The following is a 72,089-nucleotide window of genomic DNA, read 5'->3' on the forward strand; positions in this document are numbered from 1 at the left end:
TTACATGCTGCTCAGTAAGCGCAACGGTACCACCGCTTCACGCAATTACTATTTAGCAATATTTATCTTGTCATAATTTCTATAGTTCTTTTTTATCCTTTTTCACACTTTATTTTAACCCTAGTTTGTTTTCCAGCTTGAGTTTTCCTTCAACTGCTTGCCTGTCTCAATCATCTGCTCAAAGCCTGTGCACCGCAGCGTGCAATACTCAGCTCCACCAGTAGATGGCAACCAAGCAGCAAAGAAATGTAATTATTAAGATACAAACATTAAAATCATATAAAATGGAAGTAAATAAACACGTTTTACTGCCGCAGCCAGGTTTTATTTCAGCTCTATCCATTTAAGTCAACAGTGAGTGTGTGAATGGAGGCGTGTGTGTGTGTGTGTGTGTGTGTGTGTGTGTGTGTGTCAGCTCGTGGTGTTCAGCCTCTTCTAGCATGCCAGCTAGCTGTTTCCTGTGACAGGCATTACATTCAGTAATGCAGATTGTACAAAATGCTCTAGTTTTCCCAAGCAACCAATTCTGACTGGCTGTTTAGTTGCGGTTTAGGGGCACTTTTTCCAACACCCAGGAGTGATGTTAGTGAGTCTGTCCTATGAAATTTGCTGTTTAAGGAGAGAAAGCTGGTGAAAATGCCATGGAAATATTTCAGATAGCATCTGGGCACACACAATTAAGCAAAAATGACACATTTTCAGTAATCATTTTGCACTCTTCACATCAGGGAGAGCAACACCCTATCACCCTCCATGTGCAAGTTGTGGCGGCAGAATAAAATAAATAATAAAATTATGAATCATTAATATTGTTGGACCTTTAATATCTGATTGACTATGGAAATAGGTACTTTGGGTAGCCAGGGAACCAACACGCATCACAGTTTTTCTCAATTGCTAAAACACAAAAGCCAATCCTCTAAACCAAATGACCAGTTGTCTAAACACATTTACTAAATCTAGCCATCATTTTCCTACATCATAAACACATTTCACATGAAGACACAATACACAAAACACAATCCTCCGTTCTCATTAATCTAAACACATTTTTCCTTGCTAAAACACAAGTTGCAAAAGAACTCTGCTCATATTCTCAAATGAAAGCTCATGTGATGCCAAATGCTTGCCACAGTCAGCACTGATTGAACACAGTGAACACACCTGTCGTCATTCATTACACACAACGACTCAAAATTGAAGTCACTTGTTGCTAATGCTGTGACCACATCTCCTTGCCTTCCTAAGTCTGGGATTTCAAGAATAATCTGGCTGAATTTAGTGATATTTGATTAGGTATCAATTAATCATTACCCATCCAGTGCCAGTGTGCAGAGCCTACTATACCAGTGATGAGAGTTCCTGGGAGACCCAACTGGCAAACCTGGATGGTGGGAGCTTTCTACAGCTGAATGAAGATAAGACTGAGATCCTCATCTGTGCCCCAGACAAGCTGATTCCCAAAGTCAGAGACTCTCTTGGTCAGCTTGCTTCCCACACCAAACCTTCTGTCAGGAATCTTGGTGTGACCTTTGACCCAGCTCTCACCCTGGATTCTCATGTCAGTTCTCTTGTTGGGTCTTCCTGTTCCCTTTCATCTGCTGCTGTGGCCCCCAGACTCTGGACCTCTCTACCCCTGAGCCTGAGATCGGTGGACTCAGTGGTCTCCTTTAAAAGCAGCTGAAGACTCACCTGTTCCAGCTTTGGCGTGACCTTCACCACCCTCTCCTCATTCTGCTCCCGGGATCCACTGATTTCCCTCTTTTCCTTTCCTTACTTTTTTTGCTCATCTTAACTATCATTTTAATGATTTAGAAATGAAGAAATCTTTTTATAATTAGAATTTTTTGTTTTTGTGAAGTGCCTCCGGATCTTTATCTTGAGATGCGTTATACAAACAATCATTTTCTTTCTTTCTTCTTTTCTTGTGTGGTCTTAAAGTGCCTACCGATGTATTTCTGCACAGTATTCTAATTTTTCCAGCTTAACATAATTGTGTTTTTAGCAGCATTTCTGTTGCTGCTAATCTAGTAATGGTTAAATAAATAAACAAAATGACACTAGAAGAGGCACAAACCTGACGGAGGACTTACATTTACTGACTTGGGTCAGACCCAAACACAGAAGAGCTGAAGCTGGGTGGTAAACACACACAGGTAGTTCTAATATCACCTGAGCTCCACGACGTCTAAGACTGATGCATCAGTGTTACAGCGACACTAAAGACATGTTTAGCTGAATTGTTTATGTCTGCATTGTTTGTTTTTCCAGCATGAATATTTGGTAGGAACTAATTAGTAGCATGTTTATTCCGCTGGGACATAGTTGTTACACATCTTTTTCCTATTGGTAGCTAGCAAGTTAGGAATAGCTGGTTTTAAGGTGCCATTGTTCATTTTTCTTTGGAAGATTTTGTTTACAAGCTGATTCAGTCAGTGAGGTTCGTTTATTTCTGTCATGCTGCATTATATTTTTTCATAGTTTACTTTTTATAGATGGTGTAATGTAAACGCATGTTAATTTTGAATGTTGTCATGCCGATGGTGTTAACTGAGTGCTGTTATGCAATAAATCCATCAGTGAATGAAGAACTACGGTGTGGTGTATTTCCTGGAGGGAGTGACAAAATGATCAGAAACAGGTTCCATTTGGATGACAGGAATAGAAGATCGTGACGTCTGAGCGGTGAGCAGGTGAGCGGCCGTTCACACCAAGGAAGGCACGGCTGCAGATTCATGCCTGCAGCAGCGAATCTGCGGGTCTGCAGCCATAACTATTCACCACGTCTTCCTCGTTTTTCACAGGCCGTGATGCGCTTGGATGAAAACATCCGCCTCTTTAGCTCCCGATCAGCTGATGGCGGCTTCAACACACCGCGCTGCTGAATCAGTAAGGCACGCATTTTCTCATCAGTAATGGAAACGGCGTTATGATAAAAGAAGACGGTAATTAATTAGATTACTCATCTCTGAAAAACTACTTTTTTAGTAATGCCGTTTTTTAACAAACGTTATTCCCATCACTGCTCGTTGCACACCCATGCTAACGCTACCACAGGCTACAACAACAGTCTGATGTAGCATACGGCTGAACACTGTTCGACCATCTTCAACAGTTAGCTTGAAGTTTACAGAGTGACATTAATTCAAACAGAACAAGTTAGCATTCAAGCTAGGTTGATGTGCTACGCTGATTGAGGCATTTGCATCACCCTGCAGTGCATGCTGGGAGCTGGGGCACACTCTTGTTGACCGACACCTCCTCTTGTAGAAACACAACTCCATTGTTCAACGGTCTAGCCGTATGTAAATGATTCATTTAGCTGTAGAGGCCAGGGGATGGTGGGGGGTGGGGGCTACTTTGGATCAAAGAACAGGGTCAGATTAAAGAACAGGGTCAGACAGTCAAATTTAAACCTTTTTAATTTGCTTCAAAGGTTTAGTAATGTTCCCAAGCTTCAAATCAAATGTTGAAAAATAGGTTTTAAACATTCATCTGTGTGTTTTGAGAAATGTTATCTCCTACCATTTCATAAAGAGATCTAAACTGCACCTGGTCACCCACACAAGTTCACAATCGGTCGAAAGGAGCCAGCAGTTAAGGATCTGATTTTATAGCCTTGATTTAATTATGAAATTTGCAGCGAAATGACTTGAAACAACAATTGTTTCAGTTGAATCCAAAGTGATTTATATGCATGTTAATTTAGCTGACTTCCTGGCAGCTTCTAGAAGAGTCTGGTCTGGTTGGATAGTTTATGTGCTGCTGTGAGTCATTTGTAAATTCTACTTTCATCACACACAATATTAAAACATTCTAAAAGCATTTTTGATTTGTTTCATTTTTTAACTAATGCCACCAATGTTTTCCATAAAAATGTCAAAGCATTTTTGAAACCACTCAGAAGGATTTTAGTACAATGAAGATTAAAGCTGGGTGGCGGTTCCAGAGGTGCCACGTGCCGACAGGCTGAGCAAGCAGGACCCCAGGCCATGGTCAGAATCAGTATGGTGAAAAAAGCTGTCATTTGTCTGTGCTGCTCCCCCCATTCCCCCAACACACACACACACACACACACACACAGACACAGACACACACAAACACACACACACACACACACACACACACACACACACACACACACACACACACACACACACACACACACAAGGCAACTCAGACTTGATGCCCCGTGACAACTTTGTAGCACCACTGGGTGTTTTTGAAGTGTACAGTGGCCTGAAGCAAACCTTTGAATTAAAGTTGGAAAGTCTTGAAGCAGCAAGAGAAAATGTCTAGATGCATTTTGTTTTGCTGTTTACTCTAGACTCTGTTTACATGAGGAAAGCAGCTGGTCCAGATGGGATCTAGGAAGGGTGCTACATGCAGATGAGCTGGTTGAGGTCTTCAGACATCTTCAACATGTCTCTGTCCCAGTGCTCGGTCCCCACTAGTCTAAAAACCTCCACAATAGTACTGCTACCCAAAAAGTCTGCAATAACAAGCCACAACAACTACAGGCCTGCAGCAACAACACCTCTCATTATGATGAAGAAGAAGAAGAAGAAGAAGAAGAAGAAGAAGAAGAAGAAGAAGAAGAAGAAGAAGAAAATATCATTTCTATAGCGCCTCTCAAGATAAAAATCACGAGGCGCTTCACAAAAACAAAAAATGTAAAAATATAAAAAAGAATTTAGAAAATGGTTAAAAATATATTAAAATGAGCAAAAAATAGATTGTGATTAAAAAATGTTAAGAAAGAGAGAGAGTGAATAGGGAAGAGGGAAATCAGTGGATCCTGAGGAAGGTGGAATAGGTGGGGAGAGCAGAATAAGGAGAGAGTGGTGAAGAAGGTCATACAAAAGCCAGCTTGAACAAGTGAGTCTTCAGCTGCTTGTTAAAGGACACCGCTGAGTCCACTGATCTCAGGCTCAGGGGGAGAGAATTCCAGAGTCTGGGGGCCACAGCAGCAAATGATCTGTCACCTTTGACCTTTAGCCTGGTGCTGCACAACCAGTAGGCTTTGATCACTGGACCTCAGGGACCTGCTGGGGGTGTAGGGACTAAGAAGATCACCAATGTAAGATGGTGCTTGTCCATGTAAGGCCCTATAGACCAGAACCAGGATCTTGAAATGAACCCTGAAGTTGACTGGCAGCCAGTGAAGCTGGAGGAGTAGCGGGGTGATGTGGGTGTGTTTGGAGGACTTGGTCAGAAGCTGACCACAGGCATTCTGAACCACCTGTAGACGGTTCAGGGAGGTTCTGCTCAGACACGTGAAAAGAGAGTTACAGTAGTCTAAGCGTGAGGAGATGAAGGTGTGGAGAACAGTCTCAAGTTCAGAGAGGGACAGAATGGGACTCAGCTTAGCAATGTTCCTGAGATGGAAGAAGGAAGAGCGAACAAGAGAACTGACATGAGAATCCAGGGTGAGAGCTGGGTCAAAGGTCACGCCAAGATTCCTGACGGAAGGTTTGGTGTGAGAAGCAAGCTGACCAAGAGAGTCTCTGACTTTGGGAACCAGCTTGTCTGGGGCACAGATGTGGATCTCAGTCTTATCTTCATTCAGCTGTAGAAAGCTCCCGGCCATCCAGGTTTTGATAGAGTCTAAGCAGGTGTGTAACAGCTGCAGCTTAGACATCTCATGGGGCTTAAACGAGATGTACAGTTGGATGTCATCTGCATAAAGATGGTAGGAGATTCCTTTGAAGGAGCTCAGGATGTGCTGAAGAGGAAGCAGATAGAGGAGGAAGAGCAGAGGCCCCAGCACAGAACCTTGTGGGACACCATGGGTAAGAGAGGTGGTGGAGCACCTAAACTTGGAGACGGCCACAAAAAAGGACCACTCAGAAAGATAAGAGGAGAACCACTAAAGAGCAGTTCCTGATAGGCCTACCAAGTCTGTCAGCCTCTCCAGTAGCAGGTGATGGTCAACAGTGTCAAAGGCTGCAGTCAGGTCCAGCAGGACCAGAACAGAACAGTTCCCTGCATCACTGTGAGTCAGAAGGTCATTAGAGACCCTAAGAAGAGCTGTTTCAGTAGAATGAGCTCTACAAAAACCTGACTGGAAGCTATCATAGATGTTATGTTCATCAAGAGCAGCTGTGAGTTGTTGAGCCACAACCTTTTCCAAGATCTTGGAGATGAACGGAAGTTTAGAGATGGGTCTGAAGCTGCTATGGAGAGAGGGGCCGAGACTCGGTTTTTTAAGAAGCGGGTGGATTACAGCATTCCTAAAGTAAGCAGGGACAAAGTGCTTGGAGAGACTAGTGCTGCAACACACCAAGGCTGACTGAACGTTGCTGCTAAGGTCTCACTAACAGTGAGTCTGCTGCACTACAGCACCTTTACATGAAGCTAGTTAACCCTGCAACCTCAACATGTGACTGTTTACATTTATATTATGTTCACTTTATATTTGAGTTTATAGTTTAAACTTGTCTTATTACCGTGTTTACATTATACTTTTACATTTTTGCACCTTAAACTGGCTGTGTGTGTGTGTGTGTGTGTGTGTGTGTGTGTGTGTGTATGTATGTTTGAAAAGTGTGTGTTTGCATGTGTGTGTGAGAGAAAGAGAGAGAGCGTGACTTCTATTTTTGTCATGTTCTCGAGCCAAGGTGAGTGCTCCTCTTCCACCTAACCATCTCCGAGCTAATTTCCCACAGGTAAGGAGCGGCGGGGGCTGCAGCTGCACAGAATTTCCAGTCAGGAAGTCTGGTATAAAAGGAGGATGGAGACTACGCCGGATGATTGCTCCAGTTTAGGTAGCCCCCAGCCACTTGTGTCTGTTAGCTCGTTTGTTCGCTTGACTCGTTTTGGATTATTGGATTTTGAACTTGGACTGTCTTGGATTACGTTTTTGGATTTCCCTTAAGAATCGTGTTTGTTTGCTTCTCTCAGGACAACTCCACACCCTTCCTCATCCTCGCCGCTAGAACTCTGGATCACCTGAACCACGTCCAATGCTCCTCCGTTGTTACTGTCTGGACCCTCTCCACTGCCTCATCCAACCCGGTTTGCCCATCCCTTCCCGGCGCTCCCCTTGGCTCCCCCACCTTCCTCGTTCACACAGAACGCTATATGGACAAGAGCCATACAGCTCACTCCCCACTGGACTTCCCAGTGCTACTTTTGTTCCTGTTTCTAAATAAAGAACTTTTCTTTAACACACCCAGTATCGTCGAGTTGATTCTGCATGTCTTGGGTTAAACACCTACCTCTAGTCATGACAATTTTAGCCTTGTTATTTTTTTTCTCATATTTTACTGCCTTCTTCAGCTGTCTTTGAGTCAATTTCGTTGTACATTTGTGCAATGACAAAAAAAGATTTTGAATAATGGACTTAGCTGTATCCTGGATGAGTGAGAATCTACATCAACAGACTCAATAATCCATAAATTAGTAGTTCTATGAAGATTATCTGCACACGTAACCTCTGATTACAGCAAAAAAACAATTTGACCAATAAAACCAATAAAAACACCTCATTTCAAGTGGAGACAACTCTATTCGTGTTCCCCTCATTGTGTCAGGTTTACTGCCTCATGTTGCTCAGATTCAATTCAAGTTTTCAAGTTTATTTATAAAGCGCCAAATCACGACTAGAGTCGTCTCAATAAACATTCCAATATAGGTCAGTTCATTAAGCATATCAGAAAAATGTTTCCTATATAAACCCCCCATCAAATGGCATCAAGTCTTTGACTAGTGTCAGTGACTTTACAGCAATTCTCATACTAAGCAAGCATATAGCGACAGTGGAGAGGAAAACTCCTTTTTAACAGGAAGAAACCTCCAGAGGATCCTAGCTCAGTTTAAGCAGCCATCCACCGTGACTCACTGGGGATTGAGAAGACAGAGCAGACACACACGCACACACGCACGCACACACACACACACACACACACACACACACACACACACACACACACACACACACACACACACACACACACACACCAAGCAATGTGTCTATGGTTACATTGTGATTTCTTAGTCAATATTCTAATTGGCGAGAGTTAAACTTTATTGTATTTATCCTAGTGAATCTATAATTGAACGGGTAAACAAGCAGAAGCACATCCAACGTCAAGGAAAGCAAAAAGCTATTATCAGGAGAGGGAGAAGTGGTTAGCAGCAGTGTGCTAGACGATGGCCCCCTCCATGAGGCCACCCCAGCTTAGCAGAACATCGTTGTTGCTTCTTCTGGGAAGAAAAACACTTAGAGAAAAAATAAAGTTAACAGCTGAAATTGCAGGAAATAATAGTTAAAAAGCAGATTGCAGAATAAAGTAGTAGAGTGTAGAAGGTGGTCAGTGTGTCCTCCAGCAGTCTAAGCCTATAGCAGCATAACTACAGAGATAACTCTGGATAACCTTGCCTTTTTAGATGGAGGCATGTTGGAGGCAGGGCAAGGGAGAGTCGTCTTTACAGACTGTACACTCCACCTCCCTCTGCTCCCCCACTGGTCCAGATCTAGGCTAACATCAGATTTTAACCATAGGCCCTATCAAATAAAAATGTTTTAAGCCTTGTCTTAAATGTAGACAAGGTGTCCGCCTCACGGACTAAGGCTGGGAGCTGGTTCCACAGGAGAGGAGCCTGATAACTAAAAGATCTGCCTTCCATCCTAATTTTAGATATTCTGGGAACCACCAGTAAACCTGCAGTCTGGGAGCGAAGTGCTCGGTTAGGAATGTATGGAACAATCAGATCACTGATGTATGATGGAGCTTGATTATTAAGAGCTTTATATGTGAGAAGAAGGATCTTAAAATCTATTCTGAATTTAACAGGTAGCCAATGTAGGGAAGCTAAGACAGGAGAGATATGATCTCTCTTTTTAATTCTCATCAGAACTCTAGCTGCAGCATTTTGGACAAGCTGAAGACTTTTAACTACATTCTGTGGACTTCCTGAGAGTAATGAACTACAGTAATCCAGTCTTGATGTAATAAATGCATGAACTAGTTTTTCAGCATCACTCCTGGAAAGGATGCTTCTAATCTTAGCAATATTCCGAAGGTGGAAAAAGGAAATCCTACAAACCTGTTTAACCTGGGATTTAAATGACATGTCCTGGTCAACGATAATACCAAGGTTCCTTACTTTGTTCTCGGAGATTAATGTAATGCCATTCAGGTCAGGTGATAATTTCCTTTTCTGGATTTCTGGTCCAAAGATGTGAGCTTGTCTTGTCTTGATTTAAAAGCAAAAAGTTTAGACTCATCCAATTTTTTATGTCTTCAAGACAAGCCTGTAATCTACCTAACTGATTAGGTTCAACAGGGTAAATGGATAAATATAACTGAGTATTGTCAGCATAACAGTGGAAGTTTATCCCATGCTGTCTAATGATTTTACCAATTGGGAGCATATATATAGTAAAAAGAATGTGTCCAAGCACTGAACCCTGTGGTACTCCACAAGTAACCCTTGAGTATGAAGATTAGTCATGTACATTTACAAAATGAAATTTATCAGAAAGGTAGGATTTAAACCAGCTTAGTGCTGTTCCTTTGATCCCTACAACATGTTCAAGTCTTTCTACAAGAACATTGTGATCTACTGTGTCAAAGGCAGCACTGAGATCTAACAAGACTAGAACAGACACAAGATTCTTATCTGAGGCCATGAGAATATCATTTGTAACTCTTACTAATGCAGTTTCAGTGCTGTGATACTCTAAAACCAGACTGAAATTCATCAAACAGATCATTGGTGTTTAAATGCTCACATATTTGGATGGCCACTATTTTCTCCAGGACTTTGGACAAAAATGGAAGGTTAGATAGTGGTCTATAATTCATTGGGTCATCTGGATCCAGAGAAGGCTTCTTAAGTGAAGGTTTGATTACAGCAAACTTAAAATCCTGTGGTAAATATCCATTTACTAAGGATAGATTGATTATATCTAGAATGGGGGCAGTAACCAAAGGAAATGCATCTTTAAATAATTTGGTTGGGATTGGATCTAAAATGCAAGTGTAAGGTTTAGATGAAGCTAATGTTTTTCATAACTCTGAAAGCTCAACTGGATCAAAATGGTTCAAACACAGATGAGGTTCTACAGTTACCTCTGATGCTGCCTCACTTACTGAGGAAGAAGAAATTGTATTAGGGAGGATGCTAATTATTTTATTTCTAATATAATTAATTTTACTTGTGAAAAATCCCATGAAGTCACTGCTGCTGAGGGCTAAGGGAATAGATGGTTCAGAGCTATGATTCTGTGTAAGTTTGGCAACTGTACTGAAAAGAAATTTAGGATTATTCTTATTCTCCTCAATTAATGCTGAAAAATAAGCAGTTCTAGTTTGTCGAAGCTTATTTTTATAAAGCACAAGACTATTTTTCCAGGATATGTAGGCCTCCTCATGATGCGTAGAGCACCATGTTCTCTCCAATTTTCTAGAGTTTTGTTTTAAAGCTCGTAAATGAGAATTAAGCCAGGGAGCCAACTTCCTGTCCTTAATTACCTTCTTTTTTTAAAGGGGCAACATCATCTAATGCCACACGTAAAGAGGAAGTAACATTATGAACTAAGGCATCAATTTGTGAGGGGCTAGAACTGAGAATATTGCCCTCTGCTACGTTCCTCTGAGATGCTGAGGACAGTAAAGATGAAACAGCTGATTTAAAAGATGCAACAGCGCTGTCAGACAGAGACCGACTATACAGATGACAGAGACTTATCAGCCTAACTCAAATGAATGTTTGTTATTGTTAAATCTTATGAATGAAAGGTGGTCCCACGTTGTTGTGATTGAAGACATCATCTATTAGTGCATCCATAGGTAGCACAAAAGTCAGGCATGCTTGTTGGGTTTCATGTGTATTTCTGTAAAAACAAAGCCAGCAATTTCCGCTATTTTAATATACTTCAGTCTGTTTTCTACATTTTTTAAACAAAGTAAGCCGCCTGGAAAACAAGGGCAATTTTACCCTCAGCTTCCACTGTGGTAAAACATTGTAGCTAAGCAGCGCAGCCACGGCAGCCTCATCTTCTCTAAGCCAAGTTAGACAGCTAATAAACACTAAAACATCCACCAAGACAGCCATTTAGACAAACATTAGGTTTACGTACACTTCTTAGTTTCTTTGAACCATACGAACCCTATAAAAATATTGATTGTGGTCTCTCTCTCTCAACCCAACCCGCAAAATAGCTTAGCCGGGACACATTGTTCACAATTACGTTGTGTTTCAAAAGTAATAGCAGTAATTTCAGCATGTGCAAGTATCCTACGTTAAGTCTATGTATCATACGGTTTGTAATAAGGTAAACAATTTGTAAATCCGTTACTATTTAATCGAGTTATAAGTATTTTTATTTGAGCCGTGCACTCACCTTCAGCTAGAGAACGGTTAGCTGTCTGAGGTAAGATGGCCGCCGTGTAAGGACGCTGTCGACTCCCAGTTAGGGGATCTAGCTAATATGATATCTATGAATTAAACCAGGGAGCCAACTTCCTGACCTTAATTACCTTCTTTTTTAAAGGGGCAACACCATCTAATGCCACACGTAAAGAGGAAGTAACATTATGAACTAAAGCATCAATTTGTGAAGGGCTAGAAATAAAAATATTGCCCTCTGCTATGTTCCTCTGAGATGCTGAGGACAGTACAGATGGAACAGTTGATTTAAAAGATGCAACAGCGTTGTCAGATAGAGACAGACTATAGTGAAATTTACTTTCGTGTCTCGAGAACTCTGTTATTAAAAACTCAAAGGTTATCAGAAAGTGGTCCGAGAGGACTGGATTATGTGGAAATATCGTTATTTCCTCACACTCTATGCCATAAGTCAGCACAAGGTCTAATGTATGATGTCAGGAGTGGGTGGAGCTATGTATTCTTTGGGTAAAACATATTGAGTCTAAGATATTAGAAAAGGCTACATTGAGGCTATAATTTTCAATGTCCACATGAATATTAAAATCCCCCACTACAATGACCTTATCAGTATTTAGCACCAAGTCAGATAAAAAAATCAGAGATCTGATCCAAAAACTCAGAGTAAGGACCTGGTGGTCCACTTCTTCTTCTGGCTCTTTGAGAGTACAGATATTTTTTTCCTCCTCTCCTCCCTATCTTATCCCCAAGGCTCTTTGTCTGTCTTTGGATGTATGGAGCTTCTACATTTTTTCTGGAAACTGGAAATTATTAAAAATGTACCTGGTCAGCTGGTCACTCATCGCGATTGACAAAGTTTTCTCAATGATGAGAACGGGAGAAGGGGCTCCCGGGTGCCCCTCTGGGACAGATCTAGTTGGGCATATCATGGACTCCTGGAAACAGTGGAACCTGATTTGCCTCTCTCAGCTGTCTGTAGAGGATTCTGAAGACGTCTGGATATTCGTGGTGTTGGTGTCAGGTTTCCTGCTCTTTGGCCTTGGAGGTTACCTGACTCACTGGAAAATTAACGAGCTGTCGAGGAATATTGGCTCACTCCCGGAGCTCAGGAATGGATTGCACCGTGCTGGGAATTCACAGACTCATATAATTGTCGAGATGATTCGTGGAACTTTGACTGAGATTCATGCGTTGGCTCAAAAGATGGATGCGATCAAGGAGCGAGTGGACGAATCAGCACGGATTGGGACAGATTAATCTACGCCATTATTGGATTTTGAGAGTTTGAGGACCAACGGAACTTTAAGACAGAGAGGAAATTATCTCTGTCTGGCCCCAAAACAATTTCTAATCTGAATCTGGTGCCCTTGAGCCTTTGAGGCTGAAACTAATAACCCCCTCAGAAGAAATGTGGAATGCTGCCATCACCATGGCAACTCTGTCTCCCTGTCCCGGCCTGGGCGGGACTGCGAGCTGTGAAGGCCACTGAATCGTTCCAGGAGTCACTGTGCTCTGTAAAACCAACAACCTCCCACCCCTTTCCAGACTGAGGTGAAGATCGTTGCTTATCGCGGCTGCTGCTGATGTGTGGACAGTCCCAAAACCCTAGCACCCCACCTAGTGGACACTAATGTAGTGTACAGTGGCGGCTGGTGAAAAATATTTTTGGTGGGGCTGTGCTATTTTTTTATTTTTAAACAAACTTGTGCTTTCTGAGCTTTGTGCACAACTTCACTATTTCCTGAATTAAGCACAGCTCTTTTATTTCGTGTCTTACATCATTGGACAAACTGATTAATCCAGGTGTGTCTGACTATTGACACGCTGCCTTGCAGACCAAGGTTGAAAAATACTGCATTAAATTGCACATAAAATAACACGACCATAAATGGTAAATAGGCAATGCAAGAGGCAAGTAACAAAAACATTTTGTTTAATTTCAACATTTGAGTGAACACCAAAAATTATGAGCAGGTCACTGTTACAGTAATGGTAGTAAACACCACTTAGACAAAATGCCAGAAATTTACACTGTTAAATATTTCTGGAGTGTTGTGCCAAGGTCAACTTTATACAAAGATCAAGTGGATGCATTTGTGTGTGTGTGTGTGTGTGTGTGTGTGTGTGTGTGTGTGTGATACCTCATTTGTACAGAAATTTTGCCCTTCTGTCCTTCTGAGTGGCAAAGCTCTCGATTAGCTTTTTATTGAAGTCAGGAATGTTTGTGACAAGCTTTTTTTTCCATGGAGAGCATGGCAAGAGCATTCAGCCCATCCTGTGTCATGGTGTTCCTCAAGGAAAGTCTTAATCCTCTTTAAAGTAGAAAAGCACCTTTCTGATTCGGCTGTGGTCATGGGTGTGGTGACAAGAATCTTCTTTTGCATGGCTCAGGATGGTGTGAAAAACCTGTCATATGATAAATAAAAAACAACAGATAAGTACATAGGAAACACTTTCATAGGAAATAATGTCATCAGTATCCTCTTACAAATGTCATATTTCCCAGTTTTTGGGACAATAAAACATTTCTGATTCTCAGTCAGATGTTTTTACATTTGAGGTAAAAACATCTAATTGAGAATCAGAAATGTTTAATTGTCCCAAAAGCTGGGAAATTTGTTTGCTGCAGCAGAAGTGTAACAAGTAAAATGGAATCAGATTGATGTATGTACAAATTTACATGAAATACACATTTACGTGATTAAATATGTATAATAAGTATGTGTGTTGAAATTAGTTTTTACAGTTATTGCACATTAAACATGTTATTAAACAAATGTCCCGGTTTGTGGGACAACCAAGGATTTCTGATTCTGATTGTCTTGTTCACAGAAATGTAATGTACAGCTTACCTCTGCACCCAGCTGATGTTGTTCCCTGCATGGCAACGTTAGCTCTGCTGCCTAGCATGGCTAGCTTCACCATGTTGTTGTCCATGTGTGACCGGGATGACTCGTGTTTCTTCACCTTCTCAGAAAAATGTTTCATGTCTGTAACTCCTGACTCATCCATGCCTTATCTGTCCCAGCCGTTTTGAATAACAAACACGGAAAGCAAAATAACGCATTAGCGTGATTGCATCCACTGCATTGCATCCATTGCAGCCACTGCTTCCTGGTGTACCAATTTCGGGAGAAGCCTAGTGTGTACAGTTTACCTCTCTCCTTCTCCTGCTGGCTTATCTTTACGTCGGGCTGATCTGGTCCAAGCTCTTTGACATTAAGTTTTTCCACCATAGTTCTCCTCTCGAACGGATACTGGAGAAGAGACCGAACTGAATTCAGTGGCTGCTGAGATCCGGTATCCATGCTGGTTGTAGTCACCGGCGGCGTCCATGTTACATCTGCGTCACGACCAAAAACGACTCTGCCGAGTTCTACCGAACACCAACGAATCCTTTGGCGGTAGCTCCATCGCCCATCATGCTTCTGAAACGTTCTGAAACAACGTCGACGCTGATTGGATACATTCCCATTCCTACCCTTTGATATTCTTGTCAGCAATTGGACAGCTGGTCTTGTCCTGTTTGGGCGATTGAAAAACAGCACACAGCCTCCACCGCTCGGCAGATATCGGCAGAGACCGGCAGAGACCGGCAGAGACCAATATATATATACATATATATATATATATATATATATATATATATATATATATATATATATATATATGATTTATTTTTGTTACAAAACACACAATTAACTTAGAAAATGTGATTATTGTTAATTTTATTTATTTATTTTTTAAAATAAAAATTAAAAACACGGAAAAACTGGGAGGGCGGCGCCCTATCGCCCTCTACTGGCCAGCCGCCACTGGTAGTGTAATGTCTGAAGTCTGTGTGCATATCTGTCTGAGGTGTTTTTTTGCAGAGCAAAGCTACCCTCCCTGTGGAGGGTAACTCTGAAGTGCCTTTTTTTTCCCTCCAACTGAACAATCCTCATGTAAACCCCTCTGATCTCTATTAAGGTAGCGCGACTCATGTTGCAAGTGACCACAGTCACCAATTCTTGTCATGTGTCTATGCCTATGTATGTATGTCTGATCTCAGAATTGTGTGTACTGAAACTCTAGTTTCCCTCTGGGATTAATAAAGTATACTTGAATCTGAATTTGAATTGAATTGAAAACTACAAACAAGAGTGGTTTTACAGTTTTGCAATCTGGATTAGGAAAACTAAGAATAAGATGTTCAAAAGAACCATAGCTATTAATTAGTAAGGAATTGATTAATAGGTCTGAATGAAAAATGGTTGTTACTCCTCCTCCTCGCCCTGTACTCGAGCAATATGATGATTTAAATAATTAGGAGTTGACTCATTTAAACTAACATAATCCTCTTGCTGCAGCCAGGATTCTGTGAGAGAGAGCAAAGAGATCTGATTATCACAAATCAAGTCATTAACAAAGTCCTAGATAAAATAGACCTAATGTTCAACAACCCACCTTTAATTTTTCTAGTTTTCTGCTCAGTTGAATTTGTTCTAATATTTATGAGATTTCCATGATTTGCTTTATTAAGCCTGATATTTAATCTGTGTGGTTTTGGCCGTGGGCAGGACACTGTCTCTATGGGGTAGTGGGTGGGTAACAGTACAGAAGCTGCAGAGGGGTGGGTTAAACTACGACTCTGCTTCCTGGTCTGGGCCCTGGGTTGTCATGGAGAACTAATAAAACTGGCCATGTTCCTAGAAAGAAGAGCTGCTCCATCCAAAGAGGGATGGATGCCGTCTCTTCACATCAGACCAGGTTTCACTTACTCACACTATTTTAATAGGGTTTAAACGGTAATCACGCTACAGATTAGGTATCTGGAGTCTTACAGACTACTGTCTCTTTACATCTGTTACAGAACACTCACAGCATACTGAAGTCTTGTTCACCAAATACTGATACTAGATGAAAAACTGGTGACTGGTAACATTTCCCTTTTTGATTTCTGATTGATGCAGCGCCTCCTGTTCTGGTTCATGGTAACATATGAAACCTGTCTAAAAATACTCTGAAGGAAACCTCCACTCTCTGATGTTTGGTTGTTATAATGTTTGTGATGGGTATTTGGGGCTCTGCTGTCAGGACCTTGTCACACCTGTCAGCTGAGCACGATGAGCTCCCCGCCGGCTACTGGGTGGACTCCAGCCTCGGTGCATTTAAAAGACTGCTTCACAAACCTCATGTGGCTCAGTCACCAATCCGTTTGTGTCAAGAGCTCCTGATCCAAACAACACATCATTCCCCTCTTCCGTTTCCCGCTTCCTATCTGCATCAGGTGGAGCGACGGTTCACCCCGCACCCCACTCTACACTGCACCTCATCCCAAGTCCTGTCAACGGTCTGGCAGCAGGTGACTACTCTCCTTTCCCCCGCCGCTCCTCGCTGACTCTAAACCACAACATCTTAGAGCCTACACATCAACTGGTCCTGCGATCTCTGAGGCCAGCACTGGCCCTCGCCCGCATGCGGAAGGCTGACAGCCCACTCTTCTGAACAGCATGACATCTGCATCCTGGGGCAAGTAGTTTTAGAACAACTCACAATAACATAAGTAGGATTTGAAGAATACCTTTTTACATGTCTTGAAAATAAAGTGTTTTCCAACGTGATGACACACAGGAATCAGTAGAGAAACAAGAGTTGAATCAGCAAAATAAAAACGAGGAAAGGACCTATGAGGTGTTGGTCATAGGCCTAAAAAGGGAAAACAACAGGGGCTTCAGCATTTTCATCCTTCGGTAACAATCAGCTCCACTTGCTAGGAGGGGTTTAGAAGCAGTCCTGTCCCATCAGAGACTGGCGCTGAGCAGGAGATTTTTACTCAGTCCAAACACAGAAGACTTTAGATTGGTTTGAATTTCCTATCTATGTGTTTCTTTTATTGTAAGTGTGTGTGTGTGTGTGTGTGTGTGTGGTGGTGGTGGGGGGGGGGGGGGTCCTATTTTTTCAGCAGGAAATCACTCTAACATAGTCTGGAGGAGTTTTAATTTCCATAAAATAAACAGCAAGAAAGTCAGAGAGGCCTTGTTCCCGTTTACATGTTGTTCCCAAATAAGGAAGAGCAGAGAGAGGAGGAATCTGGAACAGAAGCGTTGCAGCTCGCTGCATGGACTAACCACATACTAAAGCTGGACTACAAACTTTCAAGGCTGCGGGTTTTAGCGTGTTGTTCTCCTCGTTCTTCATACTGATGTAGAGCACAAGTTAAATCTGCATCTACTCAAGATAATTCATCATGTCAAATGAAATATACTCCGTGAGTAAAACTGTAATGTTTTTCTGCTGACACCACAGCTCACATTCTAGATCACATGTCTACAGCTGAGTATAAAAAGAGTCGTGCTCACCACAAATTTATTATAACACTTTAGAAGTGGCAATTATTTATCTTTTTTTTAAATGGAAAATGCTGGATACCTTAAAGATCAAGTTCACAGAGAAACCGTTTTTACTTGTTCGTCTTTAAATATGACCGGTCACTCTGAGATTCACATGCAGGCTAAACGTGAAAATAGTGTTCTGTTAATATTTCCTGCAGTAGCCTCTGAAAGAAATGCCTGGGTTAGAAAGTTCAGTCAGTCCTACGTCACGTCGAATTCATGGACTCACCCATCTTGACTCGTGATGGTAAAGGCTGTTGTTGTTTTCCATGAGTAGGAGCGACAGGAGGGTGTGTGCATGTTTCACTCCCTCCACTGTCTGTGTTTGTGTGTGTGTGTGTGTGTGTGTGTGTGTGTGTGTGTGTGTGTGTGTGTGTGTGTGTGTGTGTGTGTGTGTGTGTGTGTGTGTGTGTGTGTGTGTGTGTGTGTGTGCTTCAGCACTGGAGCTGGATTCAAGAATCTAGTTAAGTATCATAGGAAGTGGGAGGTAACATGTGCCTATAATCCCGATTCGGTACATATCTTAGATAGGTGCCTTTTAATTTCAGACTTTCCATCATTTTCAATATACTGAAGGAACAAAGCGGGAAAAAGGTTTTCTTTAGTGTAAATGAGTACAGCTTTAATAACATTTAAAGATGGATAACACAAATATGTTAACCCTCTCAGGCTCAAAATAAGTTTTGATAAAAGGACGAACAACTAAGTCCTTCAGGGGTACTTCTGAGTTAAAACATGCTCATGAAATACGTGTGTGGAGTAACCAGGTAGGTAGGCTTTAACGTTGCTAATCTGCAACGCCTGCCTCCAGAGGGTTAAGATAATTTATCAGTAAAATCTGGCTCTGTTCCATCTGTTTTCAAACATCCAGTTGTTGAACCCATCCTTAAAAAAACATGTCTGGACTAATCTCAGCCTAAAAATTACAGACCCTTTTTTAAATGACCCTTTATCTCTAAAATATTGGAAAAGGTTGTGGCAGATCAGCTGATTACTTTTCTGGAACTACACAATGGCTTTGATAAATTCCAGTCTGGTTTTGGTCAAAAGCATTCAACAGAAACAGCTTTGCTTAAAGTTTCCAGGGACATCATGATGGCTGCCAGAGGTGGAAAATAACGAATTACATTTACTCACGTTACTGTAATTGAGTAGCTTTTATGTATATTTATACTTTTTAAGTCGTTTTTAAAATGTGTACTTTTACTTGAGTACGTTTTTAAAAAAGAATTGTAATTCGCTACATTTTAAATCATATCCGTTACTGAGTAAAAATAAATTATAGGCTTAATAAATTAAAAGTATTACGTGCGTGTGTGTGTTAGCATTAGCATTAGCAGAGATCTTTTCTCTATGGTTCCTGTAGAAAAAGCAGCTGTCCCCTCTCACCTTCACTGATATTAATGGGCTCATCACGCCCATACTTTTTATTTATTAACTGCTAACAGCCACAGTAAAGAGGTGTGTAACTGCACAAGTTGGTGTGTAAAGGGTTCAGCCATTTAACGCGGTGGCTTTTTTAGCAGACGTGGCGGTTTCTTCCCTGTTTTTTTATTTCTAGACAAAGCAGTTTGTTAATGATGATGATGGCAGCAAGTTTTGGAAGTGACCTTAAAAAAAGAATTTTTAAAAGACAAACAAGGCCCAGTATAAAACAAAACTCAGTAAATGAATGTGAAAGCCAGACTTGTGATAAACAGAATAAATCATATGAAGATTTAGGTTTTATTCCACACTGTAATTAAACAAAGGAAGAAAAGAACAATAACCCTCTGCCGATGTGTTTTCTCACATCCTTAATAAGTTACGAGTGAAATCTGATTATTTCCTTGAGTGACCTCTGGTACACGGACAGAGATGGGTTTACCTTTTTTTTTGCCCCGTGTTGGGGGGAGTCTGCCGAGAGGCCCACTTTCTGTGTGAACTCTGCCCTGGAGAATCCACTCCCTGATCACCTTGTTGCTTTGCCCATTTTTGGTCTGATAGTGACCTCATCTCACTCACACCTCTTGTCAACTGTTCACTCATCAGTACGGTCGTGAGCTTGTGTTTGTCTCCAGTAGTCTTCAGACTGGAGGTGTCATGTGCTGGGGTGAGTGCTCCTCTCATTTCTGTTCCATCTATAGCAGTGTCCCAATTGATCATGCGCCCTGGCTACTTGGCCAAGGGGATGTCCCTTTGGCTGACTGGCTAGCACGCATGACTCTCACCCGGGAGTCTGGGGATCGAATCCCACCCGGACTCTCGTTTCTCCACCTTGCCACATTTGGCGTTGTCGGCAGGATCCATGTAGTACTGTCAAGTAGGTCCATGGATGTGAAGTTTGTGGCACCATGCGCGGGAGCACGAGGATATGCTTGTGGAAAGAGGGGGGAAGATGTAGCAGTGTGAGCGTCCAGTCACAGTGTCCCGATTGATCATGCCCCTGGCTACTTTGCCAAGGAGATGTCCCTTTGGCTGACTGGTTAGCGCGCATGACTCTCACCCGGGAGTCTGGGGATCGAATCCCACCCATGCCCTCGTTTCTCCACCTTGCCACAATGTGGCAAGGTGACATCCCCTTGGCCAAGTAGCCAGGGCGCATGATCAATCCGGACACTGTGACAGGACGCTCATACTGTCACATTTGGATGGGTCAGGCAGAGGCGGGTGGTTGGTAGCAGAGGAGGAACCAGGGCAGGTGGACAATGGAGAGCGGGTGGCCAGGGGAGGTGAGCATCGTTGAGGCAGACACACTTCAGGCAGGCGTGAACTGAGACGAGGATCCAGGGCAGATACTGCTATTGTCCCCAGCAATTTTTAAACCCCACTCAAGTGTATGGTTATTGTCCCCAGCAATTCTGAAAACAAACTGACGCCTTTGGACACTACAACACCTCCGACGTGAAACAGTGGTGGCATCTGATGGCCGGTGATATCTGAATTCAAAGGGAGCTGCGACTTGTTGAGATTCGAGGAGCCACTTCATCATCATCACCAATCTGGCTGCCTCTTCTCCGTACCGCTCAAGAGCTGCCGGGATACAAGGGTATCGTAGACTTACACACTGGTGTCACACTGGCGTCAGCCTACACGTCATATTGGCACCACTGTGTCAGATTGACCTGTATGAAGAAGTTTGGCCTGTACGTTAAATGTCAACTTCTGGTTATTTTGGTGAAACACTTGGCCATTTGGTACGCTACAAGGGTATATCCTTCCTGTTTGCTCATAAACTGTTGGGTTGATGGATAAGCAGGTATAGATAATGGATGAATTACATGGAAATGAAGGACACGCATGAATAGAAAAAGTGTTTGCATTTCAAAATATGACACCAGTCACTATTACTGCTTTGGGAGTTCTAATGTGAACATTAATTATTTAGTATATGAATCAGACACACCAGATTTCCATGGTGGCTCCAAAGATGGTGACATTTATGTCAGTAAATCAACTTAAAAGGTAAAGTTAACATATGAGCTAGACTCATGCCATGCAACATTAGATATTTCAGCCTTTATCTGTTATAATTTTGATGATTGTGGCTTACAGCTGATGAAGACCCAATATTACAATGTTACATGAGATCAATACAAGAAAGATTTAAGGTAGAGAAATGTCGGATATCTGAAAAAGCATAATCATGCATGTAGTACTTGGCTTAAGTCCCTTTTTATTGAAATAAACTGTTGCACAATAATGAAATTATAGTGTTTCCCCTGAAATCTTATCAGATATTTCCTCTTGTGTGTGGTGTGTTAAGTGTGCTCGTATCATAAATAAGATCTTTCACGTTGGATTGTCTTGGTCTGTGTGCTGCCTGTTGAATGTTGTGTGTATGAGAAAGCAAGTGTGGAAGTATTGCTGCAGACCACACACTGTAGGACCAAAACTGGTATGCCCGTGATTTTACATCGCCACATGTGAAGTCTCATGGGTGAAAGGCTGGTTGTGTTGTAAAGCGCCTTGGGTGGTCTAGGACTGTAGAACAGACCATAGGTATTCACACTAGTGGCCCACTGGAGGTCACTTTGTAAGGCTCTGGCATGACTCACTCTGTTCTTGCTTGCCTGATGAACCTGGTAGAAGAACATCTGTCTGCTCTCCTAGAGGGGCTGCCTATCTTCTGGAACTTCTTTCATTTTCTTGGGACCGTGTTGTGAGACACAGCAAACCTTCTGTCTGTGGGCCATCCTGGTGGAGCAGGCCTGCCTGTGCAACCTCTGTAGGCCTTCTCCTCGTGCTACCAGCAGTGACACCAACACATGCTCGACTTCTGAAAACAGTGAGAAAAAAACACAAAGAGGGAAAAATGATCTGTGGCCTTCAGCTGGAAAAACCATTCATTTTTTTGGGGTCGACCCATTTTTGCGCTTTTAGTGCGCTTGCTATTAACTTAATTATCTCATTGATTACCTCTCTGACCAGATCAACGTACGTTTTTCTAACTTGATGTTAAGCTTGGATTCATAAGTGTTCTTTATCCGTTTTAGCTGTGTTTTTAGTCATGCGATCTAGGTGGAGAACTTCATGTTTTTACAGCTTCAGGTCCAATCTTGCAGTCAAAGCATCTGACAGCAGATGGACAGCAGGCAGTGATTTGTCTCAGATATCAACACTTTCATTTCTCCCCGGCTACAATTTCCCCCGAGTTTCTCTATCATTGGAACAAGCTGGCGTTACTGACGGAAGAACATTAATATCCCTGCCTGTGTGAGTGACAGCTGAAGGGAGACCTGGGTGTCAGGACTCAGGTTTACACCTGAATGACATTTCTATCAAAAGTCTGTTCCTGGTGAGGAGCTGTCCCATTCAGCTCCAGTTCCTTCAAGACTGCTGCAGTCATCACAACATTGCACTCTCCTCTGAAAACACCGTCCACACCATGGTTTACTGGATCAGAGATCATTCTCTTCCACTTTAGGATATATTGTCTCCTAATCACAAAATCACCAGGGGTGGAAAAAACTCAAATAAAACCATCTAGTCAGAAGAAGTTTTGGCTTTAGGAACACATAAAACAACATCACTGTAAACCCAAAAGTTCAAAATAATCAAATATATTGAGTAGATTAAACTCATAATTTAAAAAAAAAGTTTTTAGAACTCAAATGTGTTGAGCTTGTTCAACCTTTTCCTTGTTTTAAATGTTTTAATTAAACTGAACTATTTCTTTTTTAAGTAACCATAACTTAAATTAATCAATAAAGGACAACTTAACTTTAATGAGTAATATTAACCAAAAAATGACTGATTTATTATTTTATGTTTCTACATTATTCCATTCATCTTTATGTCAACCCTAAAGTGTGTCTGATAAATTGACTTGTATATTATTTTAAATATTTGTGGATTTACAAGAAAAACAACCACAAACTAGCAATGTTGTTGGATTTCAGGAACAATAAACAACTGGTGGGGGAGGTGCATTGTGGGTAGTCATGTTTTCAGTTATTTTTGCTCTATTTTGGGGTGTTTATGCATGTTCATTGTGGAGGATTGTTGTTCTCAGTTATTATTTCATTCAGTGTTGCAGATGTGGTGTTACTTTTTGTATCATGTTGGCACCATAATTGAGGAGGTTGGTCAAAGTAATGCTGTACGGCTGTGCTGTCCCATTGTTAATAATACAGTGGTTGTTCACACCAGATGCTCTTGACTTTGAGTGTTCCACTTTCATTTGGGCTGTTAGCATTTATGGGTGAGTGAGTCATGATCTGGTGTTAGTTACTGCCTTCACCAGCCTGCCACATTGTCATTTCTAAGTAAATTCAACGTATTTGGGTTAGGGTTTATTAGGTCCATTTAGAGTTCATATAAGTTATAATATTTAAGTTATTAAAAACATGTAATAAAGTTCAAATAAAATAAAATATGCAAGTTTAGTGAAATTAACCCCCAGAAACCCAAATTTAGAAAACAACTGCAAAATCTTTTTTTAACCTTTCACATGTTGTTCTAGGAGGCCAGATAAACGGGCCTATTAACACATTTTAACAGCCAATAGTGTTGCAGAACTGAACAATAGGACCTATTAGCAATGTAAATGTGGTTTTAAAAAGAAAAAAAAATGGGGAAGGTTTATTTTTGTAGACTTAAATCTGATGTTGTAATATTACAACCGTGGGTCTCTTGGGGTTAAAGGCCCAATGTGTGATATTTCATCTTATAAGTTATCAAATTTCTTGTATCACATTCTCAAATTTGTTTTTTTTTATGATAATTCAAACAAGCATTTATTCTAAGCATTATTATTAGCTTTATATTTTAATATTTTAGACAAAAGAAGCAGACCGGTGCTCCATATGGCATGCGCCATCTTAAAATACAGTGACCTTTTAGGGACATACAACATATTAAGCTTCGCATTTGATGTTTGCGTTTTTAAATGATGTAACCTCAAAGAAACAGCAGGGGGTAGAAGTGCGCCTTGTAAGCATGCAGTCTGACAAAGTAACTAAGAAGAAGAAGAAACTAGCCACACCGTACTTCTAGCGATGGAGGATCACACATATTCTACAAGCAAACTTGAGAAACGGGATAGTTTGAAAGCGCTTGAAAGCGCCGATCTTCTAGACTTTATTGCAGCTCTGCCTCTTCCTCTTGTGCGTGGAACGTTGCGGCTGGTTTGAGCAAATTCGGCTCCTTCATCTTGGGATGCTTGCCCTGCTTCTGTCGCATGTCTAACACCTCTGCCTCTCTGTGCGCTGGCACACGTCTGTCCTCTCCCTCTTCCTCTCCCTCTTCCTCTCCCTCGTCCTCTGTCTGTCTTCACTGATGAACCATCGGATGATATCTGACTCTGTTTACGGAGAGAAAACAATTACAGACTACACTACCTTGTATATTTCCAAAATGGCAAATAGAAATATAACATTTCTCAAATAAAATGAACAAAATATTGTCATTTTTTGTAGTCAGAAGTCATCACTAACTAGCTGCCGTTTGCTATTAGCAAACATAACTGACATTAAAAAGTTTTTCTTATTCAAAACCTATTTAGATTAAATTAATAAAATAAGTTAGATGAAAACAACTAACCTGTTCGCTGACTTGAAAGCTGGAATTAGATGATGACATGCTGCCGTTTACAGCAACACGATTTTGTATTGTATTTGTTATATTTGTTAATAAAGTTTTAAATAATGATTACAAAAACCCTTTTTGATCCTCGGGGGCTCCAATAGCTGCAATACCGACTCTAAACTGCGTGGTGCTAAAGAGTCGGATCTTTTTACTATGATTTCTGTGAATTTCACACACGGGGCCTTTAAACTTTGTAAGTTGCTTAAGTACCAAGTTACAGGTAGTTAAATGCTTTGATTTTATTCAGGTCATATTTTGTAAGTCATGGTTAACTTATAGTTTTTAGATAAGTTAACTTAACAATTATTAGGTAATCAGTTTCCTTATAAATTTTTAGTTCAGTGAACTTATTCGGGGTTACAGTGAGGGGAAGGACTCAAAAGTCAACAGGTTCTTAAAGAACATGCAAGATGATCCATCAGAGAATGAGTGCATGGTGCCTGACTTCCTGGCTGTAGCTGCAGGTGGATTCACAAATACAGACCGTGTCAAAGGACACAGCTGCTGGAGAGCTTCTGAAGAGATTACAGACTTGTACCCGGTAGAGGGTGTCTCTTCTGACCTCCAAGAGAGATGAACATACAGATTTTATCTTTTATCTTCCTAACCTGAAAAACTCTCAGGGCACTTCAGCAGAGCCTTCCTGCCCTTGAAAAAAAGCTTCCAGCACCACCTTGGATGCTTGGAGAAAAGGCCGCTGCACGCCTGCAGAGCACAGGCAGCTCCGCTCGTAATTGGATCCAGCTCTTCCTCTGCCCCCCCCCGCCCTGCCACCCTGCAATATCTCCATCACTTCTCTCTGTCCTCGCCGCTGGAGGTGTCATCATCAGTGCTCTAATAAGGCAAAGGCTGTGAACGCCTTCAGCAAGTCATTCTTCACAGTAATGACTTCCCACGCAGCTCCTGATGTACGGGACGTGTTGTATCTGCATGCACAGAGCAGGATGATCGCAGGAGGTCTGAGGTCATCAAGAACCAGAGAAAAAGAAGGGAACTGTGAAGTTTTCTGGTTCAAAATGAAAAGAAGAAGAGTTTTATAGGATTTCACAGGTGAGTTACAGACCATTAAATCCAACTGTCTGATTTTCACTTCAGCTGGAAAGCACCTACACTGATAGTGTCATTTAAAAGTTCTGTTTCTGTATTAAACGTCTACCTACATGTAATAATTTACATGGTTTCAACAGAGATGTCTGTAATTTAAAAGATAGAGAAGTTCCAACAGCTCGCTCCCCTTTATTGTGTATTGTCAAACCTCTCAGTGCATGTGCCAACATGTTGGCCCACCTATTTCCATGTCCATACATATCTTTTTCTTTTCACACTTTTCTTCACACATAATAGCACGGATGGTTGAGGAAGCACATTTTTTGAAAATTCTATGAATGAATACATGACTATTCCTGTAATGTTTGTTGTGTTTAAAGGGATACTAGGTAGTTTTGCTTGCTTTTAGCACCCCCTAGTGTCCGTTTGTAGAAGCAAAACCAAAACCTATCTCCTCGCTGTGCGTTCGACTTTTTAACACCTTAATCTAACCTCTCCCAGCGTTCCTAAGTGTCTACAGGGATGATTCATAGCTAAATTAAACAAATCGGCTGTGTTCATGATCTCAAACACGCAGGAAACGTGCTGAAGCCAGAGAGCAGTGCCAGGTAGGTCAGCTCAGTTGGACAATTAATGTCCATAGGCTTGAATTAAACGTTTCTGATTCCAAATGGGAGGTTACCTCTACCGCCATTTTGAGCGTGTCACAAGTCCCGCCACACCCAGAAAATCTAAAAATGGGAAAAGTGGTGGAGCTGATATAGTTGTAACAAATGAACCAATTTGGCTTCTTAGCTAACCCAAGAAGCTACAAAGGGGCTCCGGGGACCAGCGTAGCCCACCCGCATAGCTGATTCTGTGCGAGACTGTATTCATGCCGGTTGGCTGTGGAGATCTAATATGGACCAGAACTGTTACTAAGACTGCTGCAATCGTAGCCGGGTGCTGTAGCCTTTTACATCAGCTCTTGCTCCACAGTCGGAGATCAGCGGGACATTAGCTACATGCTAACCCGAGTTTTTCGGTTAAATTACATGAAATGTTTAAACATTCAACCAGCAAAACGAAGTACAGAAATATAATTTTACTTACTGATAAAAACAAGCAGAAACTGCTTGGATGACCTGTTAGTGCGGTCAATAACCACAGCTTTCCCTCTGTGTCCAAATAATTCCATCATTAACATCCAAACACGAACACACAGACGAAACTAAAGTTCAGAGAGCCAAAATGGCCGCACATCTATTAACGTGAGGCCAAGGTCTTCCTCCAGCTAAGCTGAAGTCACGTGGCTCTGATGCTCATTAATTATTCAGACATTTAAGCATTAAATTACACTTAAGCAGAAGAGTTACAAAAATGTTTACCCCCTCAGAGTTGTCATGAATGTAAACTAGATCTATTAAACCTAAAATTGTCATGGTGGGTGGCAATTTCTTGATCCACGAGATGCAGAATCAATTCTCTGAAACAGGTAAGTGTAAAAAGGTTTTATTTTTAAACGAGGAACTAAGAGGAGTAACGGGAACAGAAGCAGCTCTGCGGTGGTAGCAGGATTCCAGGGCGAGATTTGTTTTCCGGTAGAGACAAACTGTATGGGGAGGGGTTGGTCTGGCCCGGGTGAGCTGCGGAGATCCAGAAGGCGATGAAAACTGCTTATCCAGAGATGAGGTAGGAGCGGAGGTAGATGAGGGCAGGTGAGCGGCTGAGAGCGGGCGGCCAGGGGAGGAGACAGCATGATCTGGGTTGCAGGAGTCCAATCTGGTTATGGAGATGGTGGAATGTGGAGCGGGGAAGAGTAGTCAGGGCTTTTCTGGCAGCAGGTTATCCAGCAAAATTCACAGGAGCTAGTAAGTACACAGGAACTAGCAAAAACACAGGATCAAGACAGGTTAGAGGCTAGAGCTACCCAAACAGAGTGGCGTGGTGTAGTGTTACACTGCTCCTTAAATCCCCTGGGCCTTGATGACAGGATCAGCTGCAGCTGGTAGTTCTCAGACACGCCCACCTGCAGACAAGGCTCAGAGAAAACAGGATTACTGGCAGGCAGCTCACCACGGACCATGACAAAAATGTTTTTTGAACTAGGCTGTAAACATGTTTATTTCTGCTGTGAAACGGACATTTTTAACATGGGAGTCAATAAGGATTTGCTCACTTCTGCTGCCACCCCCTAGAGGATGAGTGTGGAACTGCAGTTTATGCCACTTCCTTGTTGGCTTCAATTTCCTTGCAGAATTATGGGGGCTTGGTCCAAACAGACCGGCAACTGGGAAGTTGCACATGCGACATCCTGAACACAGGCAGCGATAGGGTCTGGGTGGCTTTTCATTAACCCAGTAAAGGGTCATTTTAGTACGTACTGGCTCTAGAAAAGAACAAGTTGCTAAGTATCCCTTTAAATCAAATAAAAATGGATCCCCAAAGGCACAGAAATTGGATTGAAAAGATTTGGACGGGGGGGACTAAATAATGAACTGGTCTTTAGTGTTGAAATAAAACGTTTGCTTTTGAATTGTGGTTGGAAAAAATAAACAGAAAAAAAAACATTCTCAGAAGCATTTAGAACACTTTGCTGATGAGCAGTGGGACAAAACACCTGTCAACAGGTGCAGAAGTGAGAATGAGAGTCACAGAGAACACCTGACTGCACAACTCAGCTTTAAATAAGACTTGATGCTTTAATTAGAGAGCCTCGGCCTTCTCAGTTTCAGTAAAGAAATGATCATTTGTCCTGATAGCTGTGATGAATAATGTATACCACTGCCTTTAAACTCGACCCCTTTTGCCTTTTTAACTCTTAATAATCTTTTGGTTTATTTGTGTTCCTGGAACTTCACTCCAGTCTCCTTTCGAGATTTCATTTGTCACCAAGATATCAGCCTAGAGGAGGAGCAGGGAGGTGAGGTGATGCTTTAGCAGCCAAGACCAATCCATTTGCTCCAACCTGCTGAAGTAAAGGCAGGATGAGCGACACATGAATAGGAGACATGGAGCTGGTACCCTGCATTCTCATCCAACCTTCATATCGCAGAGCAGAATAATGGCTGATATTTCTGCTGCTGGAGTCAGAGAATGTTTTTTAATCCAACTGTGAGGTTCAATGTAGCAGTTGGTTGTAATAACAATTGTAACTGTAGTACAAACGTGTTTATTTTACAAGATTAACATGTAAGGGTCCATCTAAAGTTGATGTTATGTGCATTTGTATATTTTCTGAGGTAAATTGAACTCACCATAACGTCCATGTGTGCCATGGCCGTGTTTGTGTTCAAAGCTTGTTTGTAGATTTGCTGTAACAGCTTTAAAAGAGGAATATAATTTCTAAAATCAAAACAACAAAAAAATTGCACAATTTATGAAGGTTTATTAAAGCGATGCTAAAGAGTTAACACTTTTAGCTATAGCTTTAAAACTGGTTTCAGTGATTTTTCACAAAATCTTTAGCAGCTTCACATTGGACAGCACTCTGTATCCCTCTGCTGACCAGAAACTACGCTTAACGGTTTTCTATGTAAAATTTGAATACATTGTATGTATTTATGTAAAATATATAAATAAGCCCTTGAAAGTGAAAGCTGACCTGTTCTCTAGCGCCACCAGCAGGCCAAACAAAAAGCATCAGACCAAAGTTAAAATAAATGTATCTTGAAAAGTTTTGATACAAATCTTCTCATATTTTCTAACAACATTAATGATCACAAGATTATGAACCTTAACGGGTTTTTGTGATGATATGACCTTTCCTGCAGCGCCATCGTCAGGTCAAACTTTAGAGTTAGTGTATCTTACAAATCTTTCATCCAGATCTTTACTAATTTAGGGTGCACATTCATGATTCTCACAGAATGAACCATAATGATTGATGTTGGTGACCCTGATGTTGGTGACCCCCCTTTTCCCTCTTGTGAACATATTTATTTATTTTCATCTGTTTTTTGTCACATAGTTAGAAAGTCAAACTCTCCCCTCCTCTTTTTTATCTGGGCTTGGGACCAGCAGTGGCAAAGTTAGAGAGTTTTTTTTTTTTGCTTTTATTTTAGTTTATGATTTATTTATTTATTTATTTGCTTTTTATATTTTGTTTTTGTTTTCTGTGTGTTGGGGGATTGCATGTTTTAAAGTTCACCCATCTCTGAAACAGAAAATCATAATGAGAACATCAGGCAGAACATGGAACAGTCTATCCCCACAGTCAAAATTTTAGTTTGCACTACTGTAGACAGGATGTGCAGAGAGTGTGTGCATGCTCCTTGCAGACACATTTCTTGCATTTCAAACAGGTCATGCTAGTCTTAGAGTCATTGAGGGTGGGGCATACCTGGCACCTACCACGCTTCTTGCCTGCTGTTTGTGCCACTGGAGGAATCTGGGTGTTTGTTTCTGTCTGTATGTCTCTCACAACAGCTACAGCAGCCGTTGATGCTCTTGGAAGGCACGGTCTTCTCTCAATCTGAGGTTAAACCCTGGGACGTAATTTTGGGGGGGGACGGGTGGGACATGTCCCCCCCACTTTTTCAAAAGGCAGTTTTGGTCCCCTGCACTTTTTTCCGTCCAAAAACAATGTTACGCTCCATTAAATGGATTTGGTTGAGCACTAGGACCGACACGGAAACCGGTTTCCTATTAGACCCGCCCAAAAGCTAATCTATTGGCTCTGCTGATACTTGCTAACGTATTATTGGCTGTTGCTGCTGTCACTCAAGTTGTAAACAGTCAGCACGTACTCACGTTGTTTTTCTAGTTTGGAGCCGCTAGGGAACACCGGTACTGAGTCACATCGTCAACTAGACGCTGTGTAATATCAGAGCTCAGCTCAGCTTCCATTACATAACATTTGAATAAGTGTTCATTTGTGAGTCTTTGGTAGTTAGGCACAGCCAGGAGGCAGCATGTCAAGAAAACGAAAAGTGGATATAAGAGACTTCTTTCAAAGTCAAAACGTAAGTTGGAACATGTGACAGACCTGCATTAAGCTCAGACTCACCTCCTCCTTCACAAACATATTCAAAACTAACTTTTACAAACTCATCTCCTCCACATAACTGACTCCTCAGACACAATGTATTCATATTATTATAATAATTATTGTTTTATTATTATTACTATTATCATCATAATTATTATTACTAGTAGTAGTAGTAGTAGAAGTGTAACTTCAAAACTTTTATCATTTAACTTTATTGTAAACTTATCTATTGCAATGTATATGTTCACATTAAAAAGCTCTGAAAAATGAACAGTATCATCATCGTCAACAGATTTTTTTAAGCTTAATGTCAAAGATGTACACTTTTCATTAGATTTATCTTATTTTTTTCCATTTATTTTTTGTGTGTTTAAATGCAACAACTGTTTAAACACTTTTAAGGGAAAAACATATTTAATATGTTTTTATACACTCAAATGTTAGGGTGATGATCATGTGTAAAACATTAGTTCAGCATGTCCTCTAACACAGCAAATGAACAAACGGCCAGATCTCAGGAGGGACCGTTTATGTATAAATAATTTTTATACTTTTGACTAGGCCTGGGAAAGTAACAAATTTTGCTGGACGATATTTTGTCCAACAAATTGTTGATGATAAACGATATCATTGTCAACATTATCTAGACCAAAATAACCACTAATATAATGTTAATATATCATAATAATGCAAGTAAACCCTTTAAAATGCAACAAATAAACCTTCATTTAACATTGAAATGTCCAGAACCAGAACTTCTAAATGAATAAAAATAACAAACAAAAATTTAATAAAAAAGGAATCTCACTCCCTGTTAGAAAATGTTGCACCAAAAACAAAAAAGACCCAAAAACAATAAATACAATGGCCTATCCATTGTCAACAGCCAAAACTGCACTTCAATAATGATAATAAATAAAAATAATAATAGAGTTGTACATTTTTTAACTTTGATATATATATATATTGAGGATGGAAAAATTATTGAGATGGGCACGTGACGTGTCAAGGGGTCTTTACATAACACCCCCCACCCCAAATCCGCACAAGCCTGCTGTGTCCCCCCCACTTCTGAAATCAAAATTTCGTCCCTGGTTAAACCAGTGCATTACCAAGCTGCTCCAGGAAAATCCTCCTTTGGCTCAGTTTCTCCCCATTCCAGTCTTTATCTCTCTCCACATCACGAATGCATTGTATGCACTCACATCAATGATGTGGAAGAAGATGACAAGGGGCCAACGGGCAGTCATGCGTCGACAACCAACACATTCTCACTCCCAGCGCGCCAAAAACAAACGCTTGGTCAGCTACCCTCCACGTCAGACCCCTGACGCCATAAGTGCCCTTTTTTCGTTACTTATGTGCGAAAAGGGTTTTTCCCTTTCCTAACTGCAGATCCCAGTGCAGCGTTACACTGACGCGATGGGATGTCCGCTGATGCGGCACCGAACCAGCTCGTTTAACCGCACCTAAACCTTAACGTTTCACTATTTACAACCTTCCCCTCTCCCTCATCCTAACCTTAACCCTCTTGCTACCTAAAACGTTACTCTCACTGTGGTCAAGCATTTGTTTCCCATGCATTCTGACTGTGAATTTTCGTATTTGCCGCCCAAGGGGAACGTTAGAACATACCATCTGGCGAGGGGGAGGTTTCAAACACCCTCTACTTTTAACCTCCACCTTGGTAGTTGAAACCTCCCCCTCACGTTGGCTCGGTCCAAACTCGACCAATGATGAGGCGGCTCCTGCCGTTCACTTCATAGAGCCGGCTTTTGGAGCGACCGACACATCAACAACGTGTTCGCTAGCAAGAGGGTTAAGGTTAGGATGGGGTGGGGGGGAGGTTAAATAAGAGGACAAGGTTAGGGTGAGACACAATGAGCTTGTTTGGTGCCCTGGCTGCGGACATCCCATCGCGTCAGTTTTACGCTGCATTGGGATCTGCAGTTAGAAAAGGGAAAAACCCCTTTTCACACATAAGTAACGAAAAAGGGCACTTTTGGTGTCAGGGGTCTGAGGCGGAGGGTGGCTGACCAAGCGTTTGTTTTTGACGCGTTGGGAGTAAGAATGTGTTGCAACAACTGTATGTGGCTGTGATCCGGGGTGGGGGGGTGTCTTGTTTATTTATCTAAACAGGGTCTTTGGGGAGGCAGTGGCTGGTTTAACTTCTCAGATTCATCCTGGACAGTGCTGCCCACTGCCACCAGGAGATGGGATGTCTTCTAATTAGCCTTTTCTGATTTGTCAGCAGGGAGGTTAGTTGCTAGGTTGTTTGTTTTTGTGCTGACGGAGACATCCCGGGGTTACAAATTTCTTGAAATGCCTCCACACAGAAACTTTTTCCTGTTTTTTTGTGTCTGAGTGTGGAGCGTCTCTCTGGGACTCGAGGCTTTCTGCTAAAGAGTCGTTTTCAGCAGGAAGACTCTTGTTTCCTTCTGCAGCGTCCACGTTCTGCTCACTGATCGTTTCGGTTTGCTGATCTGGGTTAAAACGCTCAGTCTTTAGTCTCAAGATCAGATTTTGACTTTCCAGAGTTGTAGTCAGTGACTCGAGTTCAGAGACTTGTTCCTTCAGGATTCCCAACTCTTGCTCGTGCTGCTTTTTGCTTCTAAGCTGATCTAACTGGAGGTTAACGATGACTTTACAGACATTCTTTAGGACTCAAAAGGGAACATTAAATACCGAAAAAACCTATCAAGTTTAGTTTCATTTTCCTCCATCTGTTCTAGTTTGGTCATCAGATCATCATGACCTGCACTGACCACGTCTCTGTTTTGGGCGAGCTCAGTCTCCAAACCAAGTCTGATCTTCTGCTCGTCTCTAAGCTGGTTTTACAGGCTCTCACACAGGCCAGATGTTTCCTGGAGTTGCTGGTACAGCTGGAGTCTGAGCTTCTGTTCGTTGGTGAAACCTGTTTCCAGGTTTTCACAGACGAAAGATTTATCTTGGAGTTGATGTTTGACTCTCTCCAGCTGTTCAGCCAACTCCTGGTGAGAAGCAGCGTTCTCAGCGGTCAGGTTTTCCACGGCCACTCTGAGTTCTGAGTTGCTCTGAGTCAGATCTTTGATCTGCTCTTTAAGATCTGAGTTCTCACAGACTATTGCCCTGTTAGAGTCCAGCTGAGCCTCGTAGCTAACTCTGAGCTGCTTCTCCATGTCCAGACTGCTGCTAAGTTCTTCACAGATGGATATTTTTTCATGGAGCAGCTGTTTAAACTTCTGCAGATCCTCACACATCTGTTCTGATTTAGTTTCTACAGCCTGACCACTTCTCAGCGTCTGACTGAGCTCCAAGTTCTTCTGTTTCAGGTCGTTAATCTCCTTCTTGAGATTTCCGTTCATTGAACTCATTTGATCTTTAGTTTTTTTGAGTTCTTCCTCACAGGTCAGGCGGAGCTCGTTTTCTTTGTTCAAACGTTTCTCTAAACTTTCACAGATTACCTTCTTCTGTTTGAGCTGATGCTTAAAATTATTTTGCTCTTCCAGACGTTTCCTGTCTCTGTTCTTCATATCCGTTTTAACGTTGTCCAGCATCTCAGAGAGGTCACCGTTCCTTTTCTTAAGATCTTTCATTTCCTTCTTATAGTTCTCGTTGACGGTGACTTTATGCTGAGCGGTCTTCTGCTCCTGGACACTAACGAGTCTGAACCGACGTTCTTGATCTAAATCAGTTTGCAGATTTTCGATGAAAACGTTCTTTTCTGAAAGCTGCTCCTTTAAATTCTCCAGCTTGTCAGTCAACTTCTGTTCTACGCTGATTTTCTCATCTTTTTCTCTGCTAAACATCGCTTCTAAGTCCAAATGTCGTTCCTCCAGTTTTTCAAAGTTCTCGATCAGATCGTTTCTCGAGACTCCAGAAAAACGAGACTCGTCTGTCTCACCTTGTAGATCTGAGCAGATTTCTTGTAAATCTTTATTCACGTTTTTCTGCTCCTGTAACTGCTTTTCTAAAGCCACCAGCTTTTGTTGCTGCTGAACCAAACCGTTCTCCATCTCTTTAGTTTGCTCCTTGTAAAGCGCACACTGGTTCTCTGCAGCAATCCTCTTCTCCCTCTCCTGATTGAAACAAGTATTTCTGTTCTGCAGTTTTTCTTTCAAATGATCCACTTGTTTCAAAAGGTCACAGACGACAGATTTATCCTGGAGTTGATGTTTGACTCTCTCCTGCTGATCAGCCAACTCCTGGTGAGATGCAGCATTCTCAGCAGTCAGGTTTTCCACAACCACTCTGAGTTCTGAGTTGCTCTGAGTCAGGTCTTTGATCTCCTTCTTGAGATTTCCGTTCATTGAACTCATTTGATCTTTAGTTTTTTTGAGTTCTTCCTCACAGGTCAGACGGAGCTCGTTTTCTTTGTTCAAACGTTTCTCTAAACTTTCACAGATTAGATTCTTCTGTTTGAGCTGATGTTTAAAATCATTTCGTTCTTCCAGAAGTATCCTCTCTGTGTACTTCATATCCGTTTTAATGTTGTCCAGCAACTCAGAGAGGTACCCGGTTCTTTTCTTAAGATCTTTGATCTCCTTCTTATAGTTCTCGTTGACGGTGACTTTATGCTGGGCGTTCTTCTGCTCCTGGACACTAACGAGTCTGAACCGACGTTCTTGATCTAAATCTGTTTGCAGATTTTTGATGAAAATGTCCTTTTCTGAAAGCTGCTCCTTTAAATTCTCCAGCTTGTCAGTCAACTTCTGTTCTACGCTGATTTTCTCATCTTTTTCTCTGCTAAACATTGCTTCTAAGTCCAAATGTCGTTCCTCCAGTTTTTTAAAGTTCTCGATCAGAACGTCTCTCGAGACTCCAGAAAAACGGGACTCGTCTGTCTCACTTTTTAGATCTGAGCAGATTTCTTGTAAATCTTCATTCACGTTTTTCTGCTCCTGTAACTGCTTTTCTAAAGCCACCAGCTTTTGTTGCTGCTGAACCAAACTGTTCTCCATCTCTTTAGTTTGCTCCTTGTAAAGCACACACTGGTTCTTTGCAGCAAGCCTCTTCTCCTCCTGATTGAAACAAGTATTTATATTCTGCAGGTTTTCTTTCAAATGATCCACTTGTTTCAAAAGGTCATCAATTTGCCTGCTTTTAAAATCAACTAATTCCTGCTGAACCGCCTGAGGTCTAGGGACAACCGTCTCAGATCCAGAGATTTCCAGTTCAGCAGATAAATGAGTCTCATTAAGAAGAGACTCTTTCTCAGCATCAAAGACAGATGTTTGTTCTGGCATCTCAGACTCCATCTCTGTAGTTGTAGACAGTAGATCTGACTTTTCGTTCTCACCATCAGAACTAAAGTCGATGACTAAATCATAATCCACTTCTACGTTGTTGACACATAAGTCGTACCAGGACATGTTTGTGCTGTTCGTCATTTCACCGAAAGTAAGGGGTTGTTGTGGCTTTCTTGGGCGTTTAAAACCAGCTAATTCCCGCTGAACCATCTGAGATCTAGGGACCATCGTCTCAGAATCAGAGTAGACCGTCTCAGATCCAGGGAACTCCATTTCAGCAGGTAATTTAGTCTCATATTGAAGAGACTCTACCTCAGCATCAAAGACGGATTTATGTTCTGTTTCATCAAACATATCATTTTCCATGTCTGACTCATAATCCATTTCTTCTGGGTGTAGACGTGAGTCGTACCACGACACGTTTTCATCAAACATATCATTTTCCATCTCTTCAATTTCTGAGAGTAGTTCTGAGTTTTCACCCTCACTGTCAGAAACAAAGTCCATGTCTGACTCATAATCCATTTCTTCTGGGTGTAGATGTGAGTCGTACCACGACACGTTTCTTCTGTTCATCATTTGAGTGAAAAAAAGGGTTTGGTCAAACTTACTTGGGTGTCTAAAGACAGTGGTGTGTCCTCAGCAGTAGCTCTGAAAAGACTGAAGTGGTGCTGCTGCTGCTGGTGGGCCTTTTATAGTCTCTGAATGTACCAAGTTAAAACCCTCCTTTATGATGTCACACACAGATTCTTCTATTGTGTTTGTTAGTGTTATTATTATTAGTATTAGTATTGTAATTATTGTTATTATTATTAATACTAATAGTTATTATATTAGCATTAATATTAATTTAATATTAATAAAACACTTTCATTAATGGAATCTTACAGATTAAAGGCCTCCTTCATGATGTCACACACAGACTGTTCTATTGTGTCATGGTTCTGCTTTTTCTCTGCGGCTGTGCTCCTGAGTGTTTGCAGGTGAGCAGGTTGGAGAGCCGCAGCTGCAGCTGATTATCATTCAGCCAGGCCAGAGGATATAAGGAGCGGTGTTGCCACACTTCAGTGCCGGTTGATACTCTATTGTTGGGTACTCTAGCTCTCCTTGTTCCTCTTTGACTCTAGTTTCGTGTTTTTCTCCCGTGTGCTCAGTTTTGCTCTCCTTGTCTGCTCCAGTACCAGCCCTGGATTCTTACCCTCAGCTTCCTGCAGTCTGAAGTGGATATATTTCCCAACGCCGCTCAACTCCTCTGGTCTCCCGCTCTCCACCTCTCACCTGTCCTGGATTACTCCTTTGCCTGCTACTCCTCTCCACCAGACCATCTCCAGCCCAGACCTGACTTGCCTCCCTCTCCAGCTCAGACCCACACTTCGTACAGTAAGACTCCACCACCATTACTCCAGTGTTTTCTTGGTTCTCAGTTTTCATTTTTTGCTATCTTCGGTTTTAGAATCAGAACACCCTCCTGGCCCAGTATGGATCTGTTATGGGTTACTCCTCCTGATTGTAATGCGTGTTTTTCTTTCTCTGTGTAGGTTGGCTGTGGCTCTTCCTGCTGTTCCTGCCCCTCTTTGGAGCATCGGGGAATGCCGCAGCTGACTGCAATTTCCTGATTGCCACACCATGTATTTAAGCAGCTGCTTCCTGTGCATGGTGTGGCGTTGTTGTGAAGAGTTTCTGGTGTTTAGAGCATAGCTTTGTTTCGAGTCTGTGGTAGTTTTGTTTTGTATTACCCGTGAAGTCCTTTTCCCACTTATGTGGTGACTTTTTGTTATTAAAAGTAATCAGTATCGGATCTGGTCATCCTGTCTCCTGCATTTGGGTTTATTCCTGTGTACCCTCGCGTGACATTACAACGCCACCATGACCAACCCAGCAGGAGGAATACCAGCTGCCAACGTTCCCTTACCTGGGTCAGATGAGGACGCGGCAAGTGGAGGTGAACTTGCTGTACTGGCTTGGGAGTTACACGGCTGCCTGTCCGGAATGCAACAACTCCATGGACGCCTCTCTAGGCTGGAGCAGGCTCCCACTCCGCAGGCTCCCACTCCGCCTCGTCAGGTCCGCCTGGGTTCCCCCGAGCTCTTCAATGGCACGGCTGTGGACTGCCGGCCGTTCCTCGCCTCCTGCAGGCTGCATTTTGACTTTAACCCCGGTGAGTTCCCCTCTGAAGAAAGTAAAGTAGCCTTCGCCATGAGCTTTTTAACTGGACAAGCTAAGAGGTGGGGCCTGGCGGAGTGGGACCGAGGCTCGGACCTCCGCCGCTCTTTTCGGGAATTCTCTCGCCAGCTGCTCATGGTGTTCGATCCATCCACTCCTCACCGAACTGCTGCTGCTGACTTACTCTGCCTTAGGCAGGGCGGACGTAGCGTCTCTGCCTATGCAGTGGAGTTCCGTACCTTGGCAGCTAACACTCGCTGTCCGGAAGAGGCGCAGATCGAAGTCTTCCTTCGAGGTCTCCCCAGCACTCTGAAGGACGAGCTGGCTGCACGGGAGGTTCCGGAGGATCTGGAGGAGCTAATCGAGCTGGCTACCCGCATCGATCGTCGGAGGATGGAGCGAAGCAGAGAGGAACGCCGTCTACCGGATTTTAAACACGCACCCCTCAGGGCCTTGTCACAGCCTCCCGTTGCTCGTGAGGCTCCGTCTCCTGTGGAACCCATGCAGCTGGGAGTGGGACGGCTCCCCGCATCTGAACGACGGAGACGGATGAGGGAGGGGCTGTGTCTGTACTGTGCTCGTCCCGGTCACCAGGTGCATCACTGTCCGGGAAACAGGGGGGCTCACTAGCGGGGGGGCACCTAGTGAGTCGGTTTTCATCTTCCTCCCCACCCTCTCGACCCCCCGTCAATGTGCTGGTGACCTATGGCCAGATGCAGAATGCTTATGAGACTTTGATTGACTCTGGTTCAGATGGTGATCTGATATCCCAGGAAGTGGTAAGCGCACTTTTTATTCCAGTAATACCCTTATCCCCTGCCTTGCTCATCCGTGCCATAAACGGTTCCATCATCCACAGAGTAACAGCATGCACGGTTCCTATTAAGGTAACTGTTTCTGGAAACCATTCTGAACTTATGGATTTTTATGTAGTGGATTCCCTGAGGCCTCCGGTTATTTTAGGTTTTCCTTGGTTGTGTAAACATTCTCCTCACATTGACTGGTGTTCAGGCCGTGTGCTCTCCTGGAGCTCTTTCTGTTTGCTGAACTGTTTAACGGCTGCTGCTACACGCTCCTCTGTCTCTAACCCTCCTGTTGAACCTCCAGACTTAAGTTCGGTGCCCCCCGAGTATGCAGACTTGGCCGCTGTGTTTTGCAAGGTGCGAGCCAAGGCCCTGCCCCCTCATCGTCCTTATGACTGCGCCATTGACCTCCTGCCTGGAATGCAGCCTCCTAAGGGCCACATCTACCCCCTCGCCATCCCTGAGCGTGCGGCCATGGAGGAGTACCTACAGGAGAGCCTGCAGGCTGGGATCATTCGCCCTTCCTCATCGCCAGCTGGGGCGGGATTCTTCTTTGTGGGCAAGCGGGATGGGGGCTTACGGCCCTGCATTGACTACAGAGGGCTGAATGGTATTACAGTCCGGAACACTTACCCTTTGCCTCTGTTACAGTCTGCTTTTGATCTTCTCAGGGGGCTCAGATCTTCACAAAGCTGGACCTGCGGAGCGCTTACCATTTGGTTCGTATCCGTGAGGGAGATGAGTGGAAGACTGCTTTCAATACTCCCAATGGCCATTTTGAGTATTTGGTCATGCCGTTTGGTCTCACCAATGCGCCCGCAGTTTTCCAATGCCTCATAAATGACGTTCTCAAGGACATGATCAACAAATTTGTGTTTGTTTATTTGGATGATATCTTGATATTTTCCCCAGACCGAGACACTCATGTGCAGCACGTCAGAGCCGTATTGCAGCGTCTTCTCGAGAACCAGCTGTTCTGCAAGGCGGAGAAATGTGAGTTCCACACAACACAAACCAAGTTCCTTGGGCATGTGGTTTCTCCTGGTTCAGTGCAGATGGACGAGGCTAAGGTACAAGCTGTTCTCGATTGGCCTGTCCCCGCGGATCGTAAGCAACTCCAGCGCTTCTTGGGGTTTGCTAACTTCTACAGACGTTTCATCAAAGGGTTCAGTGGCGTGGCTGCACCTCTCCATAAACTCACCTCAGCTCAGGTACGTTTTGTCTGGGACGTTGGAGCCAATAGGGCTTTTACTGAGCTTAAAAGACGTTTCTCTACGGCTCCTATCCTGACACAGCCTGACCCCTCCAAACAGTTTATTGTGGAGGTCGATGCGTCTGAGTCTGGGGTGGGGGCTGTGTTGTCACAGAGAGCGTCTGATAACAAAGTTCATCCCTGCGCGTATTTCTCCTGCAAGCTCAATCCTGCAGAGAGAAACTACTACATAGGGAACAGAGAATTGCTAGCTGTCAAGCTAGCCCTTGATGAATGGCGCCACTGGCTGGAGGGTGCAAGACAGCCTTTTCTGGTGTGGACAGACCACAAGAACCTAGAGTACATTCGCACGGCTAAGCGACTTAATCCACGCCAAGCCCGGTGGGCTCTGTTTTTTGACCGTTTCAACTTCACCCTCTCTTATCGCCCTGGCAGCAAAAACATCAAACCTGACGCCTTGTCCCGACAATATCAGCAGGACTGCAGGTCGACAGAGGTCCCGGGTACCACCACCATCGTTCCTCCTGTCCTGGTACTTGGGGCTAACCGCTGGGCCTTGGAACGTAGGGTCAAGTGTGCAGTGTCAGGCACGGTCCCAATCCCTGATGGATGCCCCCCTAACTGCTTGTTTGTACCTTCGAGTCTACGCCCCGCGGTGCTGAAGTGGGGGCACTCGTCACGCCTGGCTTGCCATCCCGGGATGACAAGGACTGCCTTCCTGGTGGCTCAGCGTTTCTGGTGGCCCACCATGTCCTCTGACATACGAGCTTTCGTCTCCTCGTGCCCTGTGTGTGCCAGTGCTAAAATGCCCAGAACCCCTGCTGCAGGTCTCCTACAGCCTTTACCTATCCCCTCAAGACCATGGTCCCACATAGCCATGGACTTCATCACGGGTCTGCCCCGTTCAAGAGGTAACACTGTCATTCTGACTATCGTGGACAGGTTTTCGAAGTTGGTTCATGCTGTGCCCCTACAGAAACTGCCTTCGGCAAAACAACTGGCCGAGATAGTGGCACGACATGTGTTTCGACTGCACGGGCTTCCTGAGAACATTACCTCTGATCGGGGTCCACAGTTCGTGGCAGCATTCTGGAGGGAATTCTGCAAGCTCCTCGGGATAACGGTCAGTTTAAGTTCTGGTTTCCATCCTCAGACCAACGGGCAAGTGGAGCGGTTTAATCAGGACTTGGAGACCACCCTACGAGCTATGTGCTCTAAGAACCCCCCGACCTGGTCCTCACAGCTCCCTTGGGCAGAATATTCCCATAATTCTCTTGTGAACTCTACCGGTTTCTCCCCTTTTCAGGCTGCCTATGGTTATCAGCCCCCACTTTTCCCCCATCAGGAGAGGTCTGCATCGGCCTCCGGCCCCGCCGCGTTTGTACGACGCTGTCGGCGCACTGGGGTGGATTACCGCTCTCGTCTGGTCCAGAATCAGGAACGGTTCACCGCAGTGGCGAACCGTCGGAGATCAGCCGCACCCGACTACAAGGTGGGAGACAAGGTTTGGCTTGCCTCGACAGATGTGCCATTGAAAGGGGGTTTGAGAAAGCTCCTTCCTCGGTACATCGGCCCCTATTCAGTGTCCAGGGTCATCAACCCGGTGGCGGTCAGGTTGGACCTTCCTCGCTCCCTGCGGATCCACCCTGTTTTCCACGTGAGCAAGCTTAAGCCCTTTGTGACTAGCCCCTTGCATCCGCCCCCTGCGGCTCCGCCTGCTCCTCGCCTTGTGGAAGGTGGCCCGGTCTTCAAGGTGAACAAGCTCCTGGCCTCTCGGAGGGTGGGTCGGGGCATCCAGTACCTGGTGGATTGGGAGGGTTACGGCCCGGCGGACCGCCAGTGGGTCCCCGAACGCCACGTCCTGTGCCGTGACCAGATCACCCATTTTCACCGGGACAACCCTGATCAGCCTCGTCGTCCGTCTGGAAGCCGGACCTTGTGAGGGGGGTTAGGTTATGGGTTACTCCTCCTGATTGTTGTAATGCGTGTTTTTCTTTCTCTGTGTAGGTTGACTGTGGCTCTTCCTGCTGTTCCTGCCCCTCTTTGGAGCATCGGGGAATGCCGCAGCTGACTGCAATTTCCTGATTGCCACACCATTTATTTAAGCAGCTGCTTCCTGTGCATGGTGTGGCGTTGTTGTGTGAAGAGTTTCTGGTGTTTAGAGCATAGCTTTGTTTCGAGTCTGTGGTAGTTTTGTTTTGTATTACCCGTGAAGTCCTTTTCCCACTTATGTGGTGACTTTTTGTTATTAAAAGTAATCAGTATCGGATCTGGTCATCCTGTCTCCTGCATTTGGGTTTATTCCTGTGTACCCTCGCGTGACAGGATCAGCGCTTTTCGTTTTCATTTATTTTCTTTATAATAAAAACATTATATTTTACTCACCTCTCTCTTCGTGTGATTCTTTCATGTGGGTTAGAAAACTTCAGCCCAGCATGACAGTTTGTAAGTGTTATTATTATCATCATCATCATTAGTAGTAGTAGTAGTGGTATTGTTATATTTATTATTCATAATAATAGTAATATTAGTAGTAATATTAATAAAAACACTTTAATGGAATCTTCCAGATTAAAGGCCTCCTTTATGATGTCACACACAGACTGTTCTATTGTGTTTGTAATTATTATTATTACCGGTATTGTTATTGTTATTATTATTAATAAACAAAAACTTTAATTAATGGAATCTTCTAGAACCGGGCAGACACAATAGCTAAGTCTGTGTGACATCATAAAGGAGGGTTTCAGTCCAGAGACTATAAAAGGCCCACAAACAGCAATACTTGTCATGTCAGTATTAACATTGATATTAATGATACCATGTACCAATAATATTAATTAATATTAATATCAATTAATATTAATATGAATTAATATTAATGGTTCAATCTACCATTAATAATGGTACCATGTATCATGTACTTGACAGCCTGCGGCATAATGACCAGATCTTTTGTTGTTGCTCCTAGAGTGAAAAGAGAGGTAGGGAAACATGCTTTTGGTTTTAAGGCTCCATGTGATTGGAATAATCTTCCTTTATCTATTAGTTGTTTATCATCATTCACAACTTTTCGAAGGGCTCTGGTCGATCATCTTCGGAATAATTGTCTATGTTACTAATTGTATTTGTTCAACTGGCTGTTGCTTTTGTTTTGTCCTTGTTAGTTGGGGTCGTGTGGTGTGGGGTGAAGTATTGTGAGCCTTTGAGGGTTTGTGTGTGTGGCATAGGCAGAGATCCCGGGGGGGACGTGCCCCCCCCCCCCCCACACACACACAAAGTTGTCCCCCCCACAAAAGTTATTGTAAACACATAAATGCTATCAGTAAACCTGTATTGTCTTCTAAAACCACAACGTAAAAGTTAGTCTGCAAATACAAAACAATGTGTTTTTAATTGTTGAGAAATTATAGTCCACCCCCCCACCCCCAATTCCTCAAGTTGGTACGGTCGGTCCACACACGCTGTTTCCAACGGGCGGGGCTGCCGGCTCTGCCCCGCTCACAGCTTCACTGCAGCCCGCAGGCTCACAGGAGGCGGGAATCAAAAAGCCAGCGGTTTCCAGCAGTAAGTCATTTATCACACGCTTGTTCTACAAACTAAAATATGTGTGTCAAATGTGGTCATAAATGTCAAACATAGACACCAATTATCTTTAGATTTTGATCACCGGTCGGAGATCCCTTTATGACAGACCACCACCACCACAGTAAAAAAAATAGTTGTCACTTCATGTTCTCTGGTCATTCCAGGATTATTCCGCTATTATTATTCCATTCACTAAGGTGATCAAAAGTTCCTTTTTCCAGACACGTACGCTTTCACGGTCGGCCCCTGGAATCTGCGGAGCATTTATAGATTGATGAAAATGTCCGCGTTTCATCCTATTTAGCAGATGAATATGGTAGAATCAAAACTAACTGGTCCGATGTATGGAAAACCACAGCGTTTAACCGCTCTCATCACGTCTTCCCCAGGCTCTGCAGTTGTTTACAATATGTCAAAGTGCAGGCGCACCGTGCAGCTTAGGGATGAACTGGTTGCAGCAAATGTGTGGTGGAGGCACGTTGCTCAAAGCTCTCAGTGTAAAACATAGAGCCAAAGATCGCGTTGGCCACACAGACCAAAAACACTATGAAAACTGAGAAAAGTGAGAGATCGATTAAACTGAAAGATAAAGTATAGAGTATGTTTAGTGTATTTGTAAAGTAAATGTTTTTAATTTTTATTATTAAAATGAAACAAATATTTCAAGAATATAATTTTAGATTGTGTGTATCTTTTCATTCAGTAGGACTTAGATAAAGTTATTAAATATTACAGTTATTCTCTAATAGCCTACAAACATTTCTATGATTTATTAAAGAGATTTCAGTTATTTTGATACTTGACTTGGGAAAGCTGATTTGAAGTTTGTTATTTTTTCTAGACATATTTAGAAGGAAAATTTCAAATATATTAAAATCAATATGGAACTATTTGGATTTTAGTAGCTTTCATGTTTTTTGATTTAATAAAATTTTAATTTGACATTTTATGTTCTCTCTCTTGTGAAAAAGTTAGATATGTTTTAGTACTTAAAATTAATGCTTTGCATCCGTCCACATTTCAGGACACGTTGCTTCAACTATTAACAATCTACTTTTAAATCTTTATTCTGAATTGCTTATTCCGTTTTAGGCCACAGTCTTGTTATTGAAATGAAAACAAAAAGAAAGGATGCTTATGGAGATGTACAAAATTGGCAAGATATTATTGTTGATCAATATCCTCCAGCTCTGTTCTAATGACAATATCCCATCTGTGTGTGTGTTACTGTCCAACTGTCAGCAGACCAGGTCAGTTGAAATGGCAGAGAAACGAAAAACGGCAGACATCAGGTCGTTTTTTTAATGCTTCAGAACGTCAAGTAAGTAGAAACTTGCATTTTGATAAAGACATCTATAAGAAAGAAATGAAATGCTTATGAAATTGTTTCTAAATGGTTTCATTAGGCAAAGTCCAGTCACTTGAGCACAGGCAGCCAGAGCCTGTCAGACACAGGCACAGAGTCACAGGTCAGTCTCTTATAAGGACATACAGTGTTGTATTTATAGTAGGATCCTCCCCACTTCAACTCACACTCCCATTCAGTAGGTGGCAGAAATGCACCTGAAAGTTGGTTGCCACCTGCCAAATAAACAACAGAAGAAGAAGAAGACAAGCCAAGTTCAAGCTGGATCTGTAATCATTTGAAGCGTGGCTCAGCTGCCTAACGAGACAGAGCTGGAGAAGCATCAGGATAATCAGGGCCTGAGACCAACTCTACAAAGCCACTTCTTGCATACACAAGCCTGTTTCTACAGAGGATTGATTTCTCATTGATTTCAAAACAAACAAGCAAAGGTTGCTGCCATGCTGTTCATTAGGATTTTCTTCTGCTTGTTTCTCGGAGCTTTGTCAGCAGCAGCAGCTCAGAAGATAAAGCAGAACCTTTTTCACTCAGCCAGCCGGATTGGACCTCAGAGTCCATACCAGCCTCCAGCTCACTCACCACCAGGTAAATGTGGTGATTTCATGCTTTCAGCTGAAACATCTATGCTCCTAAAAGCCTTGTTTGTCATTACTCATCAGATCAAGCAGAACATTTAGGTTATTTATTAGGCTCCATGCATGTTTTAACCTGCCTGGATGTTGCTTAAGAACTTGTGATCCTCTCGAGGCCTGATATTGGGGCTTTTTCTGTCCTCTCTCTGATGAAACAAACATTTGGTTTGATTCTTCAGACACGCATGTTTCTGCCCCGTCTGTACCTACAGTCTCCTTAAACTCTAAACTCTGGCTACTTTAGGCTAAGTCTTTTACAAACGGCGGTTCTGGGACCAAGGTTGTTCTTGGAAGATTCTCCCATTTAGAAAAATTTGGACACTTATGGCTTTCTATCACTTTTAATTAATGATCAGATCTAATTTACAAGAAACAGAGTGAAGCTTGTGGAAAGATCTTGTTATTCTGACACTTTTAAAAAAAGAAATTTAGAGATGGACAATATATCTACAATATCAGCATCGGTTCAATAAATAAAACCAGCGAGATGATGACACCCAATATTTTTTCCATCTCGTCTCCATTTGTTTGCCTGTTTCAGAGGGTGAGGGTGTGTGTGTGTGTGTGTGTGTGTGTGTGTGTGTGTGTGTGTGTGTGTGTGTGTGTGTGTGTGTATAAATTCAGCTTTAATAATTTTTATTCTTAACAAAATCTGCTGATATTAGAAGCATTATGGTCAGGTTATCGGTATCTGTTACCGGCCCAACATTTCATATCGGTGCATCACTAAAGTAAATGTTTATATTTCACATGGAAGATGCTTTTATTCAAAGTTACCAGCAGTGTTAACCTAATGAAAGCAACCTCTTCCATTTCAGCTGTCCAACAAGTGAAGCAGGACTTCAGGGAACCTTTATCTTGGAGGTACCCTGAGCCACCCGCCGAGGAGGAGCCTCGGTTTCCTCCAGACTTTGAACTGAGAACTCCAAAGCCCGTCGAGAGCATCGCTGCCATTTGTGGAGAAAATTCGGTTCACGTGGAGGCCAAGAAGGATCTGCTGGGAACTGGTAGACCTGTTCTGTCTTCTGACGTGACTCTGGGAGGGTGTCCTGCTGTAGGAGAAGATCCTAATGCTCAAGTCCTGATCTTTGAGTCTGAGCTGCATGGTTGTGGCAGCCAGCTGACGGTGAGTTGAAGTCCAGTGGTGTCCAATCCTGGTCCTTGAGTGGCCTCCGTGCCGCATATTTTGTTCTTCTGCCCCAACACACCTGATCCACTCACTGGTGATGGAAGGTTGTAGGGTGGATCCTGGCTCCTGTCAGGGAATGTTGCTGTTGTCTTTGGGCAAGGCACTTGACTGGCCTTGCCTGCTGGTGGCGCCAGTGCTCAACAGCTTCTCCTGTGTGTCCCAGGGCAGCTGCTGCTACATAGCTAATCACCACCTGGATGTGAATGGGTAAATGTGCTAAGTGCCTTGGGGGGTTCTAGGAATCTTTAGTGATGCAATGGTTATGGAGAAGTGGTTCGCTCTGAGAAAAGCTGGTGTAATACGTCACAAGCAAGTAGAGATGACTAAATGTCTGTGGCATTTTATTAAACGATTACTTAAATCACAGCCATGAAACCACAAACAGCATTCAGGGTGCTAATGTTTTAGCAACTAGCTTAGTGTTGTAATGTGGTGTTTATACCCCATTAAACATCCCAGAAATGTGGATTAAAGAGGCAAATCCTATCACATAAACATGTGTCACTAGCATTAGTGAGCATTCTCATGGGTTATATTTACCTGAGCAAAAACAAGACTACCGCCATGTGAAGCTTCCCTGGATCACTAGATGGTTAAACCAACCTGAAATAAATGGCTGTAGGCCTCCAGGCTTGGAGAAGACTTTTGGTTTGCAGTGTAATATGACCTGTTCTCAAAGTGGTGCAACCAAAAGTTATAATTAACACATCACATGTAGTCTTCATATAACGTTTCAGATCACCTTCAAAACTCACACACCCAGGGCCGTTTCAAGGCATTTTGAGGGCCAAGACAAAATGGAATACCCCTCGTCACTGGGCTCCACCAGAATCCACTGACTCATGACCTGTCCACGAGAATTAAAGAGTCTGTAAAAACATCGCAGATGTTACTGATATCCATCCATCCCTTCAACCCGCTTTGTCCACGCAGGGTCGGGGGGTGGGGGGGTGGGGTGGGGGGCGCTTATCTCCAGCGGTCAACGGGCAATCAGGCGGGGTACACCCTGGACAGAGAGCCAGTCCATCGCAGACGTTACTGACATGTTTATAATATTGTCACGGTCTCCTGGCTTCTTTTCTAAACTCTCTAATCCGTAACAAACACTTTAAAAGCCACTATCGGCAGACTCTGTTTCCACTGAGACGGACTTTATTTTCATTGATCCTGTCGTCTAATCTCACAGCCGAAACGATGCATTCTTAATAATCTGTGCACAGGAAGCTTTGTTGATGCTGTAGTAAAATGTGAGGTATAATTATACGATGTTGTTGCAACACTAAAGCAACAGAAAAATATATTTTGCAATTAATATGCAAAAACTGTACATAAACAGTTTGAGCCATGGCAGATTCTTCAGCAGACTGACATGAGGACTATGATTTACAAACCATGTAACTGGATTTAAAGGCATAACAAACTGATCAAACATGGAAACTATTTGTTTTCATGTACATAAATTTTACATTTATTTTCACTGCAGAACAGAAATGTAACAAAGGCTTTTAAACAGCTATGCTTGTATCATACAGGTGATAATTCTATGTTCGGGGTTAATCACTAGTTATGTTGGACTGCTCTAATGAGTATTTATCTATTGGAGTGTTAACAAAGCTTTATTGTAAAAAGTGATTTGGAATCTTTTCATTTAGTTAATACTTTTACTTAAAATTTACCCTGTAAACATATAATTACAACATATTGCAAATAATTTAAAAAACAAACATTTGCTCAGTTTCAGTAGCTGTTTTTACATTGTTTCGTTGCATGTAGTTTTTATTTTATTTGAGCAGTTTGTACATTCATTGTAAAATCCCAGTTTTCTTAAACAAAATTGACCTTTTTTTTGTTTAACCAGTGACTGTTTATTTAGATGCTGTTCGGAATTTATTGGTCTTTGAATTAATAACAGTTGTCTGACATGTCTGTACACTGGTAAAATCTTGTAACTAAATTTAATAAGTTTAATTTATCCGTCCATCCAGCAAACTCATTCTCACACCTGAAGTGTTAAACTGACGATGGTTGCCCCATCTCTAGTTTTCCACGCACGTGAGAATGTGTTGAGCAAACGCAATAAATCAAAGAAATGTAGATATTAATTTCAGATTCATAAAACAGATTAAATCCATAGTCAAAAGGGTTGCAGTGCAGAAGGTGCAGCATAAGAAACACGTATTCAAAGGCTGATGAATACATGAAGGTTTGTTAATTGATTTAAGTTTCTAGGGCTGGGACACATTAGAGGCCACGAGGAAGCTGATTCCATCTGTGTGCAGCATGGTGACTAAAAGCAGCTTCACCCTGTTTGGTTCTGGCCCGGTTCTACCAGCTGACTGTTTCCCAAGGATCTGAGAGTCCTGCTGGGTGTATATACTGGAAGGAGATCCAACATGTACTTTGGCCCCATGCCACTGAGAGATTTATAAGCTAGTAAAAGCACTTTGAAGTTGATTCTGTAGTTTACTGGAAACCAGTGTAAAGATATAAGAACAGGGGTGACGTGTTCAGTCCTGTTGGTTCTGAAGACTCCAGCAGCAGCATTCTGAATAAGTTTCAGTTTTACAGCTTTTTTGGGAAGACCAGTTAGACAATAGTCCAGCCTGTTGGAGATGAATGCATGAATTGGTTTTTCTAGGTCTTGTTTTGACATGAGACCTCTGTTGCTAATTGATGGAGACTATAAAACGCTGATCTAGTCATAGCTTTAATGTGACCAGCGAAGCTCAGGTCTGAATCAAAGGTAACGCCAAGATGTCTAACCTGAGTATTTGTCTTTATTCTTGTGGAGCCAAGCTGAGCAGTACCCTTCATCCGATCCTTATTTCCAAAGACAATAACTTCAATCCTGTCTTGGTTTAACTGAAGGAAGAGCATTAACTTGCTCTAGGCACGGAGAGGCGTCTAGGGGACCAGATTCATTAGGTGATGGAGCTAGGTAGATCTGGTTGACATCTGCATAACTATGGTAGGCGGTGTTATTGTTTATGACGTGGGAGCACGTAGAGACTGAAAAGCAGTGGTCCAGATTCGAGCCTTGGGGGACACCGCATGTCAGGGTGATTTGGTTTGATTTGTGTTCACCAATGGAAGTGATATAACCCCCGTCTGTGAGGTATGATTGGAATTAACTATGGACTGTGCCTGGAAGCTGGGTCATAACTGCTTTTTCAATTTTCCAATAAACGGCAGATTAGAAATGGGTTTAATTATTTATCACTAAGGGATGTAGTTTACTTTTCTTCAGAAGTTGTTCAACTGCAGCAGATTTCAGTGACTTGGGAAAAATACCTGATATTAAGAGCTGTTAACAATTCTGTACATCAGCTTTCATGCAATTAAATATTTTTTTTAAAGAAATTGGTTGTAAGTATGCAGCTGCTGTCTGTAGGACTGATGGTGATCAGGAAGTACATTTCCTCCATTTACGCTCAGCTTTGCAGCATTCTCTCGGTTTGTAACTGATTTAGGAAACCTCCGTGGAGATTTTTTGGGATTTAGGATGTGGGGGTGTTTGTAACTCACTCTGGCTCTGATCAGTCACTTCAAGCCACCGACCCTAAGAGCAGTTTTTTCACGACAGACTCATCACTGTTGCAGAGGACTCATTGCTACAGGTTTTTAGATTTTTGGGCAAATGGAAATTGAATCTGAAATGGTTAACAAAATCAGCTGACTGGTGTTGAAAAAGAGGGTTTTCAATGAAATTTTGACGTATTGGTTCTTTCAGATGTCCGACGATACGTTCACCTATGAGTTTATGCTACACTACTCCCCCAGTCCTCTGGGAAGTAGTCCCATCATTCGAGGGCGAGAGGTCTCCGTCAGTATTCAGTGTCACTACCTGAGGTTGGTTTTTATTCATCTGTGTTTTGGGAATGTCTCTTGGGTCAACTGTTTTCCCTCCTTCCAGAAAGCATGATGTGAGCAGCGGGCTGCTGAAGCCAACCTGGTCCCCATTCGGTGATGACAAATACTCCGAGGAAAGTCTCTACTTTTCCCTGAGGCTCATGACGGGTAGGCTTTAGGTTTTAGCTTGCACGCATTCCTCCCAAGTGTTGGAACCCATTTTACATCCTGTTCCCTGTGTCAGATGACTGGCAGCAGCGCCGTCCCAGTGCCCAGTTCCTGCTGGGAGACATGATGAAGTTTGAAGCTTCAGTGAAGCAGTTTCACCACAGCCCGCTTCGTGTGATCGTGGACAGCTGCGTGGCAAATGTGGTTCCAAATGTCGACACGGTTCCTCGATACACCTTTCTAGGGAACAGTGGGTACGTTTGTTCAAGTGATCATTCTTTTTAAATTTAGAATAAAATCTTGGTATTAGTTTGTTTCTATTAGGGTGTCCTGGTCAGCGTTTCTGGCCTTGGTTAGTTGGTGTCGGTCTGATGCATAAGTGAGGGTTGGAACATAAAACAGCAGCTCATTTGATTTAGGTTCACATACACAGTTTAAGGCTCAGGTTGTGACAGAAGGGGTAGCCTCTCTGCCATTTCCTGAGCCTTGCAAACGTCAGATGATTGATATTTAGTCTAGTTTTAGTTTGACCTGCGGCTGACCTGCTTTCTGACTCAACGTTCTCAAAGTTCCTCTATTTTCTCACAGCATCCCTTGAATTTCATTTGCATGTCGAGTTTCCATGTGGGCTGAGGAAGTGTTAGAGCATCATCTGATGCAGGTTGGTTTAGTTCATCCTAAATGTTTAAAGGTCTTCTGGTTCTTTGTGTTCAGGTGTCTGTATGACAGTCAGCTGACGGGTTCTAGCTCCCGTTTCCTGCCTCGCTCTCAGGATGACAAGGTGCAGTTTGAGGTTGAGGCGTTCAGCTTTGAACAAGACAACAGCGGAATGGTGAGATGAGGGTAACATTACCGGAGGACTTCTGCTCGCCACATTAAAAATCACATCTGTCATTTGGTTGCTCTTCAGCTTCACATCACCTGCAGTCTGAGGGCCATAGCAGCTGCATCAGCATTCAGCAACACTAACAAGGACTGTTCATTTGCTGATGGGTGAGGCGTTAAACTCTTTACGTGTCACACTAACATTTTATGAGCTAACTTGTGAAGGAAACGAGGAGTCTGTTTTCAGCAGGTGGAAGGACGCCCGTGGCAACAATCACTTCTGTTCCTGCTGTGACTCAGACTGTGGAAAAGCTGGAGGAAGTGACCTGCTAACACTGGGTAGGAGCAAAGCCAACCAGCACCACCCTGTAACATCCTTATCACTGGGGGGCACAACGCGTCAGGGCTCTCTGCCGAAGTAGAAGGCCTCATGTGGCCTCATGTGTCATTCAACCACATAATTCTGTACTAAATGAGTGGCTGGCTATGCCTTACACACAAAAAATAAGCTGTTTGTGTTCGTTAGCCAGGCCGAGGCTGCACAAAGCGGGGGGGCTCCTGTCATTCACTTCATAGTGCCGGCTCCTGGTGTTCGTTCGCGACTGACACATCAGTACCATGTACTCCTATTCCTCCTCTATACCCTCTGGAATAACTGATGAGGACATCATGAACTACCAATGAAACTGAAACAAACTTTGATACCAAACTGTTTGTATTTTAATGTTTTGTAAACTCTAACCCAGCTCCATGCACTCCTTTCCCCCTCTGAACGAATGGTACGATGGTGGGTCCTTGTAGTTTTATAAACTGCAAATGAAACTGAAGCAAATATCTTTTCTGTGAACTAAATTTACTCTGCACCTTCATTCCTTTTGCCGTTCATTGTCAAACACTTGATTTTTCCTACTTGAAGTCAGAATTTGAGTTCTGAGGAGCGAATGAACGCATGAAAGCACCATTAGCTGATTCTGAGGAGCGAATGAACGTATGAAAGCACCATTAGCTGATAGCAATGGAAGCTAAAGTATCAAGCTGACATTTTTTACCTGCTGGAGCAGATTAAGGTGATGGCTCACTTTGAATGTTGTCAGTGTTGCCATCATTACCCAGTCACCCATCGCCTTTAGTGAAGTAGACCCAAGCTACCATGCTGCTTGCTGTTTACATCTCGCCCGTAGCGACGAACGACATAATGCTCCAGCACATGTGCTGTTTATCTTGGGACAACAGGTACTGAACTCAATGGTACCAAAAAAAAATAACTAGTTTTAAAATGTCTTTCTATGGTGGTGTTTTTGAGCACTGAGTTTCTGTTTTAAAAATGGAAGTGATGTCACAGAATGGCACCTGACTGAACCCAAACGAACAGTTGACAGCCATGGCACTTTTTTAACCTTTTCATTTGGAAGCATTTTTTTTAGGTGTCCACCTAGAAGAATCTGTCTTAGAGCAACAGTAAGTGGACTACCTGTCTGTCCTTGCTTACAAGGACGGGGCCCAGAGGAATCTGAAAGATTTAGTTTACTTTGGCATTCACAAATGTCATTAGACTTTCCTGTACTAAGTGGCGTCCGTCCATGTCCACGTTACTGAGAAGATCATCCAACACAACCAGGCTGTGCTGACCAGAGTAAAAGAGCCATGAGTGAAGTCAGACCTTTGAACTGATTAATGTAGTCACCCTTATTAATGGTTTATAATTCTGTTTCAGGTACTCCGTTGGAAGAGGAGAGAACAGTTGGACCAATCACAGTCAAGGACCGGCCCTTGTTGTAATATACCAAGTCAGAAGTTAATAAAAAATTCTGATGAGACTCTTGTGGTTAATTCAAAACCATCAAAGATAACGGTACACGTGTTGGCTCTAAGTCACGCCCATCCACTTCCAGTGCCAAGAAAGCGCTTAATTTCAAACAGGGCAAAGTTATTTTAGGGTTTGTGTGAAAAATGTGTTGAGGACTAATGTGCATCAATTTGACCATCAAAACGGATTTGAAGAGCAGAGGTAAAATGGCTGAAAGTTTGGCATTAGATTGAGAACCACTGCTCCACTTCTTTATATTCAAACTCAGCTTCTAGTTCCTTCTCCTTTTTGCTCCTGTGACACCAGCTTAATTTCAACAATGCTCCTAACCAGGCCTTTCCACCAGGTGCGTAAGTGCCGAGTAACGAAGGACACAGCAGTTGGTCACCATCATGTGGAGCTTACATATTGGCATCGGCACGGTCGCGTTTCGGTGGGGCTGGATGGCGTGAGTTCGGTCTCGAACGGGTGGTGTAGTGTTCACAAACAAATCCGAAGGACTTCTCGGGAATGCGGAAATCCCCGATCCTGTGGGCGGAGTTTAATATGCGGTGTCCTTCATAATAAGGTAAACAAAGGTAGGCATGAGCGGTGTTGCTTTTGGATGTTATTTGACAAAATCACACGTGATCTTATGATTCTCTGGTCATTTGGCGACGTTGCAGGAACAGATGCATGGAATGCTTTGCTGCGGTTCCATTTCTGAAATGCTCCAGTGGAAAGCGGGAGTAACCCTAATGGAACCTGAAGTTACTTCACTAAGACACTTATCCTGCTCTGCAGCATATGAAGCAGGTTTTAGTAAAAGCTGATGTTAAACCAAAGGGAAAAGGCAGTAGGTTTCTTTATTCTGAAAATCTCGGGAGCTTCTCTCCATTTCCGCGTCCGATTTCCTGTCTTTCCTTCCCCAAAAATGTCGAACTTGACCCGTTCAGAGGCGTCGCGCGTAGAAAATAGAACCGGCGAGTTAATGCTGCTCCTGAGACGCGGCCGACTCGCGCTGCTGACGGCTCTGGTGGAAAAGGTTCTGTTCAGCAGCAGTAATGTGCTGCTGACGGCTCCTGTGGAAAGCCGGGGTTAGAAGTACAATATACACTGCACTACGCTGAAGGTGCACCCATAACTTGTGTTGAAACCAAGCATTTTAGCAGTCAGGTTAGCCATTTTATACCACTTGTCAAGAGGTGAGAGGTGTTCGATGAGGGCACGTTTCCTTCTGCGCCCTTCAGGTACACTCTCTAGGACCAGAAGCAGGGTGCACACCACCACCAGGAACCACAGCAGGCCAGCTATGGTCCATTTTATACAAAAAAAAAAAACCCTCATGTTGTCGGTGTCACCTGTTAGTTCCTTCTGTACCTTACAATGTGACCGATGAATCCAAGCAATCTTTACTGCAGCAAGAGTGGTCAATAGGACCTGAAAGCGACCGTCCCACTTAGAGCTTGTCCAGTTTTTTCTTTTGATTGCTTTTATGAACACCCAGTCCCCAGGTTTAATAAGCTTTTGTTGTTCCTGAAAAACGGAGGGGGAGCAGAGCAGATCATTTGCTCCCAAAACTCCTCTAGTAGACAACACCTTTTTCATGTAATCTGCTAATGTGAGTTCTTCCTGAGCATTCCACCTTAGTTTTTCATCCAGACACCAGTTTGTTTTAAAAACAAGTTTTAATATCAAGCTGTTACAAATTGTCATTTCAAATTTTCATTTTTAAAAGTGTTAGTAATAAATTCTTAACTTTTAAAAACCTGACTTCTTTGAAATGAAACACAGAATGGTGTATATTTTGGTTACTGAATAAGCAAAGATTCCTTTAAGCTTCTGATTCAATAAATAAACTTTTGCTGTTAAATTTAATTATCTTAAATTAAACATTAATCTTTGGTTTAAAATATAGACCAAAACAGTCAGTGTATGAACGTCTATCGATTGCATTAATATCCTAGATATTTTTGCATAATATAAGTTCATATGCTAACGTGTCCGATCTTTTCTCAGGATCTAACCAAACTGAAGCAAACAGTGTTAAATCCTAGTATGTAGATTAACCACGCTACACCTCATTTAGGGCAAATATTGCCCAGAGGGCTGTGTTCTGCACAAATTGTACATTACTTACAGAAATTTTAAGGTAATTTTGTAGATTGTAAAATGCTGCTGTGACATCATCCCCCCCTTGACGACACGTGACATTTACCATGTGTCGCAATGGCAGCAGCTTTGAAAAACGACATTGGGAGGATTGGTTTCCCACAAATCGCTAACAGCACTGAATCCTCTAACACAGCACCTTTGGAGGCTGAAGATAACAAATTTGAATTACCCAAAACAACTAAACAGAGACATTTGTCAAGCCAAAACACTTCACCAAGGTTTGTTTTGATTAAAATAAAGAAGATATGTTCATGTAACATCTTATAAAACTTATCACATGATTTAAACTAATCAAAATAAAACAACACTATGGACAAAATATTTAAAAGTATCTGCAGAGGTGGAAAGAGTACTAAAATTTCCTACTTATGTACAGGTACCAGTACTTAGATAATTTTTACTCATGTACAAGTAAAAGCACTTGCCTAAATTTTTACTCAAGTAAAAGTAAAAAGTATCGTAAATAAATTGGAATCAAAGTAAATGTTACTGAGTGACATTTTTGTCAGCGTAAAGATGGTTACATCAGTGCAAAACCACAACACCAGTTCACAACACACTCGTGTGTGTGTGCACGGGCACACACACAGTTTGATTGAAGGATTTCTATCCAATCAGTGAGAACAGGATGTGCACATTGATTGGACGAGGTTTTTCCAGGATTGTACGTTTCAATTGTGATTAAAATTATTCTTTATTTTGAAGAAAAAATGTTAATTTTTAGATGCCAACAGCATGTGAGGTATCTCAATGTTCTCATGACAAAACTCTAACATGAGACTGTGCTCTAACCTGTCACATAACAAGCTAAATGAAAGTCAAACATTTCAGATGGACCGTGACAGCTGTTAACGTTGGCCCTGCCCTACTTTACCTCTACATTACAGTTCCTTTATCCACGTCCATCCTAGAGCTCCTCTCTGACCTTCATGCTTATTTAGAGCAGCTGATTTTTAAAGTTAGCAGAATTCATCCTTGGTAGTGGGTTCACTCACTCATTTAAAGATATCGGCCAGAGGCAAAATTCGTTTGAACAGCATGTGTAAATGTGTATTAAAACCAAAGGTTTTTGGATTTTGACGGCTGGAATTGTAAGAAAATCTGATGTTTGTGACCGGCGCAGGAAAAACAGAAACTAACTTCCGGGCTAAGCCCTGGGCAGCTGGTGACATTTCACATGGAGCTCTGCTGAAACAGCTGTAGTAAACAACACCTGACTCCGGTGTTTCTGCGTTAGCGTTATAGCAGAGAACAATGTGTCATCAATCAGATGTAGCTTCTGAAGCCTCTACTAGTCGGCCAGATTTGGTTTTTCTCTGGGATACGGCGACGAGAACGGATACTGGATTACCGGAGACGTTCAACCGAACTCCGACCCCGCCAGCTGGATATCACTACCAGAGGTGCAGACATGTTTAAGGCCTAGTCCACACGTAGCCGGGGTTTTTTAAAAACGAATACCCGCCCCTCCAAAAACTTGCATCCACACCACCGCGTTTTAAAAACAAACTCTGTCCACACGTACCCGGATAAATACGTTGTTAAGGACATGCCAGACCTGTAGGCGGCAGTACTTCCCCCGTTCTTAACCTCGTCCTTCGTCTGTGGTCTTCCGCAAGGAGCAGTAATTCCGCTTGCAAAAACAAACAAGCAGAAAGTGCTTGGACAATTGATGGATCGGGTAGTGACAGAGCTTAGCTCTGAAGGCTTCCATGATGCCGGCTAGTGTAAACACAGGTCGCACACGTGATGTCAGCATTGCTTTGTCGCGGAAAGTGACGTTGCGGACCTTAAAACTCCGGTTTTGTATGTCCACACGCAGTCACCCAAAACGGAGAAAACGCAGATCTTCACTTTGGCCGGAGTTTTTAAAAAGATCCATTTTCGTGTGAAAAAACTCCGTTTTCGTGTGGATGACAGGCCAAAACGTAGAAAAATATCTACGTTTTGGCAGATCCCCGGCTACGTGTGGACAGGGCCTTAGACTGTTTGACTCAGAAGACCTGAGACCCAATTTGGACATAGAGGATTCTGTTCATCGTCAGAACCAAAATTGGTACAGTTTGTTTACTTTTCTTAAATATTTCATTTCTGTGCTCCACTGGGAGCTCTAAGCTGACAAGTTCTCAGATGGTCTTAGCTCCATCATGTGTCCCAATATGCTTCAGTAATCTACAGTTTTACTGCTGTGTGTATTTATTGATATAACTCTGGAAAATATTTAACCGACAATTTACCAGAATAAATCTTCCTGATGCTGGAGTAACTCCTTAGCTAGATTCGTTATTTGCACTAATGCAGGATGTCATGGAGGTTCTAATGTTGAAATCTAAAGATCATCTTTTAGATTATATCTGTGTGTGTGTGGTAGCTTTCCCAAAGGACTTGTTCTTTCCTTACCGGAGCGAACACGGTTAGCAGTTTTGCTGCAGTCATGCTAACGGGACTGTCTAGAGTCCAGAAGTAGCGGTGCAGTTCTAGATGGATTTATAGATGTATGTTATTATTTTAGATCAGACCTGTTATTTAAAAACGCGTGTAGGACACAAACACATGGCTCAGACCTTTTGCTGCAGCTGTAAACGCAATTTTACATAATAATTAGGAGCATCAAAGTAAACAAATAACAGCGATTCACAATAGCAGCTAGCTTGTTTTACGTGCTGGAGCGACGTATGCGAAACACAGCTCTTCACTGTCTGGAGGAGAGGATTTGGATTTTCTGTAATGATTTATGACAAAAGTCCTTAACAAAATAAAAAACTGAACCCAGTACATGTTTATATTGATGGTAAAGTGTAGTTATTTTGCATTTCTACTATTTTAATGCCGAGCCAATACCTTTAACCCTTCACCACTGAAATCAGTGTGTTCATTCCAATCCTCCTAAATAATCCTCCAATCATCCAACTGGAATCCTTGAGGGTCCCGTAACATCCATCCTGTCAGAATAGGCCTTGGGAGCCCAGGTGTTACTAGAACTAATGGTGTCTCCTCACCAGCGTGAGCCTCCAAACTGTGAAGGTTGGTCTCCAAACATGAACTTTAAATTCAAGCATTTATCTCCTCTTGTAACACTTTAACATGTTTTAAAAGGCTTGTATCATGATATGTTACACCTCACAGACCAAAGATAGGTCCAATATAAGATAAAACATTATAAACACTGCAGAGACGTCATTATTTATCAAATATAAGTTATTTTCCTGAGCCATTACTTCAGCCAAGAAATAAGATGCATGGATTTGATGAAATCATGCTGTCTCATGCAGTCCTATATGTGTAACACACACACACACACACAGCAGGATGTTATAATCATGTGAATGACTAATTGAACTACACTGAACTGCTTTAGTAATAATTTAATCTCTTATTCTGGAGCAAAATAAAGAAACGAGCTAAATCATCACATATCTGTGGCATCAAGAAGCATCTTCTGAGTTCAAACACAGGGATGGAGCACAATGTTTACACCTGAACAGTATCAGGATGTTTTAACTCAGAGGCCTGCAGGTCTTCTGTTTTATGAGCAAAGTGCTGAGAATCCGCTTGTTATGAGCACTAAATGTTATTTTGCCGCTTCCGTGCGGAGCGGTAGAGAAACACATTTCAAACACGGAACCGAGTCTGGTTACCGAACCGAGCAGAATTCTGATGACGTCACACCAGTGCGCGAAGGTGCATGTTCCAACCCACAGGAGAGGAGGGAAAGAGGAGGTAAACAGCGAGTGGATCACAGGGACTGAACTGATGTTTTTGAGCAAAACTGCAGTAAAAATGGCTGTTTGTCCTCATTATCTAAAATGTTCCCCCACGGGTTAGATGTGGTGCTCATGCAGGTGTCTCTTTCTGTTCCGACGCTGCAACACATATTTTTAATTTATTAAGCCTACAATTTATTTTTACTCAGTAACGGATATGATTTAAAATGTAGCAAATTACAATTCTTTTTTAAAAACGTACTCAAGTAAAAGTACAGACTTTAAAAACGACTTAAAAAGTATAAATATACAAAAAAGCTACTCAATTACAGTAACGTGAGTAAATGTAACTTGTTACTTTCCACCTCTGGTATACTGTGAATACAAAAAACATGTTGAAACCCAGAAAGAGAAAAGAGAAAATCAGATTTGAGAAATCCGATTTTTAAAACATTTTTGGCAAGAAGGCAAATGAGGCTACAATGGAGCGTGGCTAGACCAACCTGCAGAGCTAAATCTTTAACTACGGTGGGTCTAGATTTCAGACTGGAGATCACCCATACAGAGCATGTCAACACCAGGTGTAAACAGGCTGATTGAAGCAAATACAATCATGTAAAACCACAAAAACAAAACAACATAGGATTATGTTTTAGAATGTGTGCACTTTTTGGTTTGTCTAATCACTCAGTAATGGGTTGAGAGGAGAATTACAAACACAAGCATAAAACAGGAATAGATGGATGTAACAGGATGAGTTAGTAAATCATTGTCAAGTATGAAAAACATCTAAATTTATCCACAATGCGTTTAGAACAAAGTCTCATTTAAGTGCAGCTGAATGCAGGTTTTTAGTTACAAGCATGTGAATGGAAGCATGAAAAAGGAGAAGCTTTACTGAACAAATCACAACAATGAGAGGAGTGGGTGGGAGCCAGCCGAAGCCAGGCCCGTCCGTGACCTCTGCAGAAAGAGGAGACCTTCAGATGAGGCGAGTGAACGTCAGAAAAGAGGATAACAAAGAGGGTGGGGGTTGGGCCAGTGACAAGTCCTCAGGAAGTTTTTTCATCATGAAAGTGTCAGTCCGGGCCTCCTCTTTCTGATGCCTTCTTGGCATTTCTCAGTTTCATTTGCCCTCACCCTGACAATTTTCAAGTCCTCCTTTTTATTTTCTGCCTTGCTGCCTGAGCATGCTGCGACCTTCACTTCTAACTCTTATAATTCTTTCCACTGATCTCCGCTCAACTTGCCATTAATACCATATTTCTTCTGCCACATTTCCAAGAACTTTCCTAAGTCGGGGTCTTTTGAGACCATATACTTCACATCTCCTACAAGTTTGTCCGAGGAGACTTGATTTCCCATGATTAAAACGTTTCTTTTAGTTAGTTTTATTCAATGAATGTCTAAGAAGATCAGCAGGAAGGAAACCAAGGACTTCTAGCACCAATACAGCAATAAAAACCACAGCCTCAACGGCGAAAAGAAACACCAAGCAACTAATTTTGCGATGTTCGGAATCAGTTAAAGAGCAAGTCACCCCCTACCAGAGTATTACTCCACTCCCACTTTCTGTTAAAAAAAATGCAACAAATGCTGTTGCCTAGCAAACAGAGAGGGTGTTGCTGTTGACAAATACACACACACACACAGGCTCACAACAACATTGTGACATCATATGGTACCAGCTTTGTCCTAGGGTACCGCTTAGCCAATAGCGATGGCAGATTTAAATTCATATACAGTGCAGTGTTTTTACCTGACAACGGCACAACACTGACAGTTTTAGGCAGAAAATTAAAATTGTAACTAAAATTCACTAAAGTGCAAAACTATTGACTACACGTGTCTGCAGCACGATTAGACACACATTTATATAGTTTATCAGGAAAATTTTGATTTGGGGCTGACTTGCTCTTTTAGAGTCAAACCTATAGACCTTTTTCACAAAAACCGGAAGTGCGTCATCGTCGGGTTAACTCATTCCGTTCTCGGTCAGACTTCATTCAGCATGGACCGTGTTTACACTTCAAGTCTTGTACATTTGCCAAGTATTTCTTTTGGCGATGTGGAAAGATTTGTTGGCGAACAATCCATCACTAAAGGAACTAAAATGGAAAAAGGAAACAAGTTTTTTCATGAGCAGTTTATTGAAAACTACAAAGGTAAGTAGAAGGCTATCATGCTAGCCAAATAGCTTCAACTGAACTGTGATTTATAGTAATGAGTCATAGGTGTTTTTATTTAGTATGTAGACATAAATGTTTTGTATGTTGTTGTTACGTTCCCGACAGGAGATGCTAAAATGTGAAGGAGGGGGTAACATAAGAATTGCGACAGTGGATTTAAAATGGTTTTAATTGTTGTAAAAGGTTCTAACAACGAGCAAACAGATGGCGAGCATTATAAAGATATTGCAAAACCAACAAAAACTCTCAAAAAGGTTAACATTACACAAATTACCAACTATAAAAACACCTGGAAAAACTTATATTAAAAGCTTTACCGAACCGAAGGTGTATAAAACCGGAGTCAATAAAATTGCAGCAAACCAAGTTAACTTTTTTAATCAACAAACATCGAAAGATCCCTCTGGATCACTCAGAGTTTAAACTATAAAAGTAAAAACTCATCAAAACGAAGGGGTTGAAAACAAAACGAGGCCTGGAGGACAGCAGAACCCCTGCACTGCTGCCTGTCAGACTGCTGAAGGCACAGCCTCTTTATCCCAGGTGTGGGTCATCAGAAGGATTCAGATCAGCTGTGCTCCTCAGCAGCCTGGAAGAGGAGGAGGAGGGGCGGTGCCAGGCTGATCACCGGGGCTGGGTCCTGGCTCCTGAATCTCACTGGCCAGGCTGGTAGCCGTAACAGTTGTTATGATAGACACAGCCTAAGTGTAAGTATTTATTGTAATCTATTGGCAGCATTGTAACATCAGTTAGTTCTGTTTATGATCGTTTCATGGCTTTCATTTAGCTAAATGCTATCGTCATGTAGCCTAGCAGTTTTGTGTGTGTGTGTGTGTGTGTGTGTGTGTGTGTGTGTGTGTGTGTGTGTGTGTGTGTGTGTGTGCATAGAATATTTTGAATTATGACTTCTTTTTAAATTTTTTTTTTTTCAAAAGTCTGGCTCAATTACTAATTGTATAATTTCTAGGACCTTTTCAGGACCCTGATTTGATTAGATGGCTGCTGGACCTAAGCTGCGCAAATTACAGCCCCAGCCTCTCATTGCCTCCGCATTGGATGGGATGTCTGGAATAGAGGTGGTTCCATCTAAATTTGGCCCTGTCCCTCGTGGATGCCCCATCTCATACCTTTGTCCACCCGAAATAACCAGTATTCTTATCCAACACCACTTGGCTCCTGAATTCCCCATTCTTCCTATTACTTCGAAGGACCACATCACAATTGGACTTTGTACCCACATTGCACTTACAGTCATTGCAAATCTCACCTCAACTGGCCAGTGACATTGAAAATGGAACAAAAGACCAGTCAAACTGTCCTGTGTGGGTGCAGCTACGACGGCCGCGGTTAACTGCCAGTCGCTTCCGAGATGCTTGTGGATCATGGCGGGGGAGTAGGGATCCAGAAGCTGCAGCAGAAGCCCTTGCTACCAAAATGATATGGGGCTCAACCAGGCAGACAGCTGCAATGACGCGAGGCTTGCAGCAGGAAACAGAAGTCCTGGCAAGCTATGCAGAACTGATGAGGGTCAACGTGCTGCCTGTTGGGTTGGTCATTCTGCCTGAAGCACCTCATCTTGGGGCCATTCCCGACGGTCGGGTCTATGACCCTACAGAGTCACCACCATTTGGACTTGTAGAAGTAAAATGCACCACAAAATCTAATGCTTCCCAGGTAGCACACCTGAAGGATGACAGTGGCAATGTCATCCTGAGGCAATCGCATCGTTATTACTGGCAGGTCAAGGGGCAGCTGGCAGTTACTGGCCTTGAGTGGTGTGACTTTGTAACTGATACTCAGGCAAATTCATATATTCTAAGAATCTGGCAAGATAATGATTTTATAATCGAAATGACACAGAAGTTGGACCTTTTGTACATGAATGTGTACTTAAAATTACACTGAATGTCATTGAATGGCTGTTTGTCTAACAGCCACCTGTTTTAACATTTAGAAAATATGGGTGCATATGTTCATTGAAAGATTAGTGAGAGAAGACATGTAAAGTTTTGTGGTGTGTTATAAACTCCTCAGTTAAAAACACAGGTTTCTCATTTTGTATGTGGAAAATATACTCAGTTTCAAAACTATAAATACTTTTTATGCTCTTTTTACTACTACTTGCAGATAAAAAAAGAAAATGTAATTATGATGTTTTCACCCCATTTTTTGTGGAGTTGGTGTGGAATTGCATAGATAATGGAATTGCAGAGATGATAATGGAATAGAAAATCACTTCACCTATCAGTGGATCCATTTTTTTGTCAGCAATCACATTTGTTACAGTACCAGCAAGATATAAAAAAGGGCTGCACACTGAACAGAGAACATACATGAAAGAAGCAGATGGCGCAATGTGTTCCCACAAGATCTTAAACACACACACCGATGGTAGTTTTGCGTTGAATCATATCTGAGAATCAGAAGCACAATATTGACTGATGACGATGGGGGATGGAACGGCCACACACTCCAGTTTAGCTTCCAAATCATGAATGATGGCTGCAGCCTCATCTGTGGTAGAAGTGAGTGGAGAAGAAAGTCTTAATTAAGTCATTTATGAAACACAAAAATTCATCAAAATTTTAGAAAATTGATTGGAAGACCCCATGTTAAAGGTGTGTACAGCTGACAACTATTTAGCCTTTAGCCACATGGAATGATTATTACATACATTATTGCTGTTGTGATTCATTATGTATAGGTAATAATTAATAGATTAATGCAGCAGCCATCAAATCAGGGTCAGGGATAGGTCCTAGTAGAAATTATACAAAAAATGTCACTGAGCCAGATGTTTGAGAAAAACTGAAGTCATAACAATTAAAATCATTCTGTGCACACCGCACACCAACATGCGCGCGTGCACACACACACACACACACACACACACACACACACACACACACACACACACACTTGTTCAATAAACAATAAAAGCTCTAAACTATGAGTTCAACATCATGTACTTCTCATGAACAAATACAAGAGCATACATTTTAGCCTACATTTGAGCAGAGTTAGCTTTGAACAACTTACCTGCAGGAGGTGACTTAGCATAATCATGGTCCAGCTTTGTTGCCTTCTTTGCCCTCTCTAGCTACTGGCTTTTCAGTTCCTGTAACGACTGCTGCACAAACTGCCGTTTCTGACACCAAATGTATACAGACTCCCGATTAGTACCTCGTGTGAAGTTATTCCAAGCTTGGTACTTTATCAGACTTAAGGCAGCTTGCACTTAGCCCCAGTACGTAATCGCTAGCCGTGAAGTGTCTGCTACAAACATAGGTACTACCCCTTCTAATAACAAACTTACGCCCCTCCTCACGCTTGAGCGCGCTTACCCACTTTTGTCTAACATCTATAGCTGCTGGAAACGAATGGAAATGTAGGTAGGGCTGCTTCTGAGCATAAGAATAACAACCTGGAATGCTGCAATAACTTTTGCTTCTTGATTGTGCCATTGTTGCCGGATACTGTTTTCTGCTAAAAGGTACGCACTTCCGGTTAAAAATCCAGGAAGTGTGAAAATGGTCTATTGACCATCGTCAAAACCAGGAAGTAAATGAGGAAAGAAGTTTATTTTGAGAGCTCTCAAGAACAAAGTTATGCCAGTGAGACAATAATAACAAAAATAATAATTGCGATAACAATATAACAGCATTCAGACATTTATTTATATAAAATGTTAAATTTATTTATATAAAATGACTTCTTCAGGAGTAAACGCTTTATTTCAGACTTTATTTTGACTTCTGTGTTGTGTCTATTTTGTGTATATATTTAGGGCTCTACCATGAAGGACATTAAACTAAAAATGTAAATGTGAGCATCTCCAATCATCCGTGGAATACGTCCCTCACTCAGTCACCTGTCCGCCATATGTTAACACTGTTACGTTTTGAGCGGGAGGATCATTTACGGGGATTGTGTCCCACCTGAGTCCCTTCTCCACCTGGGGTGCGAGAGTTTTTTGGTCTGCTTTTACATAGTGATCGCCGTCACTGTTCCTATTCTACTCCTCCTTTAATCTTCGTGAGAGTGACAGCCCTCACTGAAGAAAATCGACCGGAGGACTCGAACTTCAGTCGTTCAAATATAGCAGACATTCCCTGACTCACCCTTATTTATGTAAGGTGTGAAGGGAATTGGACTTAATAATTCTTCCCCCCTAACGTGCAGTTCAAACCGAACCGGACATAGGAGAGGGTGCGCTGGAAGACGATGGAGAAGCTAGAAAGTTGGCCCGTGAGGCAATCCAAGCTCCGGGTTTTTGAAGTAGGTGCGACCTTAGCTCTTCAACGAAGTCCCACAGCGAAGCCCACTCTATGATCAGATCACGACATGAAAGGATTAGAAGTACAATATACACTGCAGTGGAGAGAGAACAAGGCAGAGGATGTGTCGTTCGTATAACTACCAAGCTCTCTCTGAGTTCTTCTCTCTTCACCAAAGTTTTTTTATTAAAAGCAGGGGTAACAAAGGCAATTACTCACTAGACACCACACCTCCTACACCAGCCAAAAACAGAGCTGTTTCTAGGCTCTGGCCTGGTCTTCCCTAAGAGGAAGTATCCATTTATGGAGTTGCTTGCTGGCAGCCAGAAATTGTGAGTCACTGTTTCTGGGCAGATTAAAGAGACGCAGCATACCACAGCTGGACTGAGAACTGAGACTTGCCTCAAGACATGAACGCGTAAAAAGAACATTAAGATGGTGAAATACATAAAAACTTTAACAGGGTCAGATGGAAAAGTATAAGACAAAAAAATTTCAAGACTGGGTCATTTTAAGTCTTAAAACAGTAAACAACTAAATCCTGTTCTATTTATAAAGAGTAACAAATTCAGACACTGCCCCTTTAGATTCAGTAGAGATCAGGTAGACAAAGGTATTCATGACTGCTAGAAGAAAAGGGGATTGTCTTTTGAGATCGTAGGGAAGGGCAACATGTACAAGTTTGCAGCTACTGATTAACTCCTATTTCACACTGGAAGCATCAGCGGAGCGCAAGAACAGTGGAATGGTTTACTCACAAGCTTTAATGCAGTCGAGTACACACCGGGAGTCTTGGCTTAGGAACGGCTTCCTCGTTGTGCTCCTCGCTGGTCTTGTGAGATCAGACTTTCCCTCAATTCACCATTCTTCTAGCTTGACTCACAAAATCCCTCGAGACTTCAAGGTCACGATTTGTTTATGCAACTCGCCGTCGTCGTCTTCCTCCGCTTATCCGGGTCCGGGTCGCGGGGGCAGCATCCCAACTAGGGAGCTCCAGACTGTCCTCTCCCCGGCCACCTCCAGCATCTCCTCTGGCAGGACCCCAAGGCGTTCCCGGACCAGATTGGATATGTAACCTCTCCAACGTGTCCTGGGCCGACCAGGGGGCCTCCTGCAGGCAGGACATGCCCGAAACACCTCCCCAGAGAGGCGTCCAGGAGGCATCCTGATCAGATGCCCAAACCACCTCAACTGACTCCTTTCGATCCGGAGGAGCAGCAGTTCCACTCCGAGTCCCTCCCGAATGTCCGAGCTCCTCACCCTATCTCTAAGGCTGAGCCAGGCCACCCTACGGAGGGAACTCATTTCGGCCGCTTGCATCCGCGATCTCGTTCTTTCGATCATTACCCAAAACTCATTACCATAGGTGAGGATTGGCCGCACTCGCACTCGGCCGCGAACCTACCCAGCAAGAGCTGAAGGTCAGAGCTGGATGAAGGTAGGAGGACCACATCATCTGCAAAAAGCAGAGACGAGATTCTCCTGCCACCAAACTCGACACGCTCCACACCACGGCTGTGCCTAGAAATTCTGTCCATAAAGGTAATGAACAGAACCGGTGACAAATGGCAGCCCTGGCGGAGTCCAACCCTCACCGGGAACAGGTCCGACTTACAAACGGCTATGCGGACCAAACTCACGCTCCTCTGGTAAAGGGACTGAATGGCCCTTAACAGAAAGCCACCCACCCCATACTCCTGGAGCGTCCCCCACAGGGTGCCTCTGGGGACACGGTCATAAGCCTTCTCCAAATCCACAAAACACCCCTCCATCACCTTTGCAAGGGTATAGAGCTGGTCCACAGTTCCACGGCCAGGACAAAAACCACATTGCTCCTCCTCAATCTGCTCCAGTACCTTGGAGTAGACCTTTCCAGGGAGGCTGAGGAGTGTGATCCCCTATAGATTAGATTAGATTAGATATCCTTTATTGTCATTAAATGATTGCACATTCAACGAAATTTCCTAGAGCTCCACATTAGGCATCCGCTAAAAATACTAAGAATAATAGCTAAAACAAGTACAATATGCACCATGCAATAAAAACAAAAACATTACAAAATACAATAAATAATATCAATAGGGTTGATTTTTCTGTCCATTCAGGGTTCTAACAGCCCAGGGAAAGAAACTCTTCCTCAGTCTGTCGGTCCTGCAGCTGAGGGATCTGAACCTTTTCCCAGATGGCAGCATGGCAAAAAGGTAGTGGTTTGGGTGGTAAATGTCCCTGGAGATGGTCCTTGCTCTAGTGAGACACCTCTGCAGGGCGATAGTGTCCAAGGAGGGAAGGGTGCATCCAATCACCTTTTCCGCCGCTCTAATGACCCTCTGGTATCTGTTTTTATCAGCTACTGTGCACCCCGAGTACCACACAGGGATAGCGTAAGTCATCACGCTCTCAATGACTGCTCGATAAAAAGACACCAAGAGGTTGGTCTGCAGCCTGTTCCACTTCAGGACTCTCAGGAAGTGCAGCCGCTGTTGTGCTTTTTTGACCAAGGCAGTGGTATTGATTGTCCATGACAGATCCTCAGAGATGTGAATCCCGAGAAACTTAAAGGAGGGAACTCTCTCCACCTCAGCTCCTTTAATGCAGAGAGGGCGGCATCCTTACTCCTTCGGAAGTCAATAACCATCTCCTTGGTCTTCTTGATGTTAAGAGAGAGGTTATGATCATCACACCATTCTGATAAATGGCAAACCTCATCTCTGTATGCTGCGTCATCGTTGTTATGGATAAGACCTACAAGAGTGGTGTCATCTGCAAACTTAATGATCTTATTAGAGCGATGAATAGGAATGCAGTCATGGGTGTAGATGGTGAACAGCAGTGGGCTTAGCACACAGCCCTGAGGGGAACCAGTGCTGAGCATCAGAGTGGATGACCGCTTGTCACCAAACCTGACAGCCTGTGGGCGATTGGTGAGGAAATCTTTGATCCAGCCACAGGTGGTAGGGGGGAGGTTCAGGTTAATCAACTTGGCTACAAGGATGTTCGGGATTATGGTATTAAAAGCAGAGCTAAAATCAATAAAAAGCATTCTAACGGAGGTGCCGGGGTTCTCCAGATGTTGCAAAGAGGAGTGGAGAGCATTAGATATGGCATCCTCAGTAGACCTGTTTGCTTTATATGCAAACTGGCAGGGATCCATGCTGGGTGGGAGGAAGTCCTTGATATGTTTTTGCACCAGCTTCTCAAAGCACTTGGTCACCACCGGTGTGAGTGCTATGGGTCTGTAATCATTGAGACTGTTGATTGTAGTAGACTTGGGAAGTGGGACTACTGTTGTTGATTTCAAACAATATGGAACCGTAGCTTCAGACAAGGAGCGATTGAATAATTTGGTGAATACCATGGACAGCTGATCTGCACAGTACTTCAGCACCTTGCCAGGAACACCATCAGGACCAGCCGCTTTCCTCTGATGAACAGCCCTGAACACTGTTTGAACCTGTTGTTCTTGGAGTTTGAGTATTTGTGTATCTGAACCAAACTCAGCGGGTGTTGTTATAGGACTGATGTTAGTTGTGGGGAAGCTGGTATTCTCAAAACGGGCAAAGAAATTGTTGAGTTCTTCGGCTAATGAAGCTCCTATTTCAGTGCTAGAGCTGCTGTCCTTGTATTTTGTAATATGTCTCAGTCCTTCCCAGACCCTCCTTGGGTTGCTGGCAGACAGATGTTGCGACAGCTTTTGGTGTAGCTCACTTTAGCCTCCTTGATTCCCTTTTTAAGATCAGTCCTGGCCTGCCAGTACTTTGCCTGGTCTCCCGACGCGTATGCAGCATTACGTGCCTTTAACAGTACCCTGACCTTACTCGTCATCCAGGGTTTACAGTTAGGGTAGATCCGAACCTGCTTGTGAATGATAACAGTGTCCATGCAATGTTTGATATAGCAGAGCACAGTATCTGTGTAGATTTGGAGATCCTCATTTTCAAAAATGCTCCATTCTGTATGAGCAAAACAGTCCTGCAGTTGAGCCATGGCTTCATCTGTAAGAGTGTTAATGGTTTTAATAATTGGCCTTGTTCTTTTTTTCAGTGGTATGTATGCAGGTAGGAGGAGCAGAGAGAGATGGTCTGACTTTCCAAGTGGGGGGAGAGAAACGGATTTATAAGCTTGTTTAATATTTGTGTAAACATGATCCAAGATGTTGTTTCCTCTCGTGGGGCATTTCACATGTTGGACAAATTTAGGCAGCACAGTTCTCAAGCACGCTTTGTTGAAATCCCCTGCTATAATATGTACTCCTTCAGGATATGTTTGCTGCTGTTCACTGATTTTATAATATAAGTGATCAAGGGCTAGACTAACATTGGCATCCGGTGGTATATAAACTGCTGTTATCATCACAACAGTTAGTTCCCTGGGCAGATAAAATGGTCTACACGTGACAGATATCGTTTCTATATCTGGTGAGCAGAATGTAGCAGAGATCCTGCTGTTCTATTTCGTCTAGTCTTAGCCCTTAAGCGAGCTGCTATTGGAAGGGTGATCTCAGCATCAGCCAATCATGAAGAGCTTAAATGTACGCCCACCACGTGGGCACCCCTTGTGGGTTATATAAGTGGAGCGACTCCACTGTTCGCCTCCGTTTTCTCTTCACGCCAAGCTTAAGAGCTTCTTTTAAGAGCAATTATACAAGAAAAATCTACTCACCGACCATGTCCAGCGACGCCAGGACCTGCCCGGCCTGCCAGACGGGCTCCATCTCCAGCGGCGACCTGCACGCCAAGTGTGAGGTCTGTCTCGGGGCTCACCACGCTGGCCTGGCCTTGACCCCCAGGCTTCGTGCCCGTTTTGTACCGCTCTGCCAGTGGCTGAAAAGGTCCGCCGGGTTGAGTACTTCACCCCCTCCACCGACGAGGAAATTCCGGTGGCTGGCACGTACTCGCTGGACAAGGCGTTACGGTTATTCAACGTCGGCCAGGAGCCGGCTGGCTCCTACCGATTGGACGATGTCATCGACAGCGAGGAGTACGACGAAGATGGCTTCCATAGCCCTTCCCTCCTGTACAACACGGAGGTCGACTACGAGGCTGGCTGCCATAGCCCTTTTTCCCTCCAGTACAACACGGAGGTCGACGAGCCTCGTGAGGAGCACGACGAGGCTGGCTGCTGCAGCCATTATTCCCTCCTGTACAGCACGGAGGTCGACAAGCCTTGTGAGGAGCACGACGAGGCTGGCTGCCGCAGCCATTATTCCCTCCTGTACAACACTGAGGTCGAGGAGCCTCGTGAGGAGCACGACGAGGCTGGCTGCCGCAGCCATTATTCCCTCCTGTACAACACGGAGGTCGACGAGCCTCGTGAGGAGCACGACGAGGCTGGCTGCCATAGCCCTTTTTCCCTCCTGTACAACACGGAGGTCGACGAGCCTCGTGAGGAGCACGACGAGGCTGGCTGCCGCAGCCATTATTCCCTCCTGTACAACACGGAGGTCGACGAGCCTCGCTCAGCGGGTCCTTCTGCCCCAGTGGTTTCTCGCTCCTCCCTGCCAGCAGTTAGAGCACTGCTCCAGGAGCTGCCCGCCATCATCTCCGCAGCTGCGACCCGCAGGTGGCTAGCCGTTCCAGAACCGGCTCCCCTGAGGCGGATGAATTGGCGGGAATTTTTGGGGCAACACAGACGCGCTGTCCAGACCCCGTCTGGCCGCACTTCCCCGCTGCCATGAGCTGCTGGTCCGCCGCCTTCTCCGAGCCTGCCAGGCTCGAGGCGCCAATTTCCAGTGTGGCGTCAAGAACCACCTCACTGGACCGCGAGCAGTTCCCACTAAGCATGACCAGCTGCTGAGGCGGCTCGCCGATCGCGCACACCAGTGCGCCTTCCAGACCGGCGCTGCAGGAAATAACATCGCCTTCTCGCCTTTGGCGTTTCCAAAATGGTGGAGGAGCTTGACTCTCCTGTCGAGTCAAAAACCATCATTACTAAAACTGCTGATGCCATCCTCAATCTGTGCGCTGCTGTACTCACCGGTTCTGCTCGCATTGCTGCCTGGCAGACCCTTATCCAGCGGCCTTGTGGCTCATGGCCCTGCCCTCCATTCCTGAACACCTGCACAGAGAGATGCTGGAAGGCCACATCACCTCTGACGTTCTGTTTGGTCCCCATCTTACGA

The 72,089-nt window shown here is 43.1% G+C and overlaps 2 protein-coding genes across 5 annotated transcripts; one reads left to right on the plus strand and one right to left on the minus strand.

Annotated features, from left to right (window-relative positions):
- Positions 1-17,497: 17,497 nt before the first annotated feature.
- Positions 17,498-53,657, plus strand: LOC107396079 (zona pellucida sperm-binding protein 3). Of its 4 annotated transcripts, none has more exons than XM_070544130.1 (12): positions 17,498-17,608; positions 45,057-45,132; positions 45,218-45,280; positions 45,357-45,762; positions 46,628-46,935; positions 50,729-50,847; positions 50,912-51,015; positions 51,092-51,269; positions 51,730-51,847; positions 51,926-52,008; positions 52,088-52,179; positions 53,555-53,657. In XM_070544130.1, the coding sequence occupies exons 4-12, from the start codon at positions 45,618-45,620 to the stop codon at positions 53,617-53,619; spliced, it is 1,212 nt and encodes a 403-aa protein (XP_070400231.1). In that variant the 5' UTR covers positions 17,498-17,608; positions 45,057-45,132; positions 45,218-45,280; positions 45,357-45,617; the 3' UTR covers positions 53,620-53,657. The 4 variants fall into 4 exon arrangements, with proteins under 4 accessions (XP_070400231.1, XP_070400232.1, XP_070400230.1 ...); XM_070544131.1 differs by lacking the exon at positions 17,498-17,608 and adding an exon at positions 43,741-43,790; XM_070544129.1 differs by lacking the exon at positions 17,498-17,608 and adding an exon at positions 43,749-43,790 and having other exon boundaries at positions 45,054-45,132.
- LOC129154332 (putative leucine-rich repeat-containing protein DDB_G0290503) lies at positions 33,076-36,620 on the minus strand. Its single transcript, XM_070544393.1, has 2 exons — positions 33,665-36,620; positions 33,076-33,479 (listed from the first exon to the last, which is right to left on the minus strand). Exons 1-2 carry the CDS (start codon positions 36,618-36,620, stop codon positions 33,076-33,078), a joined length of 3,360 nt encoding a protein of 1,119 aa, XP_070400494.1.
- Positions 53,658-72,089: the final 18,432 nt, after the last annotated feature.

This window comes from Nothobranchius furzeri, chromosome 14 (genome assembly GCF_043380555.1).
Source record: "Nothobranchius furzeri strain GRZ-AD chromosome 14, NfurGRZ-RIMD1, whole genome shotgun sequence".
NCBI lineage: Eukaryota > Metazoa > Chordata > Actinopteri > Cyprinodontiformes > Nothobranchiidae > Nothobranchius > Nothobranchius furzeri.

Bases quoted from the DNA above. Each gene is read 5' to 3' on its own strand.
- LOC129154332 (XM_070544393.1), bottom strand. From the start codon at position 36,620: ATGAACAGAAGAAACGTGTCGTGGTACGACTCACATCTACACCCAGAA. The intron at 33,480-33,664 runs GTGAGAGCCTGT...TTCCCTTTTGAG, and splicing joins CCAGGAAACATCTGGCCTGT to TCCTAAAGAATGTCTGTAAA.
- LOC107396079 (XM_070544130.1), top strand. From the start codon at position 45,618: ATGCTGTTCATTAGGATTTTCTTCTGCTTGTTTCTCGGAGCTTTGTCA. The intron at 45,763-46,627 runs GTAAATGTGGTG...CTTCCATTTCAG, and splicing joins TCCAGCTCACTCACCACCAG to CTGTCCAACAAGTGAAGCAG. The intron at 51,016-51,091 runs GTAGGCTTTAGG...TCCCTGTGTCAG, and splicing joins TTCCCTGAGGCTCATGACGG to ATGACTGGCAGCAGCGCCGT.